Source organism: Coenobita brevimanus, chromosome 77, assembly GCF_032717465.1.
Source record: "Coenobita brevimanus isolate Jiangsu-jjx chromosome 77, ASM3271746v2, whole genome shotgun sequence".
Taxonomy (NCBI): Eukaryota; Metazoa; Arthropoda; class Malacostraca; order Decapoda; family Coenobitidae; genus Coenobita; species Coenobita brevimanus.
The window spans coordinates 19,464,102-19,536,190 of NC_137030.1; positions in this window are offsets into that span (position 1 = coordinate 19,464,102).

Consider the following 72,089-nt stretch of genomic DNA (forward strand, 5'->3'; position numbering starts at 1 on the left):
GAAAGAAATAATAGAAAAGAAATAGCAGTCAGAGTATGCAACGCCCGCGTCCAAAAACTGACCTAAGAAATGCATCTTTGATTATGCCCTACTACGTAGGCCTTTTACAGATTACTCTCAAAATCGAATTACTTCAGTCTTGCCTAACCTTTAACACTTCCATCACTTTGTTTCAGATTAAAACAGAATTGTCTGAGCTGACTTTTTCCAGCGATCTTTACCTTTTATCTTTCACAGTAACCTTGACCTTTTGATTGGTTGTTCCCACAGTCGACTTTCCATTGACGCGTTTTAACCTGAATCTTTCCATAAGTTTAGTCTACATCTTATAAAAACTGTTTAAGCTGACTTTGTTGGTGCCTGGAATTTTGGCATCTCTTTTGAAAACAAAATATATGTTGAAGTTTTGAGTGCTCTTCAACTCATCCATCGTATCTGATCCAAACAAGATCAAAATTGCTTTAGCTAGTTTGTTCACGTACAGACACATGGGTTGAACTGTGTGACCTTTGGCTGATTGTTCTCAAAATTGGTCCCTTTGTTTTTCCCTTATCCTTGACAAATTCCCAATTTTTTGTGAAAATCAGCTAATAACTGTTAACGGTAACATAGCCTTATGACCTTGACCTTTGATCTGTTCTCTAATGTATTAAGTTTACTCCATGGCCGACCCTCAACCCCTCCACCAAGTCTGGCTAAAATCGGATGAATTCAGCTTGAGCTATTATGTTAGCAATCACTCACCTGGGTCGAAATTTGACCTTGAACTGTGACCTTCAACAATTACTGGTTGTTTTTAAAAATGAATAATTTCATCCTTAGCTTACCTTCAATTACAGTATTTACCAGAGTTTAGTCGAAACTCAATGAAACTGACAAACTGGTTTTGGTAGGTCAACGTTTGACCTAGCTTTGTGACCTCCACACTTGACTAATTGAACTATAGGCTTCTGTGTGGGCTGTTCCTTAACTATTCCTCGGAGACTGTTTATGTTTTATTCTCTCTCTCTCTCTCTCTCTCTCTCTCTCTCTCTCTCTCTCACACACACACACACACACACACACACACACACACACACACACACACACACACACACACACACACACAGACGCTGCTGAAATCATAACACCCTCCTGGTGTGAAAATTCGACAGTTATGAAGAGGCGTTATCGTACTGAACTGGTTAATTGAAATTAAATTTACAAGGGTTCGTCAGTCTGTGCGCGTGTGGGCTCATGGGCCTTACATTTGTGTAACGATAAAAATAAGAGCCGTCATGGTCCTGGAGGGAGTTGAATTTCAGAATAAAAGTTTGTAGAGTTATTTGGTGTATTAGTGAAAAATTGTGTTGGACACGATGATGATGATGATGATGATGATGATGATGACAAAGTAGTTGCACACTAAAAACGAAATTTTTTATAGTGCCAAACAAAGTATTTTTCACAGTTTCTACACTTATAGAAAATTGTTTTAGTAAAAATAATGATGTTGATTACTGGTTTGTGTTGTAAAAAAAGAAAAAAAAAATGCTTTTCTGAAGGGTTTCAAAAATCAGAGTAAAACTTTGTGAGGGGCAGCACATTTTCTTGGCTGATACGATGTTGCAGATAGTGTCAATAAGATGTCTGAGCCAGTGAAGGTTTATCAATGAGTTATGTAAAGTTGGGTAATATTTCAACCCTGGTGTTGGCAGTGGGGCAACACGGCACAATACCACCACTGACAACACTACTATCACTACCACCGCTACCACCACGTTGTCTATATTCACCACTCCACTATTACCACTGCCTCCACGGACACCATCACTATCACTACCTATGCTACCACCAAGTTACCTGTTTTTACCAGTACAGCTATTACCACTACCTTTACAATCAACACGGCACGATACTCTCCATGTCACTACTACTATCAACATTACTACCATCTCACTACTACCATCACCCCCACTATTGTTGCCATTAGTAGTATAACACTACTACTACCGGTATCAGTATTATTGCCACCAGCACTATCTGTACCACCATCACTACCACTGCGCTGACAATTCTTTCCATTACCACCACCAACGCCACCACAGCTGACTTACCACTACCACCACCGGTCATTACATCACCACCACAACCACCACCACTACCACAGTCACTGACAATTCTAACCATCACCACCACCACCACCACCACAACTGACTTCTCATCACTACCACCACCACCCACTGGCATCACCATCACAGCCACCATCACTACCTTTACCACTAACATCTTACCATCAGCACCACCACCACCCCAGCTGATGTCTCACCATTACTACTACCACTCACTCACAGCATCACCACTACCACCATCGCCACTCTCTGACACCACCACCATTTCAACTCAAGCACCCCAATCATTTCCACTGTTACTACATCCTCAAACTCCTACCACCAATACATTGCCACGACCACCACCGCCACCACTGCTGCCATCACCGCCACAAGAACAACTGTACCACCTCAACTCCCACCACTCCCACCCACATTCACCCTCTCCTTCTACCACAACCACCACTATTACTCACACTTACCACTGCCTTACACGCCAGGGAAGAGAATAGAAAATTATGAATGGTATACTCCTTTTGCCTTAACTCAGTGACAGAAAAATACACTACTGCAGCTGTACATCCTTTTCACATCACATCCTTCTGACTGGGATCATATAACAGTGATAATCTATTGGTACTACTCAGCAGTCAAGACTAAGAAACGACAATTATAGGCCAAGGAAGAGCAAAAAGAGCATAGTATTAATCACTTCACTCCGACGAGGTCCTTCACTCCGACGACGTAGTACTCACTTTAGTCTTGCTTCCTTGAGATGATTTTGTTGGGCTTAGGAAAGGTCTTTGGAACTGGAGAGATCAGAAATAGGCCTTGTTAACAACTTAATTGCCAGAGATCTGTCCCAAGTTGAATGAAACTGAGTGAAATTAGCAAGAGTAAAGTAAGAAATGCTTCACTGGGTTCATGGTCCTAAGATTTTTATCAATTCTTGCTATCTCTTAACTTTTTTTTCTTAATAGTTTTTGAACTGGAGGTGTTACGTACAGAAATCATTAGTCTCCTCACTACTTAACATCTATCCTGAGTTCAGTGAAATTGCCTAATGGTAGTATGATGGAAAAGAACAATATGTAATCTTTGTGAAGACATTAACCCTCCCTGCCCTGTCGACGTACGGGTATGTTGCAACGATTTGCATTTGCCAGTCCCGGCGACGTACCGGTACGTCATGCAATTGCAAAGTGCATAATTTCGACAATTTTCTAATTTCGCACTTGATTTGTGGTACGTATCCTCGCATGACCTTCCCCTGCCCACCACCAGGCGGAGACATTCATCGACCCTGCACGGCTCGCGCTAACCTGCAGCTCATCCACTCACCTAGTAGCAATGGTCCTGCTCAGACATGGCTACGAGAGGTCTCTCAGAGGTCGAAATTCAAGCCGCCCTGGATGCCTTTACAGGCGACAGTGATTCCCCACTGGACAACGAGGTTGTTGATAAAGATTATGTGCAGCCAGAGGAGGAGGAAACCACCAGCAGTGATGAAGAAGTCCCGTCCCCTAGGGAGTGGCAGTACGTGACTTACCGTGCTGCTAGAGAGGGGCAGCAGGCAAAGAAACCACATGCAACATCTTATGCCCAGCCCCAACGTGATGTGGAACCCAAATTCGATGACGATGATGATGACGAGGACGAGGACGGAGTCGTGGGACGTGCTGCCACGTGGTATGGACGTGAGGTAATAACTCATCGTGGCCCCGAGCACACACCATGTCAGACGAACTGGTATGGGCCTAGTATTTTGTGTGGGGAGTTAGGAAGTGCTGTGGAGGGAGTGGGGAGTGAAAAGGAAAGTGCAGGGAGGAGTATGGAAAGTTAGAGTGACGTGAGTGAGTCATTGCTCTCCCTAGGTAGTGTGAAGCGGCAGGGTGTATCACGTGGGCGAGTGCGGGTCCGTTCTGTATCACGTGGGGTTGTGATGGAGGGGGAAGGTGGAGAGGAACCACTCCCAAGCATGTTTTATGCTGCCCAATATCCCTTAACACGTGGTCGAGCTAGGGTGCATGAAAAATCACGTGGTGTTGTCATGAAGGGGGAAGGTGGGGAGGAACCACTCCCCAGCACGTCTTATGCTCCCCAGTATTCCCCTACTTCATCCCCACAGCCCCCTAATGTTCCTCAAGGCCGTAAGGGTAAGGGAAAGGGAAAGGGTAAAGGCAGAGAGAAGAGGAGTGACAGTGGGGAAGCCCTCCACACTCCTTCTCCCCAACCTCCCCCACCAGGATCTCTTCCCCACCCAGACGAAGGCAGTGATGAGGATGATGGGGACGAGGGATTTGTGGGATGGAATTGGGAGGATGGGAGTGATTTTTCTCCTCTCATGCACCCCTTCACTGAGCAGGGGCACTCTGGCTGCATTGCTCCCGGAATTCACCGTAATTCCACCAGGTTGGATTTTTTCCACCTGTTTTTTAGTGAGGCATTCGTGGAGCAGATGGTTTACCAAACCAACCTTTTTGCAAGCACCCAGCGCCTTGAGAGTGAAAGATTGGGAACAAGGAGTAGGGATTCTATGATATATGATTACCCTGTCTCCCTTTCAGAAATATTCCTATTTTTTGCCCTGGTCCTTTTGATGGGTATTATAAGAAAGAACAGAATTCCAGCTTACTGGACTAGGGACCCTGTTATGTTTATCCCAATATTTGGGCAAGTGATGAGCCGTAATCGGTTTCAACAAATTCTAAGTCGCCTCCATTTCTATGGTGCTCATGATCCTGCAAATGCGAACGACACAGATATGACGAGGCGAATTAGGTTGGTCTTTGATCACCTGAGGCAAACCTTTCGTTCGTCATTTTATCCCTATAGAGACCTCATCATAGACGAGAGTCTCGTGTTGTGGAGAGGTAATATTTCATTTAGGCAGTATATACCCAGCAAAAGGCACCGTTTTGGGTTCAAGATCTTTGTTATGTGCGACTGTAGGACTGGATACGTGCAAGACATAGTCTTCTACACCAGTGCACAGACAGACATAATAGAAGATCAGAGTATTGGACTGTCGGGAGCAGTGGTAAAGACAATGATAGAAGACTACCTTCATCGTGGTCACGTCCTCTACGTGTACAACTGGTACACTAACCCTCTTCTCACTCGTTATCTTCACATGCATGAAATGGGAGTCTGTGGAACCGTGAAGGTGAACCGGCGTCACATGTCCAAGGTAGGGCGGAAACTTGCCAGAAATGAGGTTGTCTTCTTCAAAGCCAACAACATCTTTGAATAGAGAAGTAAGCCTCTTGTCAACAGTTCACCGCCCCTTGATGCACCGTACTGATTCCGTTGATTACCGGAGCGAGAACAGGCGTCACATTTGGAAACCTGAGTGTGTCATGGACTATAACATAAACATGCGCCTGGTGGACCAGTCAGACTCCATGATATCGATGGTAGAGTGTGCCAGGACCACAGTGAAGTGGTATAAGAAACTGTTCTTTCACTTGCTAGACATCACTGCTCCGAATTGCCACCACCTTCACGCCATGACAACAGGAGTTCAGGAAACCTTTGAAGGGTTTGTGAGAGAGCTCACAAGAGAGATGTTTGCACGTTATGCTGTTGAAAGGCCCTAACGTCGCACCCGCACTGCCCCTATTGCCCAAACTCCCCTGAGAATATCCGGCCGCCATTTCCCCACTCCTATCCCTCCCCAGCCAAACAGACCTAGGCCCCAACACTGGTGTCACGTGTGTAGCAATTCCCGGGTGAGACTCACCACACAGAGGAAGGACACCCGCTATGAGTGCGTCGAGTGTAACGTGGGTCTCTGTATTCACCCATGTTTCAGCGAATATCACACCTTGATGCAATTCTGATATGGTGTGAATGCAATAGGACGGTGAAACTATGAGGTAAATGCGGCAAACAGACGCTCAGTGAAATTATCAGTCATGTTGATCTGAAAATATTAGTATAAAGTGCATACGGGTATAACATAAGTGCAAAAATTGTATGTAAGTGTATAAATATGCTGTAAGTGGAAACATACCTAGCATGGGTTTTATGATGCAATATTCTGTCGCTCAGTGCAATAAATAAGGCCCGTAAATATGTTATTATTATTATTGGAAATGCTAACGGGTATAATATAAGTTCAAATTATTGTAAGTGCTGAAATATATTCTAAGTCAAAATATTCCTAGCGTGTGTATAGAGATGCGATATCCTGACGCTCAGTTGAATGAATAAGGCCCGTAATAATGAAAATAGAAGTCAACAAGTGGGAAAGTGTGTAATATATGTGAAGAATTAGTATATAAGTGTTTGAGTATTATGTTGGTCAAAACATTCATTGTGAGGGTATTTTCATTCGATATTCTGACGCTCACTTGAATAAATAATGCCAGTAAGTATGTACAGTGCAGTATAGGGGTGTAAACGTCTGTAATGTAAGTAGGAAAGTATAATTGGAGTGAATAAATAAAGTAGAAGATGAAACATGAGTGTTTGAGATTGTGCTTGCTACGTGAATATGCGCTAGCATATCGCTAAATGGCCTCGTAAAGAAGGTAAATAATTGAAAACATTTACAGTGGTGGAGGAAAGGTTCTATGTAAAGGGAAAAATAATAGGAAAGGCCCCAAAACAATGGGGTATGTTGAAATACGAGTCATAGCGAGTGCGCTTAGTAAGCCGATGTGCGCTAAACTTATGCTGATGTCATCATAATGAATGAAAACATCTGAAAAAATTTACAAACAGTAGAAATTGGTAAACTGTCATTGAAACAGAAGTATACAAGTAGAAAAAATGATATGTTGACTGATACAAGAAACTTAGCATACAGCATGTTATGACTCAGACCTAACTTGCTATGCTCGTGCGATGGTAAAATGCTTATTTTTCATATATATGTGTCTCAAATCCTTTATATTGCTACTATTATTGTTTATTAGTTCAAATTCAATAAATATAGAGGTGTTGTGTGTTGTTTCTCCAAGTATTCCCTACCATAGAAAACGTGAGCACCTCACACGTCAATGATAGAATACGATACCTGGCGCATGGGACCTCACCTGTTCCGACCACTTATGGACCACAGTAAGCCCTTTCTTGGTGATTTTCCTTCGTTTCTCAACCAAAGCGGAAGTTTTAGCCAAAAAAAATTTTTTCCAAAATACCTCAGGACTGGGGGATTTCTGAGGTGCGGAAAACCTCAGGACGTGACGGGTTAATAATGGAACAGGGACAGAGCACATGTATATATATATATATATATATATATATATATATATAGCCTGACGCCCTAATCCCGCAAAGGGTGGCCGCAGACAAAACGCCTCCAAGTCGCTCTGTCACCCGCCATTTGACTACCCTCCCCCCAACTCACCCCCCCCTCCCTCATATACCTCTCAACTCCATCCCTCCACCTCATCCTCGGTCTACCTCTCCCTCTCCCTCCCTCCACCTCACCTACATACACACTTTTAGTCAGTCTTTCATTCTCCATTCTCTTCACATGTCCAAACCACCTCAGTGTATTTCTCCTAATCTTCTCAACCACATCCACATCCACCCCACAGCGTTCCTTCACTTCTTCATTCGTCAACCTGTCCCTCCACGTCACTCCACATGCTCCTCTCAAGTAACTCATTTCCACTGCTCTCACTCTTGACTTGTTCCCCTCTTACAAGGTCCATGGCTCGCTTCCATACGTCAGGGTAGGGATCACAATACTATCATGCAGTGACTTCTTAACTTCCATACTCACCTCCCAATTTCTCATCACTGCTTTCAGTGCACCAACAACCTTCCTTCCCTCAATCCCGTTTGGGGTGGCCACAAACAAATCGCCTCCAAGTCGCCCTGTCCCCCGCCATTTCACTGCCCCACTCCCAACTCACACTCCCCTCTCGCATATACCTCTCCACCCCATCCCTCCATCTCATCATCGGCCTCCCCCTCCCTCTTCCCCCCTCCACCTCACTCACATACACTCTCTTTGTCAGTCGTTCACCCTCCATCCTCTCCACATGGCCAAACCACCTCAGTGTGTTCCTCATAACGCTTCCTATCACATCCACATCAACACCACAACGCTCCTTTATATCCTCATTCGTCAGCCTGTCTCTCCACGTGACTCCACAGGCTCCTCTTAAATAACTCATTTCCACTGCTCTCACTCTTGACTTGTGTCTTTACAACAATGTCCAAGCTTCACTTCCGTACGTTAGAGTTGGTATCACAATACTGTCATGTAGTAACTTTTTCACTTCCATGCTCACTTCCCTGTTTCTTATCACTGCTTTCAAAGAACCAGGAACCTTTCTTCCCTGCTGTACCCTTTCAAGCACTTCATCCTCCAAACATCCATCCTTACTCATCACACTACCCAAGTACTTAAACGTACTCACATATTCCAATTCCTCACCATCCAACCTCGCTGTACATTCACTGACTTCACCTCTCTCAAAGACCATCACTTTACTCTTCCCTACATTCACCTTTAGATTCCGTTTCTTACACACTCTTTCAAACTCATCCACCACGCCTTGCAGCTCCCCTTGGTCTTCACTCAACAACACAGTTTCATCTGCAAACAACAGTACAGGGAGTTTCCAAACACTATCCTCTCTCACCAAGGCCACTCCAACATCCACTACCCTACCTTGTACCTCTTTTATTACCCCATCCATGTACAGATTGAACAACCATGGAGACATGACACATCCCTGTTTCAAACCAACTTTCAAAGAGAAAATTCACTTAGTTCACCATCCACACGCACTGCAGTCTTCGCACCATCGTACATGCTCTTCACAGCATTCAACAACTTTCCATCTACTCCATATATTCTTAACACTTTCCACAATCCTTGTCTATTCACCCTGTCATATGCTTTCTCCAAATCCATGAAAGCCGCATACAACTTCTTTCCCTTCTCTAGAAACTTTTCCACTGAAGATCTAAGAATGAATATCTGATCTACACAACCTCTTCCCTTCCTAAAGCCTCCCTGTTCTTCTCCAACTAATTTCTCTGTTCTTTCTCTAACTCTGTCAATAAGTATCCTACCATACACTTTTCTTATTATACTAAGAAGACAAATGTCCCTATGATTACCACACACTTCTTTTTCTCCTTTTCCTTTGTACAAGGGAATAATTATACCTGACTTCCAATCCTCCGGGACTCTACCTTCCTCCCAGGCCAATCTGCACATCTTCCACATCCATTCTACTACTATCTCTCCCCTATACTTCAGCATTTCACCACACACTCCATCAATTCTTGGTGCTTTCCCCGATTTAACTTTCTTCATTGCTTCCAAAACTTCTATCCTACTGATTTCTTCCTGTCTTCTCACCTCCCTTCTTCTCCCAGCCATTCCCCAGCCACTTATACTCGCATTACTTCCATCCTCTACGTTCAACAATTCCTTAAAGTGTTCTCTCCATCTGCTCACTTTTTCTCCCTTCTCCACTAGTAATCTACCATTTTTATCTTTCACTCCCCTGCTAACTTCACTTCCACCCTTTCTTACTTTTTTCACCTCTCTCCAGAACATTTTCTTACAGTCCCTCCACTTTACACTCAAATTTCTTCCAAATTCCTCATCCACTCTCTTCTTACTCTCTCTTACTAACCTTTTCACCTCTCTCTTTCTTTCTACATATAACTCTCTCTTCCGCCTCTCAACTTCTTCCACGCCCCTATTTCTCATCCATTTATTGTATGCTTTCTTCTTTTGTGCTACAGCCTGTCTCACCTCTTCAGTCCACCACGCTGTTCCTTGCACCCCCCTCCGTCTTCTCTTCCTTCCACACACCACATCACATGCTTCACATATTTCTTCTGTAAATATCCTACACACACCTTCCACATCTCCCATCTGCTCCAATTCATATTTGCCCAATCGTTCCTCCACTTCTCTCTTATACTCTGCCCTTTTCTCATCCTCTTGTAACCTTTCCACTCTCCTTGCAACTACTCCTTCCTTTCGTCTTTCCCTTATTATGTTCCTCCATCTTACTTGAATTTTAATTCTGGCCACCACCAAGTAGTGGTCAGAAAGTCCACTCCCCCAACCTCTATAAACTCTTGCATCCTTTACACATCTTCGCATCCTTTCATCCACACACATAATCAATCATTGCCTTCCTTTCATTCAGTTCACCACCCACCCTTCTCATCACTCGCCATGTATACCTGTGGATCATTTTATGCCTGAAGAGGGTATTGGATATCACCAACCCCCTCCCAGCACTAATGTCCACTAACGCACTCCCATTCTCATCTATCTCAGCAGGCACACCTTCTACACGAGTATATGGTATATATATATATATATATATATATATATATATATATATATATATATATATATATATATACACCAGGTATGTTCAATAAGTAATGAGAAAATTTCATGAGAGGCATTAAATACCATTCAATCAGAATGCTACTTCATGGTGAAGAACACATATATTTAGTTTATAAAATGACTAACTGGCACCTTCCTATCTGTCTAGGTTTGAGTGCAGCGGTGTAGGTGGTGGAACCAGTTTGATCCAGTTGGCCGATCTGTCAACAGTTGACAAGATGCAGGGAAACATGGAGCAACGTTACGCCATCAAATTTTGTGTTAAACTTAAGAAAACCAAAAAAGAAGCTTATGGAATGTTAGAGGAGGCCTATGGGGATGAATTGCTGAGCAAAGCAAGTTTCTACAGATGGTTTAACCGATTTTCTGAAGGAACTGAACAGGTTGAGGATGAGCCCAGATCTGGAGCACCGAACAGTGCACGTAAGGAGGAAAACATTGAGGAAGTGCGAAGGTTAGTGATGTAAGACCATCGAGTTACTGTGAGGATGATATCTGAAGCTGTTGGCATTAGTACTGGCACAGTGGAGACAGTTCTGACCGAAGATCTGAAGCTCCACAATGTTTGTGCCAAGTTCGTGCCAAAGATCCTCTCTGACGACCAGAGGCAGTTTCGTATGGAATGTTGCACTGACATTCTCGATATGATAGAGGCTGATTCAAGTTTCCTGAATAAGGTAGTGACTTGCGACGAGAGTTGAGTGTTCACCTATGACCCTGAGAACAAACGTCAGAGTGCCCAGTGGAAGCACATGTCCTACCCCAGGCCAAAGAAGGAAAAGATGAGCAGGTAGCAAGAGAAGGCCATGGTCATTCCTTTCCTTGATTCCCAGGGGCTCATTCACGTTGAATGGGTTCCTGAGGGCCAAACCATCAATAAGGAGTACTACCTTAAAGATCTGAAAAGGTTCAGGGAGAAGATGAAGAAGAGGCCGCAGCAGTGGAGCAGTGGAGAGTGGTGGTTCCACCAGGACAATGCCCCATGCCACAGGTCAACGCTGGTGACAAGCTGGATGGCCAACAGGGGAATGAAAGTGGTACAACATCCATCCTACAGCCCTGACCTGGCCCCTTGTGACTTCTTCCTGTTCCCACGCATGAAAGAGCCTCAGGGGAATCAGATTCCAGTCAGCACAGAAGGTGAAAAAGGCATCGGAAAATTACCTGAAGGGACTGCAGAAGGACTGGGAGGAGGTCTTCCAGGATTGGGCGAGACGCCTGCAGAAGTGTGTAGATGCGAGAGGCCATTATTTTGAAGGAGACAAAGTTTTGTAAGTTTATGAAAATAAATAGTGTCTCTCCTGAAATTTTCTCATTACTTATTGAACATACCTCGTATATATATATATATATATATATATATATATATATATATATATATATATATTAATGCGATGAAGAAGGAACCAAAGGCCATGAGCCCGCAATAAGAGTTCCCTCCAAGAGAAAAACAAAACACAAGAGAGAGCCAAATTCAAGATCCATTCATATCGAGATGCCAGGACCACACTGCGTTTCAAAGAGTGGAGATCATAGGCAGCAGGAAATACAGACAGAGGGAGACAGTTCCAGAGCTGACATGTTGCATAAATGAAGGACTGGGAGTAACGGTTAACTCTTGCATTAGAGAGTTCGACAGAAAAGGGATGAGAGTTTGCTGCTAGACGGGTGCTACACGCCCATCGTAGAGGTGGAGGAATGCATGCAGACAGTTCAGAGGAGCAGTGACCATTAAAGTAGCGATAGAAAAGAGATAAAGATGCAACAGTGCGGCGAAGAGAAAGAGGATGAAGGGAGTCAGTAAGAGGAGTAGAGTTAATGAGACGAAAGCCTTTGACTCCACCCTATTGAGAAGAGCTATATGTGGGGAGCCTCCCCACACATGAAAGTTGTACTCCACACAGGGGCGGATAAGACCGCAGTATAGAGTCAACAATTGTGCAGGGGTAAAGAAACAATGGAGTCGGGTTAGCACACCCAATCTCTTGGAAGCAGATTTTACAAGAGATGTAATATGATCTTTCCAAGATAAGTCCCGAGTTAATGAAACCCCAGGCATGTTCAGGGATGATGCAGGATTAAGCTGAATATTATTAAACATTGGTGGGTATACCTGTGGAAGATTTTGATGGATTGATAGGTGTAAGATGCATTAAAAACAACCATATTATTTTTACCCCAGTCAGAGATACGAGCCAAGTCAGACATTAGGTGTGCCATAGCCTCATCCCTTGTTTGTTTAAGTAACTGCTGAGATGGGCGTTGTGGGAACCGAATGGAAAGGTGAACGGTGGAGTCATCAGCGTATGAGTAGATAGGGTTAGATGTACAGCTTAGAAGGTCATTGATGAATAAAGGGAAGAGAGTTGGTGATAGGACAGAGCCCTGAGGAACACCACTGTTGATAGATCTAGGAGAAGAACGATGGCCGTCTACAACAGCGGCTATAGAACGACCAGAAAGGAAGCTAGCTATGAAGGCACAGATAGAAGGATAGAAACCGTAAGAGGGTAGTTTGGAAATTAAGGATTTATGCCAGACTCGATCGAAAGCCTTTGAGATGTCAAGTGCAATGGCAAAGCTTTCGCCAAAGTCCCGAAAGGAGGATGACCAGGAGTCTGAGAGGTAGGTGAGAAGATCCCCAGTGGAGCGTCCCTGACAGAACCGTTACTGACGATCAGAAAGAAGGTTGTGATAGGAAAGATGCCTTAAAATTTTTCTATTGAGAATTGATTCGAAACCTTTTGAAATACAGGACGTTAAAGCAATTGGACGATAGTTGGAGGGTTGGGAGTGGTCACCTTTCTTTGGGATTGGCTGATTGAAAGCAAACTTCAAGCAAGAAGGAAAAGTACAAGTTGACAGACAAAGGCGAAAGAGTTTGCCTAGGCAGGGTGTAAGCTCAGAAGCACAGTTCTTGAGAACAACAGGAGGGACTCCATCAGGCCCATATGCCTTGCTAGTATTGAGGCCAGTGATGGCAGAAAATACATCAGTTATAGAAATTTTAATGTCAGCCATGAGGAAGTCAGAGGCAGGAAGTGATGAAGGAACAGCACGGGAATCTTCTAAGGTGGAATTGGAGGAGTAAGTCTGTGCAAAGAGATCTGCTTTATCAGTAGAAGAAATAGCTACAGAACCATCAGAGTAGAAAAGAGGAGAGAAGGATGATGAGGTAAAGTTGTTAGAAAGGTTTTTGGCGAGTTGCCAGAATGAGCGGGAAGAATTCGAGTTGGAGAGTTGAGACTATTTAGTATGGATGAAATTATTTTTAGCAGAGCCAAGAACAGACTTAGCACGATTCCGGGGAGAAATGGAAAGATGATGTGATTCAGGGGTGGGTTGGCTCCGGTACCTTTTGTAGGCCCTCTCTTTGTTCTGGACAGCATTAGAACAAGCGTGATTAAACCAAGGCTTTCTTGCGTTAATCAAAAGATATGAGAAAGGAATGTATTCTTCCATGCTCGAGAGAATAACCTCCGTAATGTGCAAGGCACACTCAGATGGCTCCCGGCCATGAAAGCAATAATCATTCCAGGTAAAATTAAAGAAGTACTGCCTGAGGGCCTCCCAATCCGCGTCTCCAAAATGCCACAGGCGACGTTTCCCTGGAGGGTCCACAGGCCGTACCGGAGTGATAGGATAGGTTAAGGTGATAAGGTTGTGATCAGAGGAGCCCAATGGAGAGAAAAGATTAACAGTGTAAGCAGAAGCATTAGTTGTAAGGAAGAGGTCAAGTGTGTTGGAGCTCTCTCCAAGGCGGTCTGGGATACAGGTAGGGTGCTGTACAAGCTGCTCTAGGTCATTAAGGATAGAAAAGATGTAGGCTTGTTCACCAGGTGGATCAGTGAAAGGAGAGGAGAGCCAAAGGTGGTGGTGAACATTGAAATCTCCTAGAATGGAGATTTCAGAGAAAGGAGAAATGGATAGAATGTGTTCCATCTTAGAAGTAAGATCGTCAAAGAATTGTTGATAGTCAGTAGAATTAGGGGATAAGTAAACAGCACAGATATATTTTAGTCAGAGAATGACAGGAAACCCCAAGCCAGAGTGTAGAGAATTCAGAAGAATCGAGTTCAGGAACACGAGAGCAAGATAAGTCGTTGCGTATATATACACAACAGCCACCTTTGGCTTTGAAATGAGTATAGAGAAAGTAGGAGGATACAGAAAAGGGTTTGCTGTCAGTTGCCTCAGACAGCTGAGTCTCAGTTAGAAAAAGAAGGTGAGGTTTAGAGGAGGAAAGGTGGTGCTCAATAGAGCGAAAGTTAGAGGAATGGCCGCGAATGTTGCAGAAATGAAGAAGAAGAGAGTCAGACAGTGGTTCCAGGCACCTCGAGTCGTCACCGGGAGAGGGGCGGAAGATGGGGGCATTTATGATCTCCCCCCCCCTGGGGACTCCGAGGCTGGGTGATGAGACGTCATGATTTTTTTGTTTAAATTTTGGAAAAGGAAGTGTAGTGTGTACTGTGCATGTAGTTTGGTGTAGATAGTTAGAGAAATTTGTGTTGGAGAGCATGCTGGCCTACTCTCTGTGTAACTGAGACACTGAAAAAGTTCAGCAAAGGGGGATGGTCAGGAACTAGTCCTGAGGGCTGATGAAATGGGAGCTCCAGCAATCCCTGTCATGAACTTTCCATCCACCTCGGGAGTACTGCCCTGCTCTATTGGTGCTACAGTATATATATATATATATATATATATATATATATATATATATATAGATAGATGATAGATAGATAGATAGATGGATAGATAGACAGATAGGAACAGAGGAGTCAAGGATGGAATAAGGTGCGCGGTTGCAGCAAGAAAGATACGAAAAACAAGATGAATCATATAAATAAAATATAAGGCAGGAATAAAAAAAACAGCTAAATCACCATCATCATCATCATTAGCGTGAGCGGCGAAATGGTCCCTTACTCGTGCTTCAAGTTTACCAGTTTACGAATAATAAGGTTTATGATGCATTTTCCTATTTTAAAGATGTTTTAGCGTAGCCCCATGCCCCCACTTCAGTCTTGGCCCATCCAATTTTTCTCTCTCCATTTTTCTACTGTTATGGGGTGTATATTACGGTGCACTCTTAACCCTTAAATAAGCACCAAAAGGGATAAGATAAAGTTTGCAAGAAAACTAACTTAACTTTACTGTACACTATAACATACACAACCAAAGAAGAAACCAGGGTTCGTTTTACAATGGGAGGATTCATATAGGCCTCAGGATACAAATATAAAACAAGTTATTTCTTACCTAACCAGAATACACTCAGTGAAAGCTAAGTACTCACAAAGCTCGAGTGGAGACTTCGAAGGTTAAATCCAGATATAAATCACACACTAGTGTAAATGGAGGAGTGAACCAAAAATGGGAAATGGTACACAAACAGTGTGTTTTGTAATCAGAGTCACGTACTGAGTGGTGTTGGGGAAAAGTGCAACACAGTGTGACAAAAGTGTAACATGACAGTGAATGTGAACGAAATGTGTTCAAATGACAAAAATGTGTACAGGGATGTGCGTACGAAAAGAGACAAAATGTGTACAGGGATGTGTGTACAAAATGAGACTAAATGTGTACAATAATGTGTGTACAAAATGAGACTAAATGTGTACAGGAATGTGTGTACAAAATGAGACTAAATGTGTCTCTTCACACTTTCCTGGAGCTTATAAAGGAGACTTACTCTGCCTTTCTCAGATAATTAACCACTAGGCTGGCTTAAAAATAATCTCTGTCCATACAGAAACAATAGAGGCACCTGCTACCAATGAGGGCCTCATACACTCCACACAGAACCAATTGCGTGCCATCAAGAACGTGACGAAAGCACCATTTAGGCTTCTAATTGGCAAACATCCCTACTTTGCTCCTCCCACATTATGCCAGACCCACAGTTCAAGGACAAGAGGAACTTTCTGCATAATTTGTGAGAAAAACGGCTGGTGTTTTATCAGTTGAGAAGGCAAAAGTGACCCCTAAGTAAATACAGCTGGGGACCAGGGTTACCCTTTACAGGCAGCAAAACTGATAAGAAAAAAGATTTATGTTCTTAATGGCTCGCTTCTCTCTCCTTTCATTATCACCTCATCTTCTATTTCACCCATTCACTACTGGGGTAACTACGCCAGTGCCACCTCCCTTCTTGAGAGAAGAAATTTCCCAAGGGGAAATTTCTGGATACTGTACAGTCAAGTTCTGGACAGGAACTAATGCTAATACATTACTAACACCTTTTATATGTCTTACATGAAGGGAGTATGCTTGCAAAAATAGGGCCCAGCGGGTCAATCTAAGATTTTTGTCCTTAAATCGAGACAAAAATTTCAGAGGGTGGTGATCAGTGTACACTACATCACCTGACCCTGGACCAAGATATATAGAGAAGTGCTGAAGGACAAGTATCAGTGCAAGGAGTTCATTCTCAGTAGTTGAATAATTTCTCTGGACCTTATTGAACTTTTTGCTAAAATAGCACACAGGCATCTCAAAGCCTTCATCATTATCCTGAAGCAAAACTGCGCCGGCCTCTAGGCCACTGGCATCAACAGCTAATTTAAAGGGTTTATCAAAATTGGGAGCTTGAAGCACTGGGTGACTTTACAGGATGGCTTTGACTTTAGAATAGGGTTCCTCACATCCTGGCTTCCACTCATACTTGACTCCTTTTCTTAACAAAACAGTTAGGGGAGCTACAGATCAGAGAGTTCAGGACAAAACGTCTGTAGTACCCTATCATACCCAAGAATCGTTGCAACTCTCTCTTATTTTTGGGTTGGGGGCAATTGACTATGGCCTGAACTATAACATCAGGTGGACTCACTTGGCCTAAACCGACCACATAACCTAGGTACTGCAATCAAGCCCTCACAAATTCAAATTTAGCAAAATTAAGCACTAAATTAGCAGAGGACATTCTCTGAAGCAAGGCATCTAGTTGGGTCAAGTGTTGTTCCCAGGTGTTGCTAAAAATAACATCGTCATAAGTAACACAGTTTTCAACATCCTTGGTGAGATCATTCATCAGCCTTTGGAAGGTTGCAGGAGCATTCTTCATACCATAGGGCTTGACCTTAAATTTATAAGTCCTGCCACCGACCTCAAAACAGGAAATTTCTTGGGCTCTTTCTGTGGGTGGGACTTGCCAATATCCCCTCAATAAATCTAATTTTGTGATAAACTTAGCACTGCCTATCGCATCAACACAATCATCTACTCTAGGAAGTGGGTAAGTATCAGTCATGGTAAGGGAGCTGACTTTACGATAATCAATACAAAAGCGATGTGACCCATCGGGTTTTGGAAACACTATGACCGGGGAGCACCACTCACTTTGACAGGACTCGATTAACCCCTGCTGCAACATGTAGTTCAGCTCCTCTCAAATGATGGTCTGCTTCAGAGGACTAGCCCGGTAGGGAGACTGCTTTACAGGGCTCGCATCTCCAACGTCCACTCGTTCTGTGCCACTTCCATCCGTCCTGGGGTGTCCCGGAAGACATCAGGGAACTTCCAGAGAAGGGCAACAAGCTCAGCACACCGCTCTGCAGTCAAGTGGGAGAGTTTATCAGTCAGTGTACTCCAAGCTTCCTGGTTTTCTCTCCAACTGGTCATCTGGTCCAAAGTCAAAGGGCAGCCCTCATCCTCTGCCAACTCGACAGCCAACACCACGCATGCAGCACTAGGGGGGTCCGCAAACTCAACAGCTGAAACCACGCATGCAGCACTAGGGGGGTCCATGTCTTGCCTGTGGTACTCTGTTAACATATTTATATGGCACAATCTTCATTCCTTCCTCCGGTCTAGGGTTAAAATGATATAATTTACTTCACCTACCCTCTTTTCCACTAGATAAGGGCCTGCAAAACTTGCCTGCAGAGACTGACCATGAATGGGAAGCAAGACAAGAACTTGATCGCCTGTGTGAAACACTCTGTGACTAACTTTCTTAGAATGGTCATACCACCTCTTCATCTTCTCATGAGAGGACTCCAAATGTGTCCTGGCTACTTCCATACTATAGGCCAGTCTTTCTTTAAATTTTGACACATAGTCTAGCAAGTTAATTTGGTCATCATCCTTGACCCATTGTTCTTTGAGGAGTTTAAGGGGACCTCTTACTTCATTGCCAAAGATCAACTGAAATGGGGAGTAGCCCAAGGACTCGCTCGGTGCCTCTCTGGTTCAGAAAGTAGGAAAGGTAAACACCTGTCCCATTCCTTTTCATCAACACATAGTTTTCTGAGCATACTTTTCAAAGTTTGGTGATACCTCTCTAATGCACCTTGGCTCTGAGGATATGCTGAGGAAGTGATCTGTGAGATTCCTGACTCCTTAAGGGTTTGTCTGAACAGTTTGGAATCAAAATTACTGCCTTGATCCAGCTGCACTTCTTTAGGGAGAGCAAAACGGGTACAAATAAATTAGCTGAAATATTTCTCACTGAGGTGGTTTGGCCATGTGGAGAGGATGGAGGGTGAAAGACTGACGAAGAGAGTGTATGTGAGTGAGGTGGAGGGGGGAAGAGGGAGGGGGAGGCTGAGGATGAGATGGAGGGATGGGGTGGAGAGGTATATGAGAGAGGGGTGTGTGAGTTGGGAGCAGGGCAGTGAAATGGCGGGGGACAGGGCGACTTGGAGGCGATTTGTTTGTGGCCACCCCAAACGGGATTCAGGCGTCTGGCAATAGATAGATAGATAGATTTCTCAAGGGAATGGCTTCAGGATATCTAGTGGCCATGTCCATCATTGGAAGGATGTACTGGTGGCCTGAAGAGGTCTTAGGCAAAGGGCCAACAATGTCCACAAGGACTCTAGTGAATGGGGCTTCAAACACAGGTAGAGAAATCAAAGGAGCCGCAGGGATGGGCTCATTGCTCTTACCGACTAGCTGACAGGTGTGACATGACCTACAGAACCGGGAGATAATCTCGACGGATTCCAGGCCAGTAAAAATGCTGCCAGATGCGGGAGAGAGTCTTCCTCACCCCTAAGTGACCTGCCAAAGAAGAGTCATGAGCAATGGACATAATTTTTTGCCTATAGGGTCTTGGAACCACCACCTGATGTACAGTCTCTCACTCGTTATCATGAGCAACACTAGGAGGTCTCCATCTTCTCATTAACATGTTATTTGGCCTTTAATAATAAAACTCTGACAGTTCAGACTCACATTCATCTTCCTAACTGCTGAGTCAATTAAAGTGGCAATCTCTTGATCAGATTTTATAAATAACAGAACAGAGGACGGAAAAACAAATGAGTAAAAAAAATAATCCATACACCAGATTACTGGTGTCCTCTGTTCATAAAATATCTATAACAGTTAGAGTTGAACAGTTGTGGGTTGAGGTTTGGAGGTAAACAACTCTGGGGAAGCGAGTTCTAGAGAGATGCAGTTCGGGGAATGAAAGAATTCTGAAAGGCAGAAGTTCTGCAATATGGCTGAGTGACATTCCAGTCATGAGCGCTACCAGATGCCCGTGTAGCACGAGGGAAGGCATGGAGAGGTAGCACCATGGACGCAACTTCGTCTGAGCATTTGCCAAAAAAATATCTGTAAAATTATGCAAGGGAGGCAACATTCCTTCTTACTTGCAGGGGAGGTAGTTTATATGTAATGGCAGGGTTGTTGATGATTCTAACAGCTTTGTTCTGAATTTTGTCTAGTTGTTTTAATGCAACCTCTCCACATCCATTCCACAAAGGTGGGCAATATTCAAGCTGAGAGCGCACATGACTCTTATAAATTATAGCTAACTGCTCATCGGCGAAGAAGTTACGGACTCTGTACAATAATCCAAGTTTCTTTGAGGCAGTTTTAGCAAGTGATCTGACATGAGAGGTCCAGCTGAGGGCACTGATAAGTGAGACGCCGAGAATTTCAATACTTTTGGAGATGTGAATATTAGTAGCACTGAAGGTAATGTACGAATCTGGCAATATCTGTCTATTAGTAAACTGTATATATTTAGTTTTACTAGCATTAAAAGAGACAAGGTTGTTTTGTTCACATTCACTGATTGTAGATAGATCTTGATTTATGGAGATGACTGTACTGAGTTGAGAGGTAGAGATATTAGACTTTGTAAATAGATGTCTGAGTGTGAATGAACTATGTAGTGTTGAGTCATCTGCATATGAGTGAATGGGATTGTGGGTGACAGATAAGAGTTCATTACTATGAACCAGAAATAGGGTTGGCACCAGAACTGATCCCTGCAGCACGCCGGCGTTAATTGAGTGGAAATTGGAATATACATCATCTACTTTTACTCTTATTTTCCTGTCACAAAGATATGAAGAAATCAAAGTAACAAAAGACATTAGTCCATAGCAAGGGAGTTTGGACAGCAGTGAATGGTGCCATACTCTGTCGAAAGCTTTAGAGATATCAAGAGTTACTGCATGAGTTTCTCCATGTAGATCAATTGATTGATGGATGGTATGAGTTAAGAGATTGAGTATGTCAATGGTGGATCTTTCGTGGCAAAAACCATATTGTCCATCACTAATTAAGTTGTTGGATTCAAGATGCTTAACTATGTGCGCTCTCAGCTTGAATATTGCTCACCCTTGTGGAATGGTTGTGGAGAGGTTGCATTAAGACAACTAGACAAAATTCAGATTAAAGCTGTTAGAATCATTAACAACCCTGCCATTACATATAAACTACCTCCCCTGCAAGTAAGAAGGAATGTTGCCTCCCTTGCATTATTTTACAGATTTTTTTTGGCAAATGCTCAGACGAAGTTGCGTCCATGGTGCCACCTCTCCATGCCTTCCCTTGTGCTACACGGGCATCTGGTAGCGCTCATGACTGGAATGTCACTCAACCATATTGCAGAACTTCTGCCTATCAGAATTCTTTCATTCCCCGAACTGCATCTCTCTGGAACTCGCTTCCCCAGAGTTGTTTTCCTCCAAATTTCAACCTACAACTGTTCAAGTCTAACTGTTACAGATATTTTATGAACAGAGGACACCAGTAATCTGGTGTATGGATTATTTTTTTTCTCCATTTGTTTTTCGTTCCTCCGTTCTGTTATTTAAAAAAAAAAAAATGTGCTTATTAATTAAGTTTCAAATACCTTACCAAGAGAAGATGTGACAGCTATTGGTCTGTAATTGGAGGGGTCAGACGAACTTCCTTTCTTCAGAACTGGGTGGATATTGGCTTCTTTCCATGAATTTGGGAATAAAGAAGTACGTATGCATAGTCTGAATAATTTAGCTAGGACAGAGGCAAGTTCAGGGGAACACTTTTTCAAAACAATTGGCGGAATTTTATCTGGGCCTGGAGCTTTGTTGGTAGGTAAATTGTCTAGGATGAATTTTACGTATATTGTCTGTATTTTAAGTGGGGCAATTTCGGGAGAATCAAGTTCCAGTACTGGGATATTCTGGCTTGTATCGTCTATGGTAGAGTTTCTGGCAAAGGTACTGGCAAAAATATTTGCTTTCCCACGTGGGTCATTTGTAATGTTGCCATCTGAAGATTTTAGTGTGGTAATGGATGATGACTTGTTAAAGTTATTATTGAAAGAATTAAGAGTTGACCAGAATATTCTATTGTCATTAGGGTTGTTAAGTAGTTTTGATGCTTGCTTTTGAAGAAAGTTTGATTTAGATAGATTTAATACAGCTTTTGCATGATTTCTAGCAATTTTAAATTGAGTTAGTGATTCAGATGTTTTTGATTTTAAGTAAGAGTTATATGCTAATGACTTTTGGGCTGTTGCCCTGGCACAGTTGCCATCAAACCATTTTGGAGAGTTCGATCTTTTAGTGAACTGTTGACTTGGTATGAATAATTCCATACCAGCTAGTATTAAGTCACAAATGTGGGACTGGGTAGAATTGGGATCACTTGAGAAGAAAGACTGCCATGGAATGTCAGCAAGATAATTTCTAAATCCATCCCAGTCTGCCCTATCAAAGTGCCGTCGGGTCACCCTGACAGGTTCAGAATGGGGAGATGTGAGAGGGCTAACTAATGAGGCTTTGATGAGATTGTGGTCAGAGGATCCAAGTGGTGACAGTACCTCTATCCTGTCTTGATCTGGATTATTTGTCAAGAATAAATCCAAGAGATGGGCATTATGGTCAAGATTATCAGGTATTCTGGTTGGTTGCTTTACCAACTGGGTGAGATTAAACTATTCTGCAAACAGCTCACACTCTAGACCAGCGTCGTCAGTTCGGGCAGAATGCAATAACCATTCAACATTGTGTATGTTAAAATCACCCAAAATGGTAATTTTGGTGCCAAGGGCAAGGTCAAGGTTACTCAAGTGAGTGGATATGGAATCAAATACACTGGGTTCCGAAGAAGCATTGGGTGAACGATAAACTACACAAATATATTTGGTAATGTTTTGACAATTTAATTTATATAATGAGTAATCAAAACTGGATGAAGTGAAGTTTAAAATAGTGTCAACTGCATATTGGGATTTGATATAACAACAGGTGCCGCCCTTGTTACGGAAGTTTGTAAGGAGATGGTAACCGGGAAAATAAAATGGAGGTACAGCAGTAAAGGGTGAGATTTGTGGTTCTGTGAGGAAAAGGGCCGAAGGGGATATGGACTGAAGGAAAAAATGAACTGAGTTTAAATTTGTGGTAAAGCCGCGAATGTTGGTAAAGAATAAGGCCGCACTGTCACTTCCTTGTCGACGAGCATTCCCGGAAATAGCAACAGTCGCTGCCGGCACAGTCGCTTGATGGTGACCAGGAGGACCCTGTGCCACCAGCCCTACCCTGCCGGTGGTGGCAATCCGAGGTACCACCTCATTTGATAGTAACATTGCAGCAGCCATTACTAACGACATGAATAGAAGGTGTGATATGTTATGCGCGTGTAGTGTGGTGTAGACAGTTGAAGGTAGAGGTATTATGAGAGCATGCTGGCCTACTCTTTGTGTAAATGAATGCACTGAAAATGTTCAGCAAAAGGAGATGGTCAGGATCAAGTCCTGAGTGCTGGTGAAACGGGAGCTCCAGCTCTCCCTATCACCGGCTTGCCATCAACCTTGGGAGTACTGCCCTGTTCGACTGGTGCTACAGTCCACTCCACAATCTTTGCATATCAGCTAACTTTCCATTTGTATCAGTCTGGGGAGAATCATCAACCTCTGAGTCATTTAATTGGGCAAAAAAGTTATCACCAAGCCCAATATCATCATCGGAATTGCCAGTGCCATTACTGTCAACATTCTCATGGCTGGCTTTTGCCGTCGTAGTTCTAGTTACAGCACATGCGGGAAACAATTTAGCACATGTATCTTCCAACTCTTTAGTCCTATCCTCACTCAGGGGAGTTTTTGACACAGGGAACAGCACTCATCTGTCCTCCCGCCAGGTCATTATCCAAAAGGAAGTGACCCCTAGAACAGGAAGCTGGTCAACAACACCCACACGCACTGAACCAGTAACTAACTCTGACTGGAGCTTCACCGCAACTAGGGGAACAGATTCAAACTCAGCTATACCCTGCAACAAGACATTCATTAAGGTCAGCTACATCAACAATCCCCTTCAACATTAGTGACTGTGAAGCTCCTGTGCCTCTAAGTATAGTGACTTCATTACCACCTATTCCATCAACTGAAACTAACCCTTTAGAAATAAAGTTAGCAAATAAATGACCTGGGGAGGAGTCACTTTGAGTACTGCTTGAGGGAGGACACTCTGATGGAGTCTTATTACCACTCTCACCTGAACCTGACGGCTGCACTGCTCCAGTATTACTAGTGTCTAACAGTGGCTCTACAGGAGCCATATCAACCACTGATGGCTCCACTGGCCTTATCAACAATATGCACCTGCTGGAGTAGTGTCTGACTACCGCTTACTATATCTGTGGGTGGCTGCTCTCTGTTGGTATCAAAAGATCCCCAAGAGTTTACCAACTTAATAGGCTTTACCGAGGGACTTTTCCATCGTTTTTTCCAGCACCAATCCTCCAAGTGCCCCATTTTCTGGCAATACTTGCAAAACCTCACACTTTTTCTTGACCCTCTGGCAGCACTGTCCTCATTTACTTTCATAGAACTAACATGCTCTGAGGTTGCAGTGTTCCCACTAGTGTCACTTGACATTAACTTGCCTTTACCAGAAGAAGGGTTCACAAGAACTGGTTGGTTCACTCTCCTACCCTTAACAAATAACTGAGGCTTACGTTCATGCTTATGAATTATACTGTAGTTATCTGCTACAACAGCAGCCTCAGCTAGGGTATCTAAATCTTTTTCCACTAGGTATGTAGCCACATCCTTATCTATCCTACCAGTGAAGTTCTCCAAGATCACTAATTCTTTAACCCGTCATGTCCCGAGGTTTTCCGCACCTCCAACATCCCCCAGTCCCGAGCCTTTTTGGAAAAAATTTTTTTTGGCTAAAACTTCCGCTTAGGTTGAGAAACGAAGGAAAATCACAAAGAAAGGGGTTCCCGTGGTCTATAAGTGGTCCATACAGGTGAGGTCCCCCGAGCCAGGTGTTGTGTTCTATAATGGACGTAATATGCGCTCACGTTTTCTATGGTATGGAATACTGGGAGAAACAACACACAACACCTCTATATTTATTGAATATGAACTAATAAACAATAACAGTAACAATATAATGGATTTCAGACACATATATATGAAAAATAAGCATTGTACCATCGCGCGAGCATAGCGAGTTTGGTCCGAGTCGTAACATGCTATATGCTAAGTTTCTTGTATCAGTCAACCTATCATTTTTTCTACTTATATACTTCTGTTTCAATGACATTTTACCAATTACAACTGTTTGTAAGTGTTTTCAGATGTTTTCATTCATTATGATGACATGCAGAATAAGTCTAGCGCACATCAGCTTGAAGATACGCAGCACTTTTCGCTATGACTCGTATTTCAACATACCAAATTGTTTTATCACTTTCCTATTATTTTTCCCTTTACATAGAACCTTTCCTCCACCACTGTAAATGTTTTCAATTATTTTCATTCATTACGAGGGCATTTAGCGATGTGCTAGCGCATATTCACGTAGCAACCACGATCTCAAACACTCGTGTTTCATCATCTACTTTATTTATTCACTCCAATTATAGTTTCCCACTTACATTACACACGTTTACACCCCTATACTTCACTGTACATACTTACTGGCATTATTTATTTAAGTGAGCGTGAGGATATCGCATGAAAATACCCTTGCAATGAATGTTTCGGCCAACATAATACTCACACACTTATATACTAATTCTTCACATATATTACACACTTTACCACTTGCTGACTTTTACTTTCACTATTACGTGCCTTATTCATTCAACTGAGCGTCAGGATATCACATCTCTATACACATGCTATGAATATTTGACTTAGAATATATTTCAGCACTTACAATAATTTGAACTTATATTATACCAGTAAGCATTTTCAGTAATAATAATTATATAATTACGGGCCGTATTTATTGCACTGAGCGACAGAATATCACATCATAAAACCCTCGCTATGTATGTTTCCACTTACGGCATATTTATACACTTACATAAAATTTATGCACTTATGTTATACCCGTATGCACTTTATACTAATATTTTCAGATCAACATGACTGATAATTTCACTGAGCGTCTGTCTGTCGCATTTACCTCATAATTTCAGCGTCCTTTCGCATTCACACCATATTAGAATTGCATCAACGTGTGATATTCACTGAAACATGGGTGAATACAGAGACACACGTCACACTGCACGCACTCATAGCGGGTGTCCTTCCTCTGTGTGGTGAGTCTCACCTGGGAATTACTGCACACGTGACACCTGCGTTGGGGCCTAGGTCTGTTTGGCTGGGGAGGGATAGGAGTGGGGAAATGGCGGCCGGATATTCTCAGGGGAGTTTGTGCAATAGGGGCAGTGCGGGTGCGATGTTGGGGCCTTTCAACAGCATACCGTGCAAAGATTTCTCTTGTAAGCTCCCTCACAAACCCTTCAAATGTTTCCTGAACTCCTGTTGTCATGGCGAGAAGATGGTGGCAATTCAGAGCAGTGATATCTAGCAAGTGAAAGAACAGTTTCTAATACCACTTCATCGTGGTCCTGGCACACACTACCGTCGATATCATGGAGTCTGACTGGTCCACGAGGCGCATGTTTATACGAGGGGTGATTAGAAAGAAATGACAGTGAGTCCATAAACTTTTATTAGCATGAAGAACTATCAAACTATGACTCACATTCCTTCAAAGTACTCCCCTCCAACCTCTATGCAGCGTTCCATTCTCTTTCTCCACTTCATGAAGCAAGCGTGGTACTCTGAAGACGGTATACTTCGGAGTTCTGAATTGACGGTCCGTGCCAAGTCTTGGATGCGATGAAATTGCTTCCCAGCGATGGCAGATTTAATTTTTGGAAACAACCAAAAGTCACAGGGAGCCAGGTCAGGGTAGTTGGGTGGGTGGGGGAGCAGAGTTATACCTTGTTGTTCCAGGTACTGCATAGTGAGGCGAGCTTTGTGGGGTGCAGCATTGTCGTGGTGCAGCAAAAGGCGAGACCGACGGCGGGTTGGTGCGGTGTTGGCCTTGTGTTCCAAGACTTGTGGAAGGACCTGGTCTGTGTAGTTTTGGGCTGTGATAGTGGACTTTTCAGGCATCACATCCACGCATATTGGTTCTTGAGAATTGAAAAAGATGGTGAAAAGGCGCTTCCGGCTGCGAAATCCTTCCTTCAAAATCTGAGGTCGAGGGTCTTCATCGCCCAATCACACCATGTTTGACTGCTTGTCACGGGTTGTGAAGAATGAAATCCAACACTCATCTCCAGTAGCAACATCTGAGAACCGTTTTGGACCATTTGGTTCAAATTCAGCAAGCCAGACACGACAAATCCTCACCCGTTCAGCCTTTTGCTCATCAGTCAACAAATGGGGTATCCATTGACAACACTTCTTCCTCAGGTGTAATTGTTCATGCACGATGTCGTATGCACTCCCATAACTGATATCAAGCTCCAAGGCTAAGAACCTAAGAGTTACAGTTGGATCCTCGTCAATGATGGACCGTGCACGGACAGTTGTTGCTTCGGTCACGGATGTCCGGGGGCGTCCAGAGCGTTGTTCATCTTTCAATTCAGTTTTTCCTGCTGTGAAAGCACGAATCCAGCGGGAAACAGTTTCCAGGGAAGGAGTAGTGTCTGGATAAACTTGTAATAATTCCCCTCGAATCTCTGGTGCTTTCTTTCCCAGTTTCCACTTCGTAAAAATGTAGAACCTGCAGCCTTCTTTCGAGTAATCCATGTTTCTGGCCAGAGAGCAAAAACAAGAGTGAAGCATTCACTCACAACATTAAAACAAGAAAAGTCAGTCATACGGCGACAAGTTCAAACTCGTAAGGACAGGCAACTCTGCACTCTCCTTGCTCCCCTACCTCCCATCATTCAAGGTTTTCATGTTATAGCACGAACTGTCATTACTTTCTGATCACCCCTCGTATTATAATCCATGACACACTCAGGTTTCCAAATACGACGCCTGTTCTCACTACGGTAATCAACTGAATCAGTACGGTGCATCAAGGGGTGGTGAACCGTTGACAATAGGCTTACCTCTCTATTGTGATTCCACACAGTTGCAAGGATGTTGTTGGCTTTGAAGAAGACAACCTCATTCCTTGCATGTTTCCGCCATACCTTGGCCATGTGACGCAGGTTCACCTTCACTGTTCCACAGACTCCAGTTTCATGTGTGTGAAGATAATGAGCGAGAAGAGGGCTAGTGTACCAATTGTCCAGGTAGAAAACGTGACCACGATGAAGGTAGTCTTCTATCATCGTCTTTACCACTGCTCCCAACAGTCCAATACTTCGATCTTCTATTATGTCTGTCTGTGCACCGGTGCACAAGACTATGTCTTGCACGTATCCAGTCCTACAGTCGCACATAACAAAGATCTTGAACCCAAAACGGTGCCTTTAGCTGGGTATATACTGCCTAAATGAAATATTGCCTCTCCACAAGACGAGACTCTCGTCTATGACGAGGTCTCTATAGGGATAGAATGAGGAACGAAAGGTTTGCCTGAGGTGATCAAAGATCAACCTAATTCGCCTCTTTTTATCAGTGTTGTTTGCATTTGCAGGATCATGAGCATCACAGAAATGGAGGCGACTTAGAATTTGTTGAAACCGATTACGGCTCATCACTTGCCCAAATATTGGGGTAAACATAACAGGGTCCCTAGTCCAGTAAGCAAGAATTCTGTTCTTTCGTATAATACCGATCAAAAGGACCAGGGCAAAAAATAAAAACATTTCTGGAAGGGAGACAGGGTAATCATAGATGATAGAATGCCTACTCCTTGTTTCCAATCTTTCACTCTCTAGGCACTGGGTGCTTGCAAACAGGTTGGTATGGTATACAATCTGCTTCACAAATGCCTCAATAAAAAACAGGTGGAAAAATCCAACCTGGTGGAAATATGGTGAATTCCTGGAGCAATGCAGCCAGAGTGCCCCTGCTCAGTGAAGGGGTGAATGAGGGGAGAAAAATCACTCCCATCCTCCCAATTCCACACCACAAATCCCTCGTCCCCATCATCCCCATCACCGCCTTCGTCTGGGTGGGGAGGAGATCCTGGTTGGGGAGGTGGGGGAGAAGGAGTGCGGAGGGCTTCCCCACTGTCACTCCTCTTCCCTTTGCCTTTATCCTTTCCCTTTCCCTTACCCTTACGGCCTTGAGGAACATTAGGGGGCTGTGGGGATGAAGTAGGGGAATACTGGGGAGCATAAGACGTGCTGGGGAGTGGTTCCTCCCCACCTTCCTCCTCCATGACAACACCACGTGCTTTCTCATGCACCCTAGCTCGACCACGTGTTAGGAGATATTGGGGAGCATAAGACATGCTTGGGAGTGGTTCCTCCCCACCTTCCCCCTCCCTCACAACCCCACGTGATAATGAAAGCACCCGCACTGGCCCACATGATCCACTACGCCGCCTCACACTACGTAGGGAGAGCAATGACTCACTCACGTCACTCTCACTTTCCCTAATCCTCCCTGCACTTTCCCTTTCACTCCCCACTCCCTCGACTTCACTTCCTAACTCCCCAAACAAAATGCTAGGCCCATACCTGCTCATACGACGTGGTGTGCGCTCTGGGCCACGATGAGTTATGACCTCACGTCCATACCACGTGGCAGCACGTCCCACGACTCCGTCATCGTCCTCGTCCTCGTCCTTGAATTCTGGTTCCAGATCACATTGGGGATAGGGATAGGATGTTGCATGTGCCTTCTTTGCCTGCTGCCCCTCTCTAGCAGCACGGTAAGTCACGTACTGCCGCTTCCTGGGAGACGGAACTTCCTCGTCACTGCTGGTAGTTTCTTCCTCCTCTGGCTGCACATAATCCTTATCCATAATCTTGTCGTCCAGTGGGGAATCACTGTCGCCTGTAAAGGTGTCCAGGGTGGCTTGAATTTTGCTGTCCAAGAGACCTCTCTTAGCCATGTCTGAGCAGGACCGTTGCTACCATGTGAGTGGACGAGTGGTGGGTTAGGGCTGGTCGCGCAGGGTTGCCAAGTGTCCCCGCTTGGTGACAGGTAGGGGAAGGTCATGCGAGGATACATACCGCAAATGAAGCGCGAAATTTGAAATTTGTCAAAATTATGCACATTGCAATTGCACGACGTACCGGTACGTCGCCGGGACTGGCAAATGCATATCATTGCAACGTACCCATACGTCGATGGGACGGGGCGGGTTAAGTTTACAGAAATCATCAACTTTCTTAGAATGCAACCATTGATCAAATAAGTCTGTGAGTACTCTAGCATTTTCCACATGAGTCTGATCTTTCTGTTTAAAGGTGGATCTAAATTTAAGCCTATATGCCTCTGGCACGAGTTCATATGCTTTGAGAATGGCATCTTTTAAACAATCTTAGTTGGCACTTTGATCAGCAGATAGATAAATATAAGTCTCTTGAGCCTTTCCTTTCAAAACACTCTGCAACAATACTGTCCAAGAGTCTTTTGGCCACGAGAGACGACCTGCCACTTTTTCAAACATATGGAAATACTTGGTGACATCTTGCTCATTAAAGGGAGTTACTAGCTTAACCCCTAAAACGCGGCTGTGTACGCGCGATCCCCCCCCTGTGGCGGGGTTGTAGCGGGGTCTGAGTACCTGTGGAAAAATATTTGCCAAAAATCATAGATTAACCCTAGAGCATTAAAATTTTTATGGCATATATTACTTACATTCAGCTATCTCCTGAGCCACATGTTGAGCCTTCGTTGACTACCAAAGGACTTGTGAAGACTTGCAAAGTTGGGTAACAAAGTCTTCACTCTCACACCTCCAGAAACCCGGTTTTCTTTCTACCACAGCCTCAATCTGTCACAGTACACTTTATACAACAACGTACAGGTTGTTTGGAATCCGTATTTGTAAATAAGAACTGAAAATAAGGCTAAAATGGACGGAGCGCACGGCCGACATGCAGCGTGGTGGCGATCTTCCCGTCAATATTGTCACATTTGCCTTTTCTCGGCAAAAAACATGTATACTCCTTTTTTTTCCATCATAGGACTTCGCAAACGTTTGCCTGTCACTATTACGGCCATAAAAATCAATGTCACTGCCAGTATTGTGGATTGGGACTGAGGAAGACCACCGCGGCGCGAGTTTATTCAGCCTTACGGCAGGCACTTTATTCTCGCTCCTGTCGGCCACTCGCACTTCATTTCTATCGCTCACTTTCACTGTATCTGTTTTTTTTTTTTTTGCCTTATTCATCAGTGTCACTGTCCAGTGTTATAAAAATAATATTTTATACACAAAAAACTTTCACTTTCAGAACATAGAATAGGAAAATATGCTTTTATCTTTTTACACTGGAGTGACTGTCACTCGCAATACTTATATGATTACTATGTACAATTATTTACAACAAAAAACACTGTAACTGTCAGTGCTTTTACAAGTACATACACTAATTTACACTCATCAGGCTGTCACTGTCAGCACGTAAAAGAAAACTAAACAATATTATCACTGTCACTCTCAGTACTTTTCCCAATATTTTTACCCTTATTTTCAAAATCTACTTAGGCTGTGGTAGTCGAAAAAACACGGGTAAGCACAGAGGGGAACTTTGCACTCTTTGCACTGCAAGGAGGTGCGCCTAAAAGTTCTTTCCTGCCTGGTAGTGTGGCTGCACACATGACACCTCCTCAGTGCTTTCCCCCTCTTTGCAGTGGCTGGCAGTGGCTCCAGGCGGTGTCGCTGAAGGTAGGCCATACACTGTAGGCGGTCTGGAGGTGTGTGAGGGTGGCGTTTGGGACCTGTAGAAAGCACCTGGCCGTAACGCTGAAGCAGCTGGTAGACACAAGTCTTGGAGAATCGTCTGAGAGAGTAGTTGGCTGGCTTCCTGTTCTTGATTTTATACAGGATGAAGGCGTTCAACATGCACATGTCAATCAAGTGCAAGAACACCTTCCTGTACCAACGACGATTTTTCCTCAGACAGTCAATCTCTCCAATCATCATATCCGACTTGTCCACCAGCCGCATATTGACGTTATAGTCAATGACAGCATCAGGCTTCATCACAGGCTCGCCAGTCCTTCTGTCGACCTTCCCTGTTGCCAGCATTTCACCCTTGTGTACTGTGGTGAGCATGTTCACGACTCTCTTATCATGCCACCTGATCGCAAGCATCTTGTCAGATTTCTTCAGGTGCACGTCTCCCCGCTTTGACTTTTCAGCCTCTGGGAAGGCAGAGTAATGTGCCCTGTTACTTCTGACAGTGCCACAGGAGCCGACGCCGTGTTCAGAAAGGTACTTGGCGAGTCTTGGAGCTGTATAGTAATTGTCCATATACAGGACATGATTCTCGCCAAAGTACTTTTCCAAAAGCACTTTCACCACAGAACCAGAGAATCCAAGGGGGTCAGTCTTATCCAAATCGACATTGCTGGCGGTGTAGATGACGAAGTCAAGGATGAACCCCGTCTTGCAGTCGCACAGCACGAAAAACTTGATTCCAAAGCAGTGGCGTTTGCTTGGAATGTACTGGACGAACCGAAGACGGCCCCTGAACAATACCAAAGACTCGTCAATCACGACTTTCTTGAACGGGCGCAAGAACCTCGTAAACTTATCTTTGATCATGTTCAGGATTCCCCTCACTTTCCATAATGGGTCAGTTCGGGAAGGCTCATCATTATTCGCGAAGTGAAGACAAGTCATCAGCTGCCTAAAACCATCGCGGCTCATGTATTTATTGAATATGGGTGTTGGGCACAGCTCGTCGGAACCCCAGTACTCTTCCAACTTATGCTTCCAGTTGTGCGGCATAAGCAACATCAAGCCAATAAATACAAAAAGCTCGCGGATCGTCAGAGGCACCCATGATGCCATCTGCGACGTGGATGGCGTCGCAGCCTCACCTTCTCCTTCGCGAACTGGCGCACATTGCCCCTCGTACCTGTTTGTCTCGGTACAGATGTGCTCCATAACCTCGTCGTCAAGGAAGGCCAACAGGTAGTCAACACATTCACCATCGTCGTCCACAGGGAAGTCAGCCTGAAGTCCACACTCACTTTCGTCAAAGGGCAGATCTTCAGGCACAAAATCTGATCCCTCTGACCACACGAAAGCATCTAAAGTTCCCTGCCTAGGCTGGGAGGTGCTTGGGGCGGCGGGGGGTGAGGCAGGTCGTGTGGGAGTGGGTGAGGCAGGCTGGGCAATAGTAGGTAAGGGAGAGGCTATCCCAGGCCGTGTTGGTGTTGTGGTGGTGGTGGTGGTGGTGGTGGGAGGGACATTATCGCTTGGGTCAAGGTCACCCGCGGTGGCGTGACTCCTGAGTTGCCTAGTGGGAGTTAGCCTAGGGGACTTAAATTTACTGACACGAACACTAGGCCTACGATAACCTCTCATACATAACATTGCTCGTCTACTTCCCTTTCTCGGTGGTGATGGAGACTCCGATGACTCAGGAGACAGGACAGCAGACGAGGAGGACGAGAGAAGAGGGCTGGGAGAACGTGGCAGGCTTGCGGTGGTGTGGCGTGGCGTAGTGAACAATGGCGGTGCACTGGGGTCTCCGCTCCTCTTCCTTTTTTCTCCCTTTCCATATTCGAGGCCCCTTTTCACCGAGGCCTTCCCTGTTGAGGTGCTGGGCACAGTCACAGTTTCCTCCGGCACAGAAATAATCACTTCAGGACCTGAATCAGAACTCGATTGTGTCTCAGATTCAGCCAGGCTAGACAAAACACCCACGTCACTGCCATATTCCATAGAGGCTTTCAACAGTTCTGAGGCTATGGCCGAGTCACTTAGCCCCTTGGTAGTCACTGGTAAAGTTTTGAAGGGCGTTGAGGTAACAAAACCCTTTTTCGGAGGGCTAGAAGGCACGGAACTAGAAGAGCTAGAGCCTGACATGGTGTCACCGTGGCAGATTTGCGTGGACTGACGCTATTCTGGGGCAAACCGCGCGAAAAAATGACAGTGTGACAACTGGGGAAACAAGCGTTTCCCAATAGCAAAAAGTGTTTGCGAGATGACGGCGCAGATTGACACGTATCAGCCATCCGCGCGTTGCCATATTGCACGACGAGGGAGGGCCGCGCATCGGTGCATCCGTGGGTAAAAAAAATGAGACTTGGCAACAACCGAGGTCAGTAGTACAAAGGTCAAGTGTGCTAAAAGTAGCTCACGGGTGGCGGGACTGATAGACAATACCAGCTTGAGCCTGCTTGCCTGCGGTTATTCAAAATTAACTCAAATCGCAAACGCGACGACCCGCCGTTCTGCCCTTTGGGCCGACCGTCGCAAATGCGACGATCCGCGTTTTAGGGGTTAATGTTCCTAGCAACATCAAAAGATTCCTTGGCAGATGAACTACCAGCTTGAGGTAAACTATCAGGGTGCTTTCGTCTGAATTCGTGATCCATTTCCTTTTGTCTCATTTGAGCCTGTAATTTTATTTCCCTCATTATGGCTTGCACTTTAAGTTCCCTCAACTTATTTCTGCCTAACTCAAGTTGCACTTTGTCACCAGTATCATGAGCAGAAAAATCACTAGGGCCAGGTATCTCCGATGCCAAAGGCTCAGGGTCAATACCTTGTGCAGTATCAAATGGCTCAGAACTAGCTATAGGAGACACTTTGCTCAAACATGGTGTCCAATATTAAATCAAGTAACTCAGTCTTAGTGACTGAGGCAGGAAATCTCAACTATATGGCCTGGGCAAGCAATATGAGCTCGTGTTTTGTGAGTGTTTTCACTCTGGTTGGGGAAGGCTTAGAATCCAAAAATGCTTTCACTTCACTATCACTCATTAGGGCCATGATTACTGATTATAGTTAGGTAGGTAAGAGTAAGCACTGTGTATGTGGCCAAGGTTGCCAATATTGTCACAGAGCTATCCTGGCGAGGTCGCCAAATTGTTATGGGGTGTATATTACGGTGCACTCTTAACCCTTAAATAAGCACCAAAAGGGATAAGATAAAGTTTGCAAGAAAACTAACTTAACTTTACTGTACACTATAACATACACAACCAAAGAAGAAACCAGGGTTCGTTTTACAAAAGGGAGGATTCATATAGGCCTCAGGATACAAATATAAAACAAGTTATTTCTTACCTAACCAGAATACACTCAGTGGAAGCTAAGTACTCACAAAGCTCGAGGAAACGTGGAGACTTCGAAGGTTAAATCCAGATATAAATCACACACTAGTGTAAATGGAGGAGTGAACCAAAAATGGGAAATGGTACACAAACAGTGTGTTTTGTAATCAAAGTCACGTATTGAGTAGTGTTGGGGAAAAATGCAACACAATGTGACAAAAGTGTAACGTGACAGTAAATGTGAACGAAATGTGTTCAAATGACAAAAATGTGTACAGGGATGTGTGTACGAAAAGAGACAAAATGTGTACACGGATGTGTGTACAAAATGAGACTAAATGTGTACAATAATGTGTGTACAAAATGAGACTAAATGTGTACAGGAATGTGTGTACAAAATGAGACTAAATGTGTCTCTTCTCACTTTCCTGGATCTTATAAAGGAGACTTACTCCACCTTTCTCAGCTAATTAACCACTAGACTGGCTTAAAAATAATCTCTGTCCATACAGAAACAATAGAGGCACCTGCTATCAATGAGGGCCTCATACACTCCACACAGAACCAATTGCGTGCCATCAAGAACGTGACGAAAGCGCCATTTAGGCTTCTAATTGGCAAACATCCCTACTTTGCTCCTCCCACATTATGTCACCCACAGTTCAAGGACAAGAGGAACTTTCTGCATAATTTTTGAGAAAAACGGCTGGTGTTTTATCAGTTGAGAAGGCAAAAGTGACGGCTAAGTAAATACAGCTGAGGACCAGGGTTACCCTTTACAGGCAGCAAAACTGATAAGAAAAAAGATTTATGTTCTTAATGGTTCGCTTCTCTCTCCTTTCATTATCACCTTATCTTCTATTTCACCCATTCACTATTGGGGTAACTATGCCAGTGACACTACCTATAGTTTTTTCTTCTATCATTTCCTCTTTCGTCCTCCTTTCTACTTACACTCACCCCTATCCTCCAACCACTCTTCATTTCTGCGTTACACCCTACTTTCTTCTGTCATTATGAACTCTTCATGAGAGGTGCTTCACTTGAACTTAAGAAAATCATATGATGTCAGAGAAGAAAGTAAAAAAAGGCATCGTCGTACTGAAAGCCTCAGGTGAGATATTTTCTGATCTCTTCACTGAGAATATGACTCTAGTTCATTCATTTTAATGTGGTTCAGATTTCCTCTCTTTTACAGTGTATTTTAATCTCCCGCTACAGTTTGGCATTCAAGATGGAGAGAAGGCACTTTTACGCCTAGTTAAAGTGAACAGAGTATAGGGCAGTGTATGAGTGTGAAGTAGATAGAAGGAGGAGAGACAGAGAACAAGGTGGAGAGATAAAGATAGGCTGTTCTGTGGGAGAAGGGGTCAAAGGATATATATATATATATATATATATATATATATATATATATATATATATATATATATATATACACTGACAGACGAGGTAATGAATGATTCTACATTCATCACCACGCAGTTTCTTCTTATTTCACCACATCTACGTCATCGATAACTATAAGCAACAACTTGTTTTTATTGCTAAAATGAATGTGAATGTCTGCTGTCATTAACCTCTAGTATAGTGACATTTCTACTTGCCACACATCATGGCGTCCTGTGTCAGGCAATAGAGAGGTGGACTGATGGATACGGGTAGCCAGATACAGATAGATAGATACAGTAGATAGATGTTTAGATAAGCATCAATCAATCAATCATTTCCTGTGGCACCCTCGGGGATGCATAGGGCCTCGATGAACTCACACCACCACATCCAATCTTGTGCTAACTCCTCAAGATCTCCCCAACACTCATCTCCAGCTTCCCGTCTCATTGTCCTCACCCACGTCTCTTTTGGCCTTCCTCTACCTCTCCTACCAAGTGCCACCCACCCTGGTGTACCTCGTACTATTCCCTGTCTCCTATACACATGTCCTAGCCACTTCCATCGTGAGAACCTAACATATTCATCGACCGGCTGCACTCCCGTTATTTCTCTAATTCTACTATTTGGTATCCTTTCCCACCACTTAACTCCTAATATTCTTCTAAGTGCTTTTCTTTCAAACACCAAGAATTTATTTTCCATAGTCACTGTGCTGTACCAAGACTCGTGTCCATAAATTAGGATACTCCTAACCATTACCTTATAAAGTTTGATTTTTGTATGCACAGAAAAATTGTTATTATTCCAAGTATTTTTAAGCATTCCCATTGCCTGATTAGCCTTCTTTAACCTTTCCTCGAATTCAAAGTTCAAAGAACCATCCTTGGCTAAATAAGTACCTAAATATTTAAACCTATCAACTTGCTTTACAACCATACCTCCAACTACACATTCCTGCGCATTTTCCATATTCATATTGATTATTTCAGTTTTTCCACAGTTAATAACCAAACCCACCTTGCGACCTTCACTCACCAAACAGTCCAACACTCTCTGCATCTCTTCTGGCCCATCACAAATCAAAACTATATCATCTGCATAATCTAAATCCAAAAGTTTCCTGTTCTCTCCCCAAAGTATACCTGAACCGGTTACTGTTCCAATGCGTTTCATAATGTAATCAATGACCAATATAAATAGTAAAGGCGATAGAACACCACCTTGAATTACTCCAGACTTGACTTCAAATGAATCACTCAGACAACCATCAACCATCACTTTACAAAATGTGTCCTCATGCATGTTCATAATGACCCTCACAAACTCCTCTGGTATTCCATAATGTCTCATGATCTTCCCCATAGTCTCTCTCGAAACACTATCAAAAGCCTTTTCAAAATCAACAAAACAAAGACTTAACGGTACTCTCATTTCATTAACTTGCTGCATCAAATGCCTAACTATAAAGATCTGATCATTGCAACCACGTCCCTTTCTAAAACCAGCCTGTTCATCCCTCAGAATACCCTCAACCACCGGCTCCAACCTATTTAACAACACTCTACTGAAAACTTTCAAAGCTATCGGTGACAAAGAGATTCCCTCCAATTACCACATTCACTCAGGTCTCCCTTCTTCGGAACTTTAACAATTACACCATTCTTCCAAACTGATGGTAGTAACCCCGTCACCCATATCTTATTGAATAGCTTGGTCAAGATCATTATTAATCTATCCCCCTCCACTTTAAACATTTCCGGAAATAGACCATCCTCCCCTGGTGCCTTATTATTCTTTAACTGTTTTACTGCTTTCTCCACTTCTGCAAGCCTCAACTCTCCTGTTTCTATATTTAAATCTTCCTGAGCAGACAGTATATCCTCTTCTGGTGGTATTGGTCTATTAAGAACTGTCTCAAAATGCTCTTTCCATCTATTTTTAATATCTCCATCTTTGGTCAATAAATTTCCTTCCCTGTCTCTAACTGGTATTTCCTTGCGTTTACCTGCATTACCACTCAGTTCTCTAATCGATTCATATGCTATTCTTTGACTCTGTCCATCATTTTTGTTTATTAAGATTTCAGTCTCTGCAACCTTTTCATCCACACATATAGATAGATAAATGGGTAGATAAGTATGTAGGCAATATATAGTATCTCTCTCTCTCTCTCTCTCTCTCTCTCTCTCTCTATCTATCTATCTATCTATCAATCTAACTATCTATCCACATTTATATATATATATATATATATATATATATATATATATATATATATATATATATATATATATATATATATATATATATATATATACTGGTAGCCAAAGTAAAAATTGAATAAATGTAATTGTAGGAATGGAACCAACCTGTCAGCCTCACATTTAGACAAATAATTTTACCCGCGTCGGACCAATTATTCATCTTCACGGGTCGGGGCGAACGTGATGACAAGGTCCCATGCCATACGCACATTTGGGATATATTTTTATAATATTTTTAGTTCAGGAATTAGGAATAAGGGCGGTGTTTTCATAATGGATCTTCACATATACAGTAGTTATAATAAACGTTTCTATAGCTGCGAAGTTCAGAAATAACTTTACTAAGGCATGTCTTTCTTTTACCATTAATGCTACTTTGTCGTTTGGTAGCTGAGTGAATGAAGGTACGAAGCATAAAGACGTAGTCTCTTGCATAACTACTAAAGGTCAAAACAGTTTATGAGTGAGATCCCAGGACCTGGCATTCCTTCTCCTGTACACGCTATGGGTCGTATTTGAAGTGGCTTTGGAGACATGCAGCACTTCAGCCTTAATTATTTTGTCAGCCCAGTACGTCTGAATATCATATTGTTTGTTGATGAAAACTATGTCCATATTAATACGATATGAATAGGTTACAGGAGAACGTTTAGGTGTAATACCCAAAATTAATGGCTAAGGAAGAGGTCCAACGAAGCCTCCTACGCCAATTTGAAGCATATCTGTAATACTAACATCACCATCTACTTTAATATTTCAGGAGTTACCACTGGATCTCTCACCCTCAGCTCAGACCGTCATAATCTGCTTAGTTCAGGAGCTCTGGGGTTGTTATTCGATCTCCTATACATACTCTATATTTACCTTCGCCAAGGAGGTTATGTTTTTGCCTGCATCGGTTTGTTTGTTTGTCTGTTAGCAGGATTACTTAAACCGTTATGAAAGGATTTTGATTAAATTTTGAGGAAGGGTGAGCCATTGGCCAAGGAAGAAATAATTATATTTGGGGGAGGATCCTGATCCTGAGTTTCCCGCAGAGTATCTCCAAATGCTCTCAATGAATTTCAATGAAACTTCTTGGAAAGTTGCGCCATGGACCAAGAAAGAGTTAAATAAATTTTGGGGACGATGCAGATGCTGATCCTATATCCACGGATCCGAATCCTGATCCTTTTTAATGGCAATGGCATTGGCGGAGGTATACTCTCTGTGTGTGGTTTCTAGTACGTTTTTCTTTATTTGGTTCAAGACCATGGAGTTGCCGTTCGATATTCCAAGGAAACGTTACCTTTGATTTCATACGTCATACTTCTTCAGCCCGAGTACGTCATTTCTTTTTACCTCCGTCAACGAGATTATGTTTTTGCCGACATTGGTTTGTTTGTTTGTTTGTCTGTTAGCAGGATTACTCAAAAAGTTATGAACGGATTTTTCTTTATTCTTTTTTTTTTTTTTTTTTTTTTTTTTTTTTTTTTTTTTGAGGGGAAGGGTATGGCCCAAGGAACAATCCATTAGATTTTGGTGGTGATCTGGATCATCATCCGGATACAGGATTTTTTTTAAAAAGGATTCTTTACCACTGAGGGATAGTGGCAATTTCATCATTTTTGCTTCTAACTCAATAAATAATGCCTACAATGCTTTCACAAAAATTACAAGACAACACCTGCATAGGATCTACTGTACCACACACCCAAGTTTCATGTAGATCCAAGAAACATTCTGGATCTGGTGATCCAGAATGTTCATATACATAGAGCTCCCGGCATATTCGCTACTGTGTAGATAACTTCCTTGACGGAGGTTTGCAATCTCGGATTGCTCTTTTTTTAAACCGTTATTGTCTCCTGCCGACTGCACTCAGCCTAGGGTAGACTTTTCGAACTGTATGATGTTAGAGGCAGCCTTCACTTATCCCTTGTACAACCATGGGCTCTCCTAAAGTTAGTAAGATAGTGTGGAATGTGTAAAAAATATATTGACGTACAGTACGTGCATCATGGAAATCCAGGAATTAAAGAATGGCCATCTGATGCTTCGTTCACACTCTACCTGTACTTATAATTAAATAATTTGTTTAGTTTAGGAATTCAGGAACTGCTGTTCAATATTCCAAGCAGATTTCATTTACAGTTTCTTACTGCTGAGTTCAGCACATGCTAGTCTATCAGCTGTGCACACTCAGCTTATAATTTCATTATCTCCTCCATTCAGCAGTTGCCATCTATATCCCTCCATAATGTGCTTGTATCGTTATGCTATTATTAGTTTAGGAGTTGTCATTCTCTCTCCTTACACTCTAGCTGTATTTTCCTAATGAATTTTGTTTAAGAAGTTCCAGGAGTTGCCATTCGATATTCATGTGTGACCTAACTTTAATTTCAAAATCTACTTAGTTCATTAGTTCCCATTTGATACTTGAAGCACAGTCAACCTACATTTTAATTGTATAGATTTTCCACGAACTACCATATGATATTTCTTGCATAATGTAATGACTAGCGGCTGCTGTTCCATCTCTAACGCCCATTCCACTTGTTTTTCATAATCTTTTAAGTTCCAGGTTTCAGGAGTTGGCATACGATCTCTCGTACACACCAACTGCCTGTAAATTTATTGTTTTTTTGGTGTAGGACTTGTCATTTTATATCCCACGCACAAGCAAACACATAATTTCATAATCTGGTTGGTTCAGGAGCTGCCATTTGATATCCCACGCTCACTCCACCTGTAATGTAATTATCTGTTTAGTCTGGGAGTTGCCATTCACTCATTCCCGCTCACTGTACCCGTTGATTCGTAATATGGTAAGTTCAGGCTTTGCCATGCTATTTAAAGTTCACATTCCGTGTTTTTTTTTTTTTTTTGGGGGGGGTCTCTTTAGTTAAGAAGCTCAAGAGTAACCATTTGGTAATCCATGTAGGCTACAGTCTTCATGTAAGTTCGTGATTTCTCTAGTTCTGGTAATGAAAGCACGCTCGTCCTGGAAGTTCATAATATCCTTATTTCTGGTAAAGAATGATGATGTCAGGAAAACCTATCTACTTTAAGATTTACATATATATGTCAAGATGCTGTGAGGAGGAAAGATCAGGTGCTAGTTTATACGGAAGGGTGGCTGACTCGTGGAAAGAGGAATCCATTAATGAAAACAAAAACGTGTGTCGGTCCTATTGTCGAGGTCACCCTTAAGAGAATAAAGCGTCATGAAAAAAGATAAAATGATACCGTAGATGCTTGTTCTGATTTATTTTACTTTATACTGGTGATGATAAAGTTAGCAGGAGACTTAGCTTTTTTTCACTACTATAAAGCAATGTCGAACTATGATTTAATCATTTTATTCTTAAGATTGGTAATAACTGTACAAATAATGAGCCTGATTATGATCCTTCTCACCCAGTATATTAATGGGAAAATAGGTTATGATAGTAGTAGTAGTTGTAGTAAAAATAATATCATCATCATCATCATAAAAATGGCATTTGCTTCTTCATTTACTTCTTCCTAGTAGTAGAAGTAGTTGTTGTAGTAGTAGTAGCAGCAGCAGTAGTAGTAGTAGTAGTAGTAGTAGTAGTAGGAGGAGGAGGAGGAGGAGGAGGAGGAGGAGGAGGAGGAAGAGGAGTATTAGCAACAGGAGCAGCAACAATAAGAGTGGTAGCAGTAGTAGTTGTAGAAGTAGTATAGTAGTAGAGTAATGGTAATAGTAGCGTTAGCAATAGACATAATAGCAGAATTAACAGCAGATGTAGCTGTAATAGTAGCAATAGCAATAAGACTAGTAGTAGTAGTAGTAGTAGTAGTAACCTTCATATTACAATTTCAAATGGTAAACTGGGTTGTGAAGGTTGGTAAAGATCTTCATAGTATAACTTCTAAATGGAAAGAGATGATTTTTATTCGAAAGCAGTAGTAGTTGTAGCAGTAATAGTAGTAGTAGTAGTAGTAGTAGTTGTAGTAGTAGCAGTAGTAGTAGTAGTAATAGTAGTAGTAGTAGTAATAGTAGTAGTAGTAGCCAATCAACTAATCATTCAGTCGATTTACTTTGTATCGTAATAAATAAGATATAGAAAAGTATATCTGTGTATACATTAGCGAATAATTGTGCCTTTGAAGTTGCAAGAATAACAGTGACAGTAGCAGAAATAGTAGTAGTAGTAAAAGTAGTAGTGGTAGTAGTAATACCGGTAGTAGTAGTAGACGTAGTAGTATTGGTAGTAGTGATGGTGGTGGTGGTGGTAGTTATTGTGGTGGTGGTGGTAATAGTAGTGGTAATGTGTAAGTAATGAAGCAATTAATTATTTGCGTACGGTAAGTAATGCCACGTTTTCCCTGCTAATGTGTTGTAAATATCTGTCTTCTGCACCACTAACTTGTTGATAAAGGTGATGGTCTATCACAGGGAGAGACTACCCCCTCCCTGTATCATCACTCAGGTTTCAGCTGTATATTATCCTGTCTAACGTCCAAGAGTTGCCCCAGTGCATATAAATCATGTGGTATAATATTTAAGTATATTATTACCAGTTAGTGCGAAGTGATAATGATACAGAACGATATCTGATTACTATTACTTTCAGTAATTTCACCCTATAGGTGAAAAGGACTACCGTGCTACTAATATTATTATTATTTCCGATACTACTATTACTACTACTACTACTAATAATAATAAGTAAATATTTTGCTTTGCTTGTCCTTACACAATGAGAAATTATATGCATAATGAATTTCCTTACCAAACTTTCCTACCAGTGAACTATATATATATATATATATATATATATATATATATATATATATATATATATATATATATATATATATACTAACAGACGAGGTAATGAATGATTCTACACTCATCACCACGCAGTTTCTTCTTATTTCACCACATCTACGTTATCGATAACTATAAGCAACAACTTGTTTTTATTGCTAAAATGAATGTAAATGTCTGCTGTCATTAACCTCTAGTATAGTGACATTTCTAGATTTTGATTTTATATAGCCAATTCTGTGCATAGGGTTACCAGCCCGTTCCCTAAGGCCCAGCAGTCTTCCTACTTGCCACACATCTTCACAAGTCACTACATTCTCACTACCATTACGCAAACTGTACGTTTATTTTATTACATCTTAGGTAACAATGATATGCAACACCTTCCCTGTACTGTTATAAATATTAAACTCCTCTGCCACGAAGCTCTTTAGCAAATTGTCGATACCCCGGTGAGGTGCACGTGTGTGTGTGTGTGTGTGTGTGTGTGTATTTAGGATGGGGTGATATGTGGGTGTGAATATAACTGCATGTAGGGGTAGGTGATTCTGGGTGGGTGTGAGTGTGAATTTGTGTGGATGTGGGTGTGTGCACGAGCGCGTGCGTGCGTGAATGTGTGTGTGTGTGTGTGTGTGTGTGTGTGTGTGTGTGTGTGTGTGTGTGTGTGTGTGTGTGTGTGTCGGGTCGGGTCGGGTGTGTCGGGGGGCCTTCCGGCCAGTGTACCGCTGGACGTCTGGCGAAACAGACGTATGAGTCGGTCCCTCTTTAGCTCCGCATTTCGTCCCCCTCCACTCGACCCTCTCACTCGGCTCCACCCTTCCTCCCTTGCTCACTTCTACACGCTTTCCGATCTGCTTCAGACCACAGAGGTGATGCGGGATTTGACTGATGAGCTTGTGAAGGCATCCATGGAACTTAGGTTTCCGAAGGAAATTGGTGCTTGATTCATTTGTCACCAGTAAGGACGATCTTGTGACCGTGAGAGCGTCGATGCTACTGTCAGAGAAAATTGGTACTTGACTCATTTTTACTTCTACGGACAACATTGTGTTCGTGAAAGCATCGATGCAGCTTATACGGTCTTTGAAAATTGACATTTAACTTTATTATTCACTCATGTGGAAGGTCTTGTGTCCGTGAGGACATTGATGAAACTGTCGCAGGAAATTCATACTTAAATCATTATTGACGTTCGTTTCCATAGTATCTGACACATAATGCAACCAGCTGGTGAGTGTTAATGAGGATCTGTCTCGGTCGGGTATATTAATTCAGCTGCTAAAGTTTGTTGGCGATGTCATTACTCTAGAGCAATAGCCAAATGCCAGGCATCATCAGGAACCGCAGTTAAAATTCAGATGAACTAGGAAACAACTCGACACATGACAACTGAGAAGTACAACCTAATTCTGTTATCATGATAATCCATGTAGTTGAAACGATGACCAAGGAAAGCATTTTGCCCAGGAGACGTGATGATGAGAGAAAAAGACTTTTTTTTTTTTTTTTGTAGGTGGAAAAGAGTGTGAATCGAAAAAAAGACTGGAAGATGCAACGACAATTCTGGGTGATACTATGTACAGCCAGTGAGGTGTTACAACGACGGTGGAAGGTGGTGGAGAGAGAGAATGTGGGTGCGACATTGATTTATACTGGTAAAGAGCGGCTAAAAGCTACAAGGGAATAGCGAAAGCGAGGCTAGATATCTCACTGCCATCTAGCACAAAGTAACAACATTTTTATCATACCTGGTGTATAGGAGTTGCCTTTCATGCCAAGGTGTTGCTGTAAATATTAACATAACCATAAATACTAACATCACCACTCCTCGCCTTTACCCATATATTCTTCGAGAGTATTAATGAAATGATGTTTGCTTGTAGTACTTTTTAGTGCCGAAGTTTTTATATAATAGCCATCAGTAACGCACAAATAATCTTAAACACTGCTACAAAGTGTGAAGTAAGACTGGCCTTCATATAAGAAAAGACACGATACACACACAAAAGAATTGGCAGGAGAACTGCTAATCCCCTCAGCTAATATGATGGTTCTTCTCTAAACTTGAGAAAATAATGTCTGTAGCAAGAATAAAAAAAATAATAATAATAATGATTCAGGCAAGGGAACTCTTTACCCCTTCCATTGTCACGAGGCCTTTTCCTTAGTTACGTAAAATAAAGATAATTAAATAAATAAATAAAAAGTCGTCATAGCGCCCAAAGGAACAGGGAGCTGGAAACGAACATCCACCTCGACCCCATCAAGAAGTTAACGTAGATCTCGCACAAAAGTTTCTCTGATCCCTTCTCTCTGCTCAGGCGAACAATATACAACTCTCCATTTCCGTGCTGGCGATAGATTATTTTTTTGAGCTTGTGAAACGTTCGTACCAGAAACCTCTCCCTCTAGTGCTGCTGCGACAAGCTTTGGATTTTGCGGGTGGGAGATGGAAATTTTTGGCTGTAGGAACAGTTTTTGGTGTTTGTGACACTGACATAACCCATGAGATCCTAAACCTTGCGATTAAACCAACCACCTTTCCCTCAAGTTTTCCCATTACACCTTTCGAAAATTGAATGGAAAATATTTTCTTTGAGCTTGTGAGATAGTTCCATGGCTTATGACACAGACTCTTTGCAAGTATCACATTCTATCAAGCCACGCCTTCCTCTCAAGTCCCGTCTCTACAGTTCTCGATAAATGTGTTCGAGATAGAATTCTTGAATTTATGAAGGAACATTTGTACTTGTGAGGCAGAGTTTATGAGCAGCACGATCTAATCACATCCTTTTGCCTGAAGTTCTGTCTCCACGATTCTCGATATCCATGTGCAATTTTGAGCTTGTGGGGATGACATTTTTAGTTCGTGAGACAAAATCCTTGTGTTTGTGACATCGACTTACGAACGCATAAGAGCAAACTCTTCAGCTGCACTTTCTAAAAAGTTACAATTTTTCAAAGTCTACGACTCTCGAACATGATCATGTGAGATAAACGTTCGACCTTGTGACACAGAATCTTTGAACGTATGGGACAGAATTTCGAGTTGGTGAGAAAGAATTTTTGTACTTGTGAGACTGAATTACAAGTTGGTGAGAAAGAATTCTTAAACGAGTGATTTCATGCTTGGGAGACAGAATTCTTGAATTTATGAGAAAAAAAAAATCGAGTTAGTAACAAAGAATTCTTCAACTAGTGGAGAAAAATTGAACTGGTAAAGCATTTTTATTTTTTACTTGTGAAATTGAACATAGAGTCGATGTCATAGAATCCTTGACATTGTGGATTAGATTTAGAGCCGGCACAAGAAATCTTGACCAAGACACCCCACTCAGCCACATATTCTTCAGCTTCGACTCAAGTCACTCAGGAGGACGAGCATCATGGACCTACTGACTCAAGTTATCTTCAGTATAGGTAAATATCCATCTATAATTCCATCTTGGTTATTAGAAGTTTCCTACCTTCGCTATTACACATTTGTTTCTGTCCCTGTCTGTCAAGCCGTCTACCAATCTATCAATCTTATGCAGCGAAACGCCGTAATCCCGAAGTGGCCGCAAGTAAATCGCTTCTGTTATCACCCTGCCTTCCGATGTCAGGCTACCCTTCCCACAGCTCACACCACCGTCATTCATACACCTTTCCACCCCATCCCTCCACCTCCTCCGCGGTCTTCCCTTCTCCCCCTTCCAAGGAAAGTAATGGAGGTTGTGGGTAAGAAGAAAGAAATATTTCGGTCCCCTGACAATGACTATTTTAACTACGTCTCTTAAGTTGAATAAAGCCTTTTCTGTGGCAAGAATAAAAAAAAAAAATGATATTAAAAGTTCCTAATTACTAACGTCTATCTACCTATCTATCTATTGCCAGACGCCTCAATCCCGTTTGGGGTGGCCTAAGCAAAATTAGTTTGTCGGTACTTTTCGTTATTGTTGTTGTTGTTGTTGCCCAAGACTTATGAAATGTGAACCTGGGCAGGGATGCACAAAACTCCGTCGGATGGCAGCCTTAAGACTGGCCTTATATGAAATATTAAAGGCGGCCCTACGGCTGCCTCTAAGGCCCATGCACGACGACCCCTTGCGTTGTCTTAAGGCTGACTTAAGTTTCGTGCATTGGCCTTAGCTAAGGCTAGCCTTAACTGTAGGGAATGTTTTGGGGAAAATCTCGTGCGTCAGCTGAGACTCTTCCGACCAATCAGACGGCAGAACACAGAAACACTGGGCCAATCACAGAGCTTCATGAATCAGCTGGGGGTGAGAGGCGACAGCGAGTGTTCATGTTACCGGCAAAGTGGGAAAACCGTCACATAGAATGCCTCGGTAAACCATGTAATGCTAAAATTTCAAGACAAGGTCTAAGAAAATCATTTGTACACATTTCCTTGGTATTCTGTAGATTACCGTGTTTGTTTTTGGCAAAGTGAGAAACGACCAAACTGGAGCAAACCGGCAAATGTGAAGTCAGTCATTTCAGTATGTTAGGCTAATTTAGACTGCGGTTAGGTTAGGCTGGGATAGTGTAAGCTACGTTCAAGTTCGATATAGGTAGGTTAGGTTAGGTTAATTTAGGTAAACGCCTAACACAGCGCTCTTCTAAATTAGCCTAACCTAACATAGCCTAACCTAACCTGGCCTGACCTAACCTAACAATCTTAACCTATATTATCCCAGCCTAATCCCCTGTTGTTTATTATTATTTCCCATAAAAATGCTAGACATTCTGCAGAATGCCTAGGCATTCTATTAAAATCCTTAGGTAAAATGCATAAAGTCAGAATGAAATAAGCTTATTTCATACCTTGCCAAAAAATGCTGGACATCCTATCGAATACCTGGGCATTATATACAATACCTTATTTTCACACAATGCCGGTAATATTTACACAACAGTCAAGGATAAGCACGTGAAGTACCAGTAATTAATTGAAAACAACGTCGGGTGCAATGAAAAGCTCTCCAGCATTACACTCACACAACCTTTAAAACATTAGTAAGATGGGAGGGTTTAGGAGTAAAGAAACAAAATAGTAATATGAACGGGAACTTATTATGCTTGCCATGTTTTACCTAGCCATTGTCTAACTTCACACAAAGTAATCAGCAACCACAGTTACCTAGCAGAAAACTGTCACCATAGACACCTTGGTTCACATCTCTGGTGGAGGTTAGAATTAGCCCAGATATAGGCAGTGTTATTGCTGCCATCTGTAATTACAGCTCACTATCATTTGCTGCTGTCACAACTTGCAAATCCAGTGAATGGAACCCATTGCAATTGACAAATACAAGTTCTTTGTGATCTGGGGCCTTAATTGGTATGAGGGTTCAATCCATTGCTCCAAGCACTTTAGGAAGTTAACAATGAAGAATTATCACCACTCCATAACATGGCTGCATGGCAAAGCAGAAGTTGAGGGAAAATAAAGACCATAAGAAACATGCAAACATCAAGAAAAGGGGGTAGGACAGAAGACAGAAGAGGACAGTTAGGAATGAAAGACTGAAGACAAAAAGGCTCCTCCTTAGTTGCCATTTACAAGCAGGGATACTGGGGATGTGTTCTTTCCCTTCCTCCTCATGGGGGACCCAAGCACTTTAGAAAAATTATTTATTCTGTGGAAACCTCCTAGTCTCTGTCCTTCTCAGCAAAGCACTGGGCATCTAAATTTTTCTGTCATTTCCTGTATAAAGCATCTGTCACACGTGATATCACTTTGGATATACTTGTTGACTGATGAATACCACTCTCCAACAAAACTCTGAAAATTCCCCTGGGTTGCCAAAAATTGTTGCGTAGGCAAGAATGGCATAGGAGTGTAGCGTGACACTCCCAGTATGAGGCTTAAGTTCTGTTAAACGAAGGAATTTGCTCCTGGGGAGGTGTTATTGTCCCAAAACATGTTCATCATTTATGTTACAGGGGTTCAGTGGCTCCAAGAAACCTCCATTCCCTTCGCAAAGCACGATCTAGTTCACATGCAACCATCAACTCCATGCCGAGGCAAACAATAACAAGTTGGGTCCGGTTTGTGCTACAGAGAATATCAAATCGGAGTTACTTTATTTACGGGTCTCAATACGGTAAGGCTGCTCCGACCCAGCCTCAGCGGCTGAGGCGGCCTTACCGAGGCTTACCCTCCTGTTGGTGCTTCGTGCATGGGCCATAGCGACCCACGGCCCTAAACTACCCGACTTAAGGCCGTGTGTAGCCTTAAGGCCGTTTGTGCATCCGGGCACTGGTGGACTGCAGACCTGACTTGTCTTTCCGTAATCCATAATTTTTTTAGGGAACGGAGAGAGGAGAGGGATGTTTGTATAACTGAGTAGTGGAGCCACCCTGTTATATTGGTGCCTGCATAAGGAGTGCCTCTCTAGAATCCTGTAGGTAATGAGAATACATTGTAAAACGTAATGGTACTGACACGTCCCAAAGTAGAAATATACTTTTGTCTCTGTACGCTGTTGCCCTCTAGCAGCGGGATCAGGAACTTTCCAGCCGTCTGTGTCCATTCTCTATGCCAGCGGCAACTAAATTATTTGCCACTACTCTTGTTACGTATTGATTATTATTAGAGTCCGATTATAAGTCGGATTGTTCATGTGTAATATGTCAAGTAGTTTGTTTCTGATAACACGTGGATTAGTAAACAATGTCAGTAATAATTATGAAAAAGGACAGAAATACGATTTACTGTAAAGCACGGCTACAAACCGTGTTTACTGTATAGGATGAAACAATCAATCGTTGCAAAGCATGATTCTGTGAGTGGTTAATTAACTCCTTGAATCCGGGACACGTCCTCTTAATTTACTCTTACCGCTAATATACGATTTTATGCAGCTTACCAAAGATATAGCTTATATGGTGTTCATCTAAGACTACCTAACCCCACCAGCATTTAAAGTCAATCCTAACCCCACCCCACCCCCAAAAAAAAAGAATGCCCGGATACATCAGGAATAAGATGTTGACGACACCCCTTGGTTCAGTGTGTTCACTACATTTGTAAACTTTGTAAACTGTGGTCCTTACATGGAATGCCGTAAAGCAACCACTACTGTCATCCATAGTTCTTATGATGGGTAAGTTTAACATAATAATATACCGGTACGTAAGTATTAGCCTGAGAATATCACAAAAGCAATGAAAAGCGTGCTTAGTACATGTGAATGTTCTATTTAAAGGCTGCAAATTAAAATTACTGGCTTGTACTGTATGTAAGCATTGGCGAGACTGATTTATTGCTGTATTACATTATCTACAACACCCGTGATTAACGGTTTTACGAAATTCCATAATGGGGTGATAAACAATACAGTAAAATACAAACAATATGGCCGAGAGAGAGAGAGAGAGAGAGAGAGAGAGAGAGACGTATAAAAAAAAAAAATAGTATACCTCTGATCCGACCATAACAGTTTAGTCAGCATTCCAAGGACGGATACAATCGGCAGCTCTGACAAGAACTATAATTATAATAATTAGCTTCAGTCAGTTAGGGTGCTATATTCAGATGTGACCCACAGCGATTCTAGTCCTAGGGGTGATCGTGATTTGCGAACAAACAGCATGTGACGGTTGCCCACTCGCTGGGGAGGGCAAAGTGTCCATCAATCAACAGTGAGGCAGATGATACCCGTAGAAACCGTTTCACCCACTCCGAATGCAGTCCTTATTATCCACGGCAAAATAAATAAAAGAATAAATAAATAAATAAAAAACTCTAGTCATTGATGGCAAAACCACAATAATAGGACTGATAATGTATAGGAAAACTACATACTATATCACAACAAAAATTTACCGATGTGTTAGTTCGCAATAACCAAATATTGTAAAAAGGTTCGGCGAAGAATGTGTGCTTTTTACGTAGCCTATATATTAAAGCTTGGATCAAAAGATCAGAGTTAGCCATGAGTTGCTCCAGTTGCGAGTTGCATGTGTATATTGTCGACAGTAGGCTATTTTGAGAAAGGTATTTGGCCAAAGCTGAAGAAGCGCAAAGTTTGCTCTTCACAATTACACATTACTCCTGTGCTCAAAGCACTCCAAATCCTATTGTCAATCTGGTCTATAATCTTGGTTGGATGGTCCACTCTCCACTGCCAACAATTTTGTGTTCCCCCTACTTGTGCATTATTCGTGTGTGTGTGTGTGTGTGTAATTCACCGGGTCGGTCAGGATCACGTGATGGTTGTGATCATCAGCTTTTTACTCTCCCAGAAGAGAGCTGAGAGCTCATATTGTCCGATATAAGGGTAAAGCCTTGACCTTCACATATGCACACACCCATCCCCTTGCTCAGGGGGGACAGCAACCATCCGTTTCGTCAGTGAACCTTTACGCATCCCGAGCAAGGCGCTAACCTCCGTCTTAGCCGATGCTAGGCGAGAGCGTTACCACTAAGCCGGCGAGCAGGGTGTGTGTGTGTGTGTGTGTGTGTGTGTGTGTGTGTGTGTGTGTGTGTGCAACCATGGTAAAACTTCTAGGTGGAAGTAAGTTACTGGATTCTAACATTCTGCCTATTTATCAGTTAGCCCACCAGTTTTCCCTAATTATTTTTTTTGTGGTAGGTGGGGGCGCTCACCATTCACTCACTCAATGTAGTGCTGCTCTCGGGTGTCTGCCCTGTCCTCTCCTCCATCCTTCTTTCCTTCCATCTTCTTCTATCTTTCTTTCCTTCATTCTTTCCTCGTCCTTCTGCCTACGGTGACTTTACACTCCCTCTTCTGTCTTTCATTCCTTCATTCTCTCCTCTTCCTTCTGCCTGTGGGTGACTCTACACTGAGTGACAAGCCAAATGGTTTCCTGTACACCAGGAAACCATTTACTACGCTGGGTGGTAACCATATAACCAAATTTTGGCACCTGTTGGTTTAGTGGGTAATTATTGTGCTCCAATCGGATTGAGCCGGTGAAGGTTTATATCCAAGGAATGACTGGGGTTTATTGTTCGCGTAATGCCACTCAGGGATGAGTGAGGTTGGTCATTCTCATCTTAAATGTCAGGACCAACTGCCTAGCCCCGGGCTCCTACGCTCCTCATGGGGCAACGTAGGATTAGATGATGGATGGATGGATTATTATCATTCAGAACCTAATTCACACAGCGTTTCATATACTCGTATCACTTACAACTCTTATTTTTATCTTCAGTCATATTACTTACATCGGTTAGTTATGCACGTATTATTGGAAGTGAAATATTTGGCTTATTACAGTATAAAAGAATTACATGTATCTTCGGATACACAACAATAACAATGATATCGGTATATAAGAGCGGTGTTGGCAAATAATCAAGTTGCCCCTGATGTTGAGACTGGCTACAGAGGGTCAGAAAATTCCCCTTTTCACCGTTAGAGGGCATCAGAGTACAGGCTGAGGTTCATCCCAACATATTTATGGGCACGTCTGTACATAATGGGTAACTTTTGCCACTTTTTACTTTAAGTTGGCCCAGATTGTCGTCTTTCCTCAGCATACATCAAGTATCACACTTCAGCGGCAGGAAAGGCCATTGCTGCATCCTCTCCATATCCCTTCTTCATAACTAGCACCATGTTTTAATGCAATAATTCTGCAGTTAAAATGGGGAGATGGCAATTTTAGGCCATGCTGGAGCAAAAAGAGTATAACAGATTTAGCCAAAGCTGAATAAAATCGACTGGCGGTAGCGGGGAAATGTGAATAACTGTCAGGTCGGTGACGTAATTTATGTTCCTGCTACCCTGATTTTTTTTTTAACTGAGATTTTTCCAGCGGTAGGATAAAGTAAACACTTCAGTAATACCTTCGCCACCAAAAATTTCCCCTAAATAAAGAAAAATATTGTCTGCTAATAGGCAACAAGAAAAAACTGAAAGATGACGTCACCGAATTCAAGAGGTTAATACTTTGATGATGATGATGATGATGATGATGATGATGATGGTGAGTCTCTTGAAGGAAGATTGTGTCTCATCCCTTCACTACCAGAGATCTCCCCACAGCTGAATAAACTCGTCCGTCTGTAACAAGAATAAAATCCGAAATTCGCCCTGGTACACAAGGGAAGGACTTTTACTTCAGTTAGTGGCCGCCTTTATTCAGCTTAGGAAAGTCCTTAAGTGGTGGAGGATTTAATGAAAGTTGTATCAACCCCTCAGTCTGAAGTTTCTCCAAAGCTGAATGGAATCGTCTGGTTACGAGCGAGGGTGAAGCCCTCGCGAGTCTCTCGTCAAGTGGCATTTTCACATATGAGCTGCTCGACCCGGCCCCGCCCGACCGTAAAGCTTTTGAGAAGTTTGTATCTCAGCAACCACAGGGCTGATCACTACGTGGTTTGCACCATACGATAACCCAATTCTTTAAGATTTGTTTTTGACAGGTTTCATCACACTCAGACGGTGCACGTGGCACGTGACACGCGCCAAGTGCAGCCTCTCGAAAATCTTCAAAAGAAGGCTACAGGCCAGACCGTTTGTCGTAAAGGTATGAAACTTGGTTGGTAGATAGCCATCAATATACTCTAGGCATCCTCGGTGTGTAAGGCGACATTTTAATGTTTTCGGATTTAAATACCCTCGCTCGTTCCTTTCCGACAAAGGCGTTTTACTGGTGATAGCACGGAATATATAAAGAAGTACAGATAGCACGGAATATATAAAGAAGTACGGTACGTCGTAGGACTCAAGATGTTAACGCCTTCTTTCGTAAGTGGAAGAAAGCCGCCTGGTGTCAGTGTAAAGTATAACGTGGGATGTCCTGGGAGATTCTGGGACTCTTCAGGGGGTTATTTTTAAGCCTGCATTAATTATATAGACTATATCAACATGGTTCAAATTCTTAAGTCATTAAAAAGCGACAATGATCGATGACCTTGTGAGTTATGAAGGAGACTAATTTTGTCCGGAGGGTCATTAGCTATTGTCGCTCTGTAATGAATGCGAATTGAACCCATGTTGACATGTCATTTATGCTCAAAATTAGTCCCAGGACAACTTTAAACGTCTCTCAATTTTAATAAGACGTCCTGTATATAAAACACGTCCTGATATTTACGTGGTATTGCTTTTGATATCTCCAGTGCTGGAGAAGGACGTCTTCATGTGGTGGCACCGATAAAACCTGGCCACTCAACGGCCTGGTTATATAATCGTATCACATCTAGGCTACGTCCCTATCTTCCGGAAGGAGAATGATGGACGGCAGGAGAAGGGCAGATTGAGCCTGCAGTCCATCACGTTCATCATTATGATAAAACTTTAAGGTTGTCAGGACTACAACTGCCACAAGTCTCTCCAAAGCTGAAAAAACCACTTGACAGCAAGAAGGATATACTAATGACGTCAAAAGTATGAAGGGATGTTGATGCGTGTGAACGCAGTGAACTGCAGGCTAATGTTGCCCATTTCCTGCAGTCAACCATCCTCCATTCACGGGATAGGGAGGGAATTGAGGGACGCTTATCTATGTAGAGGGAGATTGATTTACATCTCCACCATCACCAGAAACTTCTTTTTAAACTGAAGGAGAATGTCTAGCGGTAGCAACATGATAATAAATATATAAATAAATAAATAAATGGGTCTATAAGCAAATAAAATGATAATTTTTTGGTTCTAATGGATAATTGTGTCAACTTTTTTTACTAAAATGTTTGTAAAGAGCGTGAGTGGGTTCCTTTGAGGGGTTACAGACAGTTTGGTGTCCTTGATGAGGGTGGCATAAACCGGAAGTGTGAGTGATTCACTATGGGAGCGACAACCGTCCCTTTGAATCAAGTGAACTATACCTTGTACAGTCTGAATTGTCTTAGCTATATCACTGACAGCACAGTTAAGGGTAAACTGCATAGGTTTATTCGTAGAGAAATACCGTTGATCATTATCTCTAATAAACACAGGGGTAACACCTTATATATACATACGTACATACATACATACATACATATCTATCTATCTATCTGTATGTCTGTCTACCTATCTATCAATCTATCTATCTATATATATATGTGTGTGTGTGTGTGTGTGTGTGTGTGTGTGTGTGTGTGTGTGTATTATATATATATATATATATATATATATATATATATATATATATATATATATATATATATATATGTATGTATATTACATATTTGAGATGCAATGTCTTGCTTGAGATGTGTGGCACTCTCACAGGTAATAGTGCTTGATCTCAATGCGCGACCTTGTGGCTCGCAAACCAGTAATTCTGTGAAATTGTCCAATGATATATACTGTAAACGATTATCACTTAGTGCAATAAAACTGGCAGAGGGGACTTTCCGTACAAAGACATTTGTCTCAGGGACCCTACAAGGCAATGAAGTGATTCAGAAGACATCAGAATTTTCTGCTGGGTCACCCTGAACCAGAATAAGCAAGTAGACGCCCATTGAGGAAGGGGTCTTGCGAAATATCACTCAAATGAGTTCATGGTACAAGGCAAGGTATTTAGGATGGGCCGGAAAAAGGAGTTCTGGCCTCGTCAACGAGATGCTATTTAAAATTTCCAGTAATAATGTATCTGGCACAATACCTACATTCAGGCAAGCCTGCACCATGATCTGAAGACCTAATATTCCCCATATGATTGGCAATGATATCCGACAACGCTAGCTGAAGATTAAGTATAGCTTCAAAGATGCTAGTTTCGCCTTCCATATGCAAGATTCTGATAGCGAAAAGTCTAATTATTACGTGCGAAATTATAGCTGCCGTCTGCAAATTGATAAGTGCTGCTTTCTTATGAGACATATCCCTATGTCAGTATTTAAAATATGAGAATGAACATTCAATGTTTGGTGTTCTTTTTCAGACATCTCTTTAATCTTGCCTAATCTGGCATGAATTTCGTCTCCCTGGTTCTGAGTTGCAGTACCAGATGTAGTATTGGCAATACCACCAACAAGATCAATTGCACTTCTGGGTCTATGACCTGTCAGTGGTTCATCTGACAACAAATACTCAACAGATTTTTTTTCAAATCGTCAAATTTAATATCAAATTCATGTTGGAAGGAAGCTAACGTTTCCTTCAATGATGATACAAGGAAAGATAAATTGTCCATATGATCTATATTCCATCTAAAATATTCAACAAGTTCTTGTGCATTAATAGGGGATTTGTATAACTCATCTTGTATTAACGTAACAGGGACCACCTAATGATCTCCTGTCGAGATAAGCTTGGAGACTGGAGAATAGAAAAGGCCTGTTTGAGCAGGCTGCTCAATATGTGGGCCAATGTGTCTAGTATTTCCTCAAAATCCGAAACAAATCAATATAGCTAATATGACTTAATCTCTATTACTTGCTAGTACTGGATTTAGTCTTCCCATCAGTGTGCTCTAACTGTCTGCCCATAACTAGAGGTAAGTCTTCTGCTGTTGTATGTGATCTCAAGCTATACGTGCGAGCTGGGATTGCCTCCTCAAGGTCGTTAGCAGAGAACGAACGACTAGGTGTCGGCCTGTTAGGTCAAGGCCTCTCTAGACGGCCTTGGTCGGGAAGCCTGCCTCGACTGGGGATTCCTTGACTCCATTCACCTTACTTCTGCTCTCGTTTCCACCTTGTCAGTTCAGGTTATTTATTTCAAGGTCAACTTCATTTACAACATTTTGTGTCTCGTGTGTCGTGCACCTTCCTGCATATTTTACATCTCGCTTTCGCCCATAGAATTCTGATTATCTCACGAGTTGTCCCCAGATGAACGTCCTGCACTGGGGCTGTATACCGGTATGGCAGAGAGATCATTTGAACCATTTTCACCATCATCATGATCATCATTATCATCGGCCTCATGGACTGCGTGCACACGACGAACACTTTTGTTATCTTTAGGGTGAGAGAAGCCTTCAGGAACCAGCTGCTTATGATTAATGTGTAGGGTGGAAACAACTCCATCCTTCACTCTATGTACCTTAATTAATATATCACTGATGCACTCCGTAACCCTGCAAGGTCCTGAATAAAGTGGCTGTAGTTTCCTACCAACTCCTCGCTTAGGAATCGTACTTACAAATACTTTGTCTCCTACACAGACAGGTTTGAGGGCAACCGTCTTGCTGTGTAATTCTCATTCTCTGTGCTAGCTCGATCCAAGTACAGCTGGCATCTCTGAAAAAACTTTAGCTGCCATGGCTGCTAGCATATACTGTACTTAGCATCGACCACATTATTTTCTGCGTGGCTGTGATTTATTTATTGTCTGATATGGCAGCTGTGGATCTCTCAGGTACAAAAGGAAACTTGGAGAGTCCCTATTAAAGCCCGAGTTATAGGCCATGGACGCCAAATGCATAATTTGGTGCCAACGATTTGCATTGCTTTTGAACGTTGTACTTGAGATCTAAGCCACGGTTCCATTCACCCTTCCACTAACCCATTTGCAGAAGGTTGTTAATCCCTAAAGACTGCAAATCTTCCAGCCCCCCTATCCCCAGATTAGCAGAAAGGGTCCGATTTTTGAACTTTCGCCAAGGTAAAAAAAATTTCAAACAGGTTTCAAGAGCTTGATTTTACTCACCTGAAAATGTATGTTTGACTCTCGTATGACTTACGGTTACCACAATATCGACTGTAAAAGAACGTCAAAAATCGAGAGAGAGAAAATAAATGCACGAAAGTAAATTTTAGTCTTATAGATTTGAAGAACTTGACATTATGCATCATCGACCTGTGGCTTATTGCGAAGACATGATAGGGCATCGGCTACTCTATTCTGATGCCCAGGTAGATAAGACACATCTATATCATATTCTGCGACCAGGGTTTGCTATCTGGCAATCCTAATGAACGTTTCCTTAACATTAAATAACCATGTGAGGGAGTCGGTGATCCGTCTGCACATTCACTATGTATCCAAGGATAAGAGGTTGATTGACTCGTTACCTGTACACTATACTCAAGGCTTCTTGCTCAATGGTGGCATAATTCATCCCAGTCTTATTCAGAGCTCCACTAAAACATTTTATTGGTTTGAAAAATCCATTATCATCATCCTTTTCCTACAGCATTCTACCTATCGCGGTACCACTTGCATCTGTTATCAAGTAGAATGGCTTATCAGAGCAAGGGAACTTAAGAACTACATTGTTCACTTGCCTTTCAGAATAAAGTTCTGTTTTCTTTTTAATTCGTTACTTCTTTTTTTGCCAAGAGTCAGTGTTGTGAGGGGCAAAACAATCTTAGAGAACCCGTCTATGAACTTACGGTAATAATATGAGCAATTATTCACACCCTCATCTTGGATGCAAACCCGTTAGATGTAAACTCCTGATGGAGTAACAAAATCCACCAGATGTAAAAGGATCCATTTGGTTACAATGTTACTGTTTGGGTTACGTGAAACAATTCATATGTCACACACCTGAAAGTAGCACTACAGCGAGTTAGTGCATGCTGGTCGCCCTCACAAACTACAGTATTTTTAGCATCAAAGAATCCTCTTTCCTCCCTACAAACCTCACCGTAACCACTCACTGCTGTTGTCTAACTGTAACTGCCTTCGAAACTACATAAGTATTACCTTTGTCTATATCTTTTCGTTAGATATTACTGTACTACTGCCAAAAATGTACATTTGTACGTACTTGCGAACCACTATACAAAACTACAGTTTCTTGCTGATGCGCAGCAGAATATGAACCACATACAGATTTGAGATACAGAATTAACCATTCTTCACAGTTTTTTAGCTTAGTTTCTCTCATTCTTAGCGCGACGTAGGGATGCCAATATCTATCTATCTATCTATTGCCAGACGCCTTAATCCCGTTCGGGGTGGCCACAAACTTATCGCCTCCACGTCGCCCTGTCCCCCACCATTTCACTGTCCTGCTCCCAACTCACACCCCCCTCCTTCATATACCTCTCCACCCCATCCCTCCATCTCATCCTCGGCCTCCCCCTCCCTTTCCCCCCCTCCACCTCACTCACTCTCTTCATATATATATATATATATATATATATATATATATATATATATATATATATATATATTGTTACGGAACAGAGAAAGATAATGTACACTTTAAGTGAGAATACTAAAAATCACTACTGTCCCGTAAAGTTCCAGGTTCAAAACAAAGAGTTAGGTAAAATTACAAGTTAAAGTTTAATGCTCAAACTAACAACAAAACATTCAGGACTCATAAGGATAATGTAATGGCAAAAAACAGATTAAATATATGGTTAACTGCAAATAGCCTCTATTAACACGAAATTAGCAAGAGTAAATTTATCTAAGCCAGCCCTGATAAAATGAGAAAGCAGGATAATACTCAGTGAATGCAAGATATATTATTACAGATACAAAATATTATTAATGATGGCTGACAATAAGAACCTTACATGAATTACAAAAACTTCACTAGGCCCAAGAATCAACACCCCATGCTACACAGTACAAGAAAAAATGCAATATCACTTATACTCAAATTACACACAGCTGCTAGATGGTTGGAGACTTCCTGAGCACTCACAATAATAAAAGCTGTACAGGGGAGGACAGAGATGTGAACAAAATGAAGAGTAGATCTAAGTGGCAATAATGTAGAGACTGAGCTCATTATATAGGGGCCGGCAGAGCTTGATACAACTTGTAAGAAGGACGCGCAAATGAAGCCATGGGGACAAAGAGTTGACAATCCTGCTCTGAACAACAGAAAGAACGACTTACTCTACTATAAGGGTAGAAGGGGGGAGTGAGGTAGATCACGCTCGTGATCAAACATGCAGCATACTGTACGTTAGAATTACACAAAGGATGATGAAATCATAGGCTATGTAACACCTCCCCACAAAGAAAAAGAAATTTACAAAAGAAATTTCTTATTACTCTAAAACAATCTGTCTAAAGTCTAGATAAGCAATCTGCAATAATATTTTCTTTCCCCTTGACATGTTGTATGTCTAATGAATACTCCTGAAGAAGTAGACTCCATCTTGTCAATCTCTGATTTTTATCTTTAAACTTACTAAGCAATTTCAGTGGGTTATGATCGGTATAAAGACAATGGGGTCAAAACCAGAACACAAATAAAATGAAAAAATGCTGTAAACTCAAAATCAAGGCCAAAAGCTCTTTCTCAATAGTTGAGTAGTTCTTTTGAGGTGAAGTGAACTTCTTCCTGTAATAAGATACAGGGTGTTCAATACCCTGATCATCCTCTTGCAGCAAAACAACCCCAGTTCCTGTTTCACTTGCGTCAACAGTCATCTTAAAAGGCTTAGCAAAATTTGGAGTAGCAAGCACTGGCTGACTTAATAGGATAGCTTTAAGTTTGTTGAAAGAGGATTCACAGTTATCGGTCCAGACAAATTTAACTCCCTTTTTCAGTAGGTCTGTAAGCGGTGATACAAGAATTGAAAGTTAAGAACAAATCTCCGGTAATAACCTACCATTCTCAAAAATCTTTGTAGCTCTTTCCTACTTTTAGGTCTGGGAAGATCACTTATAACCTGAACCTTAAGTCCTGGTGGTGCAACATGTCCATCACCAATTACGTACCCAAGGTACTGAACTTTAGCTTGACCAAACTCACACTTTGATAAATTAGCTACAAGATTAGCCTGAACCAAACACTCAAGAAATTGACTGACATGGCATAGGTGATCTTTCCAGTTGTCACTGAAGATTAATACATCATCAATATAAACAACACACCCTGCCAAACCCTCTGTTACAACATTCATGAGCTTCTGAAATGTGGCTGGTGCATTCTTCATACCATATGGCATTACAGAACATGCAAAAGTCTTTCCTAGTGTTACAAAACATGAGATCTCCCTAGCACGTTCAGTCATAGGTACTTGCCAGTATCCCTTTAACAAATCAGACTTACTTATTTACCTAGCCTTTCCGATCTTGTCTATGCAATCTTCCACGCGAGGGAGAGGGTAAGTGTCTGTTTTGGTTATCTGATTAACACGTCTGTAGTCGATGCAAAGCCGCTGTGACCCACCTGGCTTAGGGACTAAAGTGACAGGAGAACTCCACTCGCTCTGACAGGGCTCAATCATCTTGTGGTCCAACAGGTAGCCAAGCTCCTTCTGGATGAGAGGAACTTTCACTGGGTTCACACGGTAAGGAGGCAGTTTAATTGGCTTTGCGTCTCCAACATCGACATCATGCATCAACACAGTGGTTCTTCCTGGAGTGGCACGGAACACTTGCGGGTACTCCTGCAGTAATGCCGAAAACCCCTGCCTTTCCTCGGGAGCTAGATGAGAAAGCTTAGTCTGGAGATCATTCATGATATCAGGATTCTTCCCCAAACTATCACTCAGGCTCATGCTGCATGGGAGAACTTCACTTGCAGACTCGGGTGGAACAGCTACAGTGCAGACTGGGTTATTTTCGTCCCGCCTGTGATATAACTTTAGCATGTTGATGTGACAAAGTTGCTTGTTCTTTCTACGATCTGGTGTGGCAATGACATAGTTGACATCACTGAGTTTCTTCTCCACGAAATAAGGACCACTAAACTTGGCTTGAAGAGGTTGCCCATGCACCGGTAGCAGAATCAAAACCTGATCTCCTGGCTGAAAGTGGCGTAACCTGGACTTCTTATCACACCAAGTCTTCATCTTCTCCTGAGCAGCTCCTAAATTCTCTCTCGCCAGCTGTAAAGCAGTGGACAGCCGTTCTTTGAACTTCATCACATACTCCAGCAGGTTGACGTCATCTTCCTCCGACAGCCAGCATTCCTTGAGTAACTTAAGGGGTCCTCTTACTTCATGGCCAAACAGTAGTTCAAAAGGTGAGAAGCCCAGTGATTCATTTGGAGATTCTCTTGCGGCAAATACAACGAATGGAAGACCTTTATCCCAGTCTTTCTGATGTTCCAAACAGTATTTCTTGAGCATCGATTTGAGTGTTTGATGATATCTCTCCAAAGCTCCTTGGGTCTGGGGATGATAAGCTGAAAACGTGATCTGGGTGATGCCCAACTCTTTCAGAGACTGCTTGAAAACATTTGACATGAAATTACTTCCCCGATCTGACTGTACCTCCTTGGGCAGACCAAACTTTGTGAAGAACCCTAGCATTTCCTTAACCACGTTCATTGCTGAGATATTTCTAAGTGGAATGGCTACAGGATAACGAGTAGCCATATCAATCAGGGTCAACACATAAGAAAATCCTGAAGAAGTCTTAGGAAGAGGGCCCACAATATCCACCAACACACGGGTGAATGGCGCCTCAAAAGGAGGAATGGGAACTAGAGGTGCAATCTTTTCGGTCTGATTACACTTCCCCACAACTTGACAGGTGTGACAAGACTTACAATACCAAGAAACATCCCTGAAGATACCTGGTCAGTAGAAGTGTTTCAAAATGCGTGCCACAGTCTTCCTCACTCCAAGGTGTCCTGCCAAACTGGAATCATGAGCCACTCTAATGATATCCTGCCTACAAACATGAGGGATGACAACTTGATGTACAACCTCCCATTCACAGTCGGCTGATGCTGTTGGGGGTCTCCACTTCCTCATAAATACTCCTGACTTTATATAATAACAAGTAGAAGCACCAGCTGACCCTCCTCACTGCAAGCAGAGTTAGCTAGACCTTTCAACTCAGGGTCAGCAACCTGCAACTCAACCAACTCTTGACGAGACAAATTATCAACACTACGGGGTACTGCCTCATCTGGTGAGTGGTCCAAATTAGCAAGAAAAGTGTCAGCTAGGATAACATCATCATCATCATTATCCTCTAAGTCACCAGTAACTTTAGACTTAGCCCTAGTGACAGGACATGCAGGGAACACATCAGGGACATCACAATCCTGGGCCGCAGCCACTGGCTCACTAGACAACTGAGGAGCTGGACGCACTTGACTTCCACCAATATCATTTCCAAGTAAGAAAGTTACACCTGACATTGGAAGTGTCTCAACCAACCCAACCATAACGGAACCATTAACAAAACCAGACTCTAAATTCACTCTGCACAGAGGGACAGAGAAGTAATTATTCCCTACGCCTTATAAGATTACAGTTTCATCAGAGGAATTAACATTAGAGCCTAGAACACTGGTCAGCATAAGGGATTGGCAAGCACCTGTATAACGATATATTTTAACTGATTTCCTGTCATTACTGTCCAGAGGACTGACAAAACCATCAGACAGGAAATTAGCACATGAACTCTTGAGAGTGTCACCCACGTTACTGCTCAAAAGAGGAGCTTCATCATGAGGATTTAATTTTCCCCTTCAAAGCAGGTTCAGTTAACTCAGTTAAAGAATTCTGGGAACTCTCAAGGGTGGACACTAGACCAATTGACTGAATGTTTAAAGACTCCTTTTTGTTCACATCACGCTGTCTCCTGAAACATTTCTCCGTAGTATGACCAAACTTACTACAATAAGTACATTTACTTTTCTAAAATCTAGAGGTCAAACTGGTATTTACTTCCTGAGAAACATCATCTTTATTCTCTTTCCTGTTACCTGTACTCTGAGTAGAGGCAACGTACTTACTCTGAGCTTTCCCTTTTTCTTTAGAATATCTCTTGTGAGTGAGAACATATTCATCAGCTAAAACTGCAGGATCAGACAAATTATCTATTCTTTTCTCATCAAGATATAGGCTTACATCTTTATGAATACACCTTTTGAAGTCCTCCAGCAAAATCATCTGCTTAAGTTTGTCAAAATCAGAATCCACATTCTTAGAATTTAACCACTGCTCTAACAGATCTTCTTTGATTTTTGCATACTCAACATGGGATTGCTTATCTTGCTTATAAGTTGTCCTAAATTTTACTATATAGGCTTCAGGAACAAGCTCATAGGCCTTAAGAATCAAGCTCTTAACTACATCATAATTATCAGATTGATCCTGAGGCAAAGATGCATAAGTTACTTGAGCTTTACCGGTGAGAACAGTTTGAAGGAGTACTGCCCAATACTTTTTGGGCCAATTTAAACCTGTAGCTACCCTCTCAAACAACTGAAAATACTTTCTTAAATCAGATTCATTAAAAGGAGGGACAAGTTTAACATTTTTAGCCACATCAAAATCATCAGAGCTAGATGATCCAGTTCCACCTTGTTTCATGCGATACTCATGGTCTGCCTGAATCCTAGCAAGTTCAATTTGTGCCTGAGCCTGTATCTGTGCCTCCTGAATACGAGCCTGAGACTCCGCCTCCTTAGCCTGAGACTCAGCCTCCTTAGCCTGAGACTTAGCCTCCTTAGCACGTGCCTGAAATTCAGCCTACTTAACACGAGCCTCCTGCAGGGCTAGCTGTAACTTAGCTATTTCAATCTGCGTTTGCTCATTTGGAGGAGTTACATTAAACAAGCTTTTATTAATCATGTCAACAAAGAAGAAAGCATACAATGAATGGATGAGAAATAGGGGCGTGGAAGAAGTTGAGAGGCGGAAGAGAGAGTTATATGTAGAGAGAAAGAGAGAGGTGAAAAGATTAGTAAGAGAGAGTAAGAAGAGAGTGGATGAGGAATTTGGAAGGAATTTGAGTGCAAAGTGGAGGGACTGTAAGAAAATCTTCTGGAAAGAGGTGAAAAGAGTAAGACAGGGTGGAAGTGAAGTTAGCAGGGGAGTAAAAGATAAAAATGGTAGATTACTAGTGGAGAAGGGAGAAAAAGTGAGCAGATGGAGAGAACACTTTAAGGAATTGTTGAACGTAGAGGATGGAAGTAATGCGAGTATAAGTGGCTGGGGAATGGCTGGGAGAAGGAGGGAGGTGAGAAGACAGGAAGAAATCAGTAGGATAGAAGTTGTGGAAGCAATGAAGAAAGTTAAATCAGGGAAAGCCCCAGGAATTGATGGAGTGTGTGGTGAAATGCTGAAGCATGGGGGAGAGATAGTAGTAGAATGGATGTGGAAGATGTGCAGATTAGCCTGGGAGGAAGGTAGAGTCCCGGATGATTGGAAGTCAGGTATAATTATTCCCTTGTACAAAGGAAAAGGGGAAAAAGAAGTGTGTGGTAATCATAGGGGCATTTGTCTTCTTAGTATAATAGGAAAAGTGTATGGCAGGATACGTATTGACAGAGTTAGAGAAAGAACAGAGAAATTAGTTGGAGAAGAACAGGGAGGCTTTAGGAAGGGAAGAGGCTGTGTAGATCAGATATTCATTCTTAGATCTTTAGTGGAAAAGTTTCTAGAGAAGTGATAGAAGTTGTATGCGGCTTTCATGGATTTAGAGAAAGCATATGACAGGGTGGATAGACAAGGATTGTGGAAAGTGTTAAGAATATATGGAGTAGATGGGAAGTTGTTGAAATCTGTGAAGAGTATGTACGATGGTGCGAAGGCTGCAGTGCGTGTGGATGGCGAACTAAGTGAATTTTTCTCTTTGAAAGTTGGGTTGAAACAGGGATGTGTCATGTCTCCGTGGTTATTCAATCTGTACATGGATGGAGTAATAAAAGAGGTACAAGGTAGGGTAGTGGATGTTGGAGTGGCCCTGGTGAGAGAGGATAATGTTTGGAAACTCCCTGTACTGTTGTATGCAGATGATACTGTGTTGTTGAGTGAAGACGAAGGGGCGCTGCAAGGCTTGGTGGATGAGTTTGGGAGAGTGTGTAAGAAACGGAATCTGAAGGTGAATGTAGGGAAGAGTAAGGTGATGGTCTTTGAGAGAGGTGAAGTCAGTGAATGTACAGCGAGGTTGGATGGTGAGGAATTGGAAAATGTGAGTACGTTTAATTACTTGGGTAGTGTGATGAGTAAGGATGGAGGTTTGGAGGGTGAGGTGCTTGAAAGGGTACAGCAGGGAAGAAAGGTTGCTGGTTCTTTGAAAGCAGTGATAAGAAGCAGGGAAGTGAGCATGGAAGTAAAAAAGTTACTACATGACAGTGTTGTGATACCAACTCTAACGTACGGAAGTGAAGCTTGGACGTTGTTGGGAGGACACAAGTCAAGAGTGAGAGCAGTGGAAATGAGTTATTTAAGAGGAGCCTGTGGAGTCACGTGGAGAGATAGGCTGACGAATGAGGATATAAAGGAACGTTGTGGTGTTGATGTGGATGTGATAGGAAGCGTTATGAGGAACACACTGAGGTGGTTTGGCCATGTGGAGAGGATGGAGGGTGAAAGACTGACGAAGAGAGTGTATGTGAGTGAGGTGGAGGGGGGAAGAGGGAGGGGGAGGCCGAGGATGAGATGGAGGGATGGGGTGGAGAGGTATATGAGAGAGGGGGGTGTGAGTTGGGAGCAGGGCAGTGAAATGGCGGGGGAAAGGGCGACTTGGAGGCGATTTGTTTGTGGCCACCCCAAACGGGATTGAGGCGTCTGGCAATAGATAGATAGACAGATAGTCAACAATTTGATCTTTAGAATGATGAGAGTGAACTGCAATTCCCAATTGTTGAGCAACAAGCTTAAGTTCATTCTTTGTTCTGTTTTCTATATCACACACTGTTTGCACATTTGACAAAAAATCTTTGGCTTCATCAAGCGTAGTAATAGTAGACATCATGAATAAATCACAGTCACAAAATATCAAGCAATATCCTTACGATAATATCCTGAATATCCTGATAAGAGGTCGCCAAATTTATGTTACGGAACAGAGAACGATAATGTACACTTTAAGTGAGAATACTAAAAATCACTACTGTCCCGTAAAGTTCCAAGTTCAAAACAAAAGAGTTAGCTAAAATTACAAGTTAAAGATTAATGCTCAAACTAACAACAAAACATTCAGGACTCTTAAGGATAATGTAATGGCAAAAAACAGATTAAATATATGGTTAACTGCAAATAGCCTCTATTAACACGAAATTAGCAACAGTAAATTTATCTAAGTCAGCCCTGATAAAATGAGAAAGCAGGATAATACTCAGTGAATGCAAGATATATTATTACAGATACAAAATATTATTAATGATGGCTGACAATAAGAACCTTACATGAATTACGAAAACTTCACTAGGCCCAAGAATCAACATCCCATGCTACACAGTACAAGAAAAAATGCAATATCACTTATACTCAAATTACACAGCTGCTAGATGGTTGGAGACTTCCTGAGCACTCACAATAATAACAGCTGTACAGGGGAGGACAGAGATGTGAACAAAATGAAGAGTAGATCTAAGTGGCAATAATGTAGAGACTGAGCTCATTATATAGGGGCCGGCAGAGCTTGATACAACTTGTAAGAAGGACGCGCAAATGAAGCCATGGAGACAAAGAGTTGACAGTCCTGCTCTCAACAACAGAAAGAACGACTTACTCTACTATAAGGGTAGAAGGGAGGAGTGAGGTAGATCACGCTCGTGATCAAACACGCAGCATACTGTAGGTTAGAATTACACAAAGGATGATGAAATCATAGGCTATGTAACAATATATATATATATATATATATATATATATATATATATATATATATATATATATATATATATATTGATATATATATATTGATATATATATATATATATATATATATATATATATATATATATATATATATATATATATTGATATATATATATATATATATATATATATATATATATTGATATATATATATTGATATATATATATATATATATATATATATATATATATATATATATATATATATATATATATATATATATATATATATATATATATCAATATATATATATATATATATATATATATATATATATATATATATATATATATATATATATATATTGATATATATATGATATATATATATATTGATATATATATATATATATATATATATATATATATATATATATATATATATATATATATATATATATATATATATATATATATATATATATATATATATATATATATATATATATATATATATATATATATATATACAGTATATCAATATATATCAATATATATATATATATATATATATATATATATATATATATATGTATATATATATTTATATATATATATATATATATAAGGAATTTGAGTGTAAAGTGGAGGGACTGTAAGAAAATGTTCTGGAGAGAAGTGAAAAGAGTAAGACAGGGTGGAAGTGAAGTTAGCAGGGGAGTGAAAGATAAAAATGGTAGATTACTAGTGGAGAAGGGAGAAAAAGTGAGCAGATGGAGAGAACACTTTAAGGAATTGTTGAACGTAGAGGATGGAAGTAATGCGAGTATAAGTGGCTGGGGAATGGCTGGGAGAAGGAGGGAGGTGAGAAGACAGGAAGAAATCAGTAGGATAGAAGTTGTGGAAGCAATGAAGAATGTTAAATCGGGGAAAGCCCCAGGAATTGATGGAGTGTGTGGCGAAATGCTGAAGCATGGGGGAGAGATAGTAGTAGAATGGATATGGAACATGTGCAGATTGGCCTGGGAGGAAGGTAGAGTCCCGGAGGATTGGAAGTCAGGTATAATTATTCCCTTGTACAAAGGAAAGGGGGAAAAAGAAGTGTGTGGTAATCATAGGGGCATTTGTCTTCTTAGTATAATAGGAAAAGTGTATGGTAGGATACTTATAGACAGAGTTAGAGAAAGAACAGAGAAATTAGTTGGAGAAGAACAGGGAGGCTTTAAGAAGGGAAGAGGTTGTGTAGATCAGATATTCATTCTTAGATCTTTAGTGGAAATGTTTCTAGAGAAGGGTAAGAAGTTGTATGCGGCTTTCATGGATTTGGAGGAAGCATATGACAAGAGAAAGAACAGAGAAATTAGTTGGAGAAGAACAGGGAGGCTTTAAGAAGGGAAGAGGTTGTGTAGATCAGATATTCATTCTTAGATCTTTAGTGGAAATGTTTCTAGAGAAGGGTAAGAAGTTGTATGCGGCTTTCATGGATTTGGAGGAAGCATATGACAAGGTGGTTAGACAAGGATTGTGGAAAGTGTTAAGAATATATGGAGTAGATGGGAAGTTGTTGAATGCTGTGAAGAGTATGTACGATGGTGCGAAGGCTGCAGTGCATGTGGATGGTGAACTAAGTGAATTTTTCTCTTTGAGAGTTGGTTTGAAACAGGGATGTGTCATGTCTCCATGGTTGTTCAATCTGTACATGGATGGGGTAATAAAAGAGGTACAAGGTAGGGTAGTGGATGTTGGAGTGGCCCTGGTGAGAGAGGATAGTGTTTGGAAACTCCCTGTACTGTTGTTTGCAAATGAAACTGTGTTGTTGAGTGAAGACGAAGGGGAGCTGCAAGGTTTGATGGATGAGTTTGAGAGAGTGTGTAAGAAACGGAACCTAAAGGTGAATGTAGGGAAGAGTAAAGTAATGGTCTTTGAGAGATGTGAAGTTAGTGAATGTACAGTGAGGTTGGATGGTGAGGAATTGGAAAATGTGAGTACGTTTAAGTATTTGGGTAGTGTGATGAGTAAGGATGGAGGTTTGGAGGGTGAAGTGCTTGAAAAGGTACAACAGGGAAGAAAGGTTGCTGGTTCCTTGAAAGCAGTGATAAGAAACAGAGAAGTGAGCATGGAAGTGAAAAAGTTACTACATGACAGTATTGTGATACCAACTCTAACGTACGGAAGTGAAGCTTGGACATTGTTGGAAGGACACAAGTCAAGAGTGAGAGCAGTGGAAATGAGTTATTTAAGAGGAGCCTGTGGAGTCACGTGGAGAGACAGGCTGACGAATGAGGATATAAAGGAGCGTTGTGGTGTGGATGTGGATGTGATAGGAAGCGTTATGAGGAACACACTGAGGTGGTTTGGCCATGTGGAGAGGATGGAGGGTGAAAGACTGACGAAGAGAGTGTATGTGAGTGAGGTGGAGGGGGGAAGAGGGAGGGGGAGGCCGAGGATGAGATGGAGGGATGGGGTGGAGAGGTATATGACAGAGGGGGTGTGAGTTGGGAGCAGGGCAGGGAAATGGCGGGGGACAGGGCGACTTGGAGGCGAGTTGTTTGTGGCCACCCCAAACGGGATTGAGGCGTCTGGCAATAGATATATATATATATATATATATATATATATATATATATACATACTGTATATATATATATATATATATATATATATATATATATATATATATATATATATATATTGATATATATATATATATATATATATATATATATATATATATATATATATATATATATATATATATATATATATATATATATATATATATATATATATATATATATATATATTGATATATATATATATATATATATATATATATATATATATATATATATATATATATATATATATATATATATATATATATATATATATATATATATATATATATATATATATATATATATATATATATATATATATATATATATATATATATATATATATATATATATATATATATATATATATATATATATATATATATATATATATATATATATATATATATATATATATATATATATATATTTATATATCAGGACTCCATATTATAATTACAAATCATAATAGATAGATAGATAGATAGACAGACAGACAGAAGCAGCAAGTCAGAGGATGAGACAGGTATTGTGTCTGCGAGAATCGAGCATTGCTAATCATACTTACACACTCTAACTCAAGGAATGCTTGATAGCCAAACGACAGCGCCTCCTGACCATACACACACATACACACATACTCACACACAGGCTTCTAGAACATTTCAACAACAATGTAACACACGTGACACGACCCATGCTACACCAGAATTTAGGAAGCAGAGCTCAGAAGGAGACAGGCCATAGAACCGGCAGGTAGTAGGGAGAAGGAGCTTAGCAACATGGGCGAGAGGGTGGAAGAGAGAGAGAGAGAGAGCGAGACAGGAGGTAGCTCGCGGGACTGTACTTTATACTTCACGCGTGTGTGAGAGACTTTGTTAATATTTCCAAGACAAATAAAAATAGTCCCATACTCATCTTTACCTCTCCTGTCATTGCATGACAAATGGGAATTAAGATTATCTACTTACAAACTACTCACGTATAACAACCACTCGTCCACAAGTCTAATATATGTATAACTGATCTACAAAACTTCACTACAAGTTTCTACAAATTATATTGTAAGATGTATACATACATATATATATATATATATATATATATATATATATATATATATATATATATATATATATATATATATATATATATATATGAGAGGGCATTGTTTGGAAACTCCTTGAACTATTGTTTGCAGATGATACCGTGTACTTAAGTGAAGACGAAGGGGAGCTGCATGGCTTGGTGGATGAGTTTGGGAGAGTGAGTAAGAAACGGAGTCTAAAGGTGAATGTAGGGAAGAGTAAAGTTATTGTCTTCGAGAGAAGTGAAGTCAGTGAATGTACAGTGAGGTTGGATGAGGAGGGAATGGAAAATGTGAGTGCGTTTAAGTACTTGGGTAATGTGATGAGTAAGGATGGAAGTTTGGAGGTTGAAGTGCTTGAAAGGGTACAACAAGGAAAATGGTTGTTGGTTCCTAGAAAACAGTGATAAGAATCAGGGAAGTGAGTATGGAAGGTAAAAAGTTTCTACATGGCAGTAATGTGAAACCAACTCTAACGTAGAGAAGTGAAGCTTCGACCTTGTTGGAAGGACACAAGTCAAGAGTGAGAGCAATGGAAATGAGTTATTT